The sequence below is a fragment of the Chenopodium album genome, chromosome 17 (assembly GCF_948465745.1).
Source record: "Chenopodium album chromosome 17, dcCheAlbu1.1, whole genome shotgun sequence".
NCBI classification, from domain to species: Eukaryota; Viridiplantae; Streptophyta; class Magnoliopsida; order Caryophyllales; family Amaranthaceae; genus Chenopodium; species Chenopodium album.
The window spans coordinates 43,496,670-43,568,487 of record NC_137850.1 but is presented as its reverse complement, the minus strand read 5'-3'; the positions used below and the strand labels follow the sequence as shown (position 1 = coordinate 43,568,487).

At 34.3% G+C, this 71,818-nt stretch overlaps 6 protein-coding genes, 1 long non-coding RNA gene and 4 pseudogenes across 9 annotated transcripts; 6 read left to right on the top strand and 5 right to left on the bottom strand.

The window, feature by feature from the left end:
• Positions 1-722, bottom strand: part of LOC145588092 (putative galacturonosyltransferase-like 1 pseudogene) — a 2,147-nt pseudogene extending 1,425 nt beyond the window's left edge.
• Positions 723-12,556: 11,834 nt separating this feature from the next.
• On the bottom strand, positions 12,557-13,434 carry LOC145589083 (putative B3 domain-containing protein Os03g0621600). The gene is made up of 2 exons (XM_081645648.1): positions 12,943-13,434; positions 12,557-12,808 (listed from the first exon to the last, which is right to left on the bottom strand). The coding sequence occupies exons 1-2, from the start codon at positions 13,432-13,434 to the stop codon at positions 12,557-12,559; spliced, it is 744 nt and encodes a 247-aa protein (XP_081501774.1).
• A 1,749-nt stretch (positions 13,435-15,183) lies between these two features.
• On the top strand, positions 15,184-17,062 carry LOC145589082 (putative pentatricopeptide repeat-containing protein At3g01580; annotated as a pseudogene).
• A 366-nt stretch (positions 17,063-17,428) lies between these two features.
• On the top strand, positions 17,429-20,411 carry LOC145588091 (uncharacterized). Its single transcript, XR_014101535.1, has 4 exons — positions 17,429-17,560; positions 18,562-18,640; positions 19,952-20,107; positions 20,303-20,411. It is a non-coding gene; the product is annotated as an uncharacterized LOC145588091 (long non-coding RNA).
• An 11,526-nt stretch (positions 20,412-31,937) lies between these two features.
• LOC145589081 (uncharacterized) lies at positions 31,938-32,948 on the top strand. Its single transcript, XM_081645647.1, has 2 exons — positions 31,938-32,350; positions 32,552-32,948. The coding sequence occupies exons 1-2, from the start codon at positions 31,938-31,940 to the stop codon at positions 32,946-32,948; spliced, it is 810 nt and encodes a 269-aa protein (XP_081501773.1).
• Positions 32,949-37,741: 4,793 nt separating this feature from the next.
• LOC145589080 (uncharacterized) lies at positions 37,742-38,774 on the top strand. The gene is made up of 3 exons (XM_081645646.1): positions 37,742-38,050; positions 38,145-38,252; positions 38,475-38,774. Exons 1-3 carry the CDS (start codon positions 37,742-37,744, stop codon positions 38,772-38,774), a joined length of 717 nt encoding a protein of 238 aa, XP_081501772.1.
• A 1,080-nt stretch (positions 38,775-39,854) lies between these two features.
• Positions 39,855-43,271, bottom strand: LOC145589079 (cellulose synthase-like protein D1; annotated as a pseudogene).
• Positions 43,272-46,080: 2,809 nt separating this feature from the next.
• On the bottom strand, positions 46,081-57,186 carry LOC145589807 (uncharacterized). Of its 2 annotated transcripts, none has more exons than XM_081646496.1 (15): positions 56,715-57,186; positions 55,113-55,515; positions 54,468-54,645; positions 54,226-54,365; positions 52,629-53,433; positions 52,324-52,424; positions 51,766-51,910; positions 51,608-51,676; positions 51,475-51,520; positions 50,407-50,867; positions 49,806-49,885; positions 49,206-49,341; positions 47,464-47,647; positions 46,840-46,922; positions 46,081-46,732 (listed from the first exon to the last, which is right to left on the bottom strand). In XM_081646496.1, the coding sequence occupies exons 1-15, from the start codon at positions 56,815-56,817 to the stop codon at positions 46,610-46,612; spliced, it is 3,057 nt and encodes a 1,018-aa protein (XP_081502622.1). In that variant the 5' UTR covers positions 56,818-57,186; the 3' UTR covers positions 46,081-46,609. The 2 variants fall into 2 exon arrangements, with proteins under 2 accessions (XP_081502622.1, XP_081502623.1); XM_081646497.1 differs by lacking the exon at positions 56,715-57,186 and adding an exon at positions 55,549-55,592 and having other exon boundaries at positions 55,113-55,420.
• Positions 57,187-60,250: 3,064 nt separating this feature from the next.
• Positions 60,251-61,484, top strand: LOC145588090 (CCG-binding protein 1-like; annotated as a pseudogene). The gene is made up of 3 exons (XR_014101534.1): positions 60,251-60,563; positions 60,650-60,723; positions 60,983-61,484. The product of XR_014101534.1 is annotated as a CCG-binding protein 1-like (transcript).
• A 327-nt stretch (positions 61,485-61,811) lies between these two features.
• On the bottom strand, positions 61,812-66,779 carry LOC145589806 (TATA-box-binding protein-like). Its single transcript, XM_081646495.1, has 10 exons — positions 66,573-66,779; positions 65,721-65,858; positions 64,431-64,518; positions 64,260-64,331; positions 63,878-63,928; positions 63,730-63,774; positions 63,478-63,570; positions 62,689-62,790; positions 62,512-62,585; positions 61,812-62,091 (listed from the first exon to the last, which is right to left on the bottom strand). Coding segments are annotated over exons 2-10 (603 nt in total). The 5' UTR covers positions 65,798-65,858; positions 66,573-66,779; the 3' UTR covers positions 61,812-62,090.
• Positions 66,780-69,061: 2,282 nt separating this feature from the next.
• LOC145589805 (leucine-rich repeat extensin-like protein 7) lies at positions 69,062-71,263 on the top strand. Its single transcript, XM_081646494.1, has 2 exons — positions 69,062-70,512; positions 70,678-71,263. Exons 1-2 carry the CDS (start codon positions 69,062-69,064, stop codon positions 71,168-71,170), a joined length of 1,944 nt encoding a protein of 647 aa, XP_081502620.1. The 3' UTR covers positions 71,171-71,263.
• Positions 71,264-71,818: the final 555 nt, after the last annotated feature.

Genomic DNA, 71,818 nt, shown 5'->3' with positions numbered 1-71,818 from the left:
CTAGGTACACGACTCGGGATACACAAAGCGGGAGGAGGTTCGCAAGGTACGATCGCGCGTAGTTTAATGGACAGTCGAGTGCTGACCGTATTGAAGTCGAGATCAAACCCGAAACCGAATCGTCATCGAAGGGGTAGAGTTCGAAATGAAGATACGGGAACGAAGTTGCAATCGTAGCCCGTAAATTCGAGGTTGGTGTAGACGACGAGATCACAAAGTGAAAGAAGATGTTCTGTGGACACGACGTGTGTTGTAGGACCGATAAGATCGCGGCCATTGAGCCGCGAAGGTATGTCAAGTCAAGTGTCATCGCTACGTGCACGGCCTCCTCGGATCCGTAAGGGTTCACATCTTGTAAACTACTATCATGAGTTGTCACAATGTTTGGACAACTCGGGGCGTTGTAATATTGTGGTGCTTCCTTAAACTTTTGACCAATGGTATCGGCTAAGGCGGCCTTGGCCGATACCAAAAAGACTAAGAAAAATGTGGTAAGGAAACCATTATGATACATTTCTAGATGATGTATAATTGAATTGAATGAGTTTATAATTTTGGGAATTAAAGGGATTTAAAGGGGGTAATAACGTTATGTTTGAATGGAAAGTTTGGCAAGTAAGAGAGCAGCTTTCCAAGGTAGGAAGAGGGGATAGTGATGGATGGCCAGATAGAGAGAAGCTAAGGGTGTGTTTGGTTGAAAGGGAGGAAGAAGGAAGCTTCAAGTTTGGGAAATATTCAATTCAAAGGAATAAGTTTAATATTATGTAAAATAAAAATATGGGGGAGATAAGAAGGTGCTTTCACATTTTTGAAATTGGAGGTAATTGGAAGTTCCCAAGGCTTTTCAATGTGGGGCCATCTTCCTCATGGTCATACATACACATATAGAGGACATACGTAGTATGTAAAGCGTAATCTATTTTACCAACTGAGCACCGACAGGTCCCATTTTTAGGGATTTTCGGATTAATTTTCATCACTCGTCCTTTTGACACACTAAATTTAAAAGGAAAAAAAAATAAACTGTAATTTTAATAAGATTTTATATCAAAAATTTATACTCCATATTATGGAGAATGCATTGTGTTAGATCAAACAATATTATAATTAATTGTTTATTGTTTGACTCTTAAAATAAAATATTATTACAAACTTAAAGGAATAAAGGCAATACGGAGAATTATTTTTACCAGAAATACTTACGTGGACCTGGTTCACAATAATATTATTGTGGACCCGAGGTTTATCCACACGCAACTGAAATTATATTGAACATAGTGACCTTTATTTTTAGCATAGTAACCTTATTTTTAACATAGTAACCTTTATTAAAAGTTGTATAACGTTTAATACTATTGTGAACTTGAAGTACGACGTTATGACCTTAATTTTAACATAGTGACCTTTATTATTAATATTGACCTTAAAAAAATTAACCTCTTATAGCCTATATATTACCAAAATGACTTTTATTTTCAACATGGTGACCTTCATTTTATTATAGTGACTTTTTTTTTCATTAATAAAACAACCATAGTTCCTCTAATATTAGTGGTCCACAATAAATTAGTGTGAACCAGATCCATTTAAGAATTTATAAGTATTTCCATTATTTCAGATCTGTTGTCTTAAATGAGTTGCTACGGAGTATTTACGAGTACGGAGTAGTATATTTAGTTATTTACCTACTCCGTAGTAGTGTAGTACTACCGCGTTCAAATGTTTTTTCTTAATTTTTTTTATGTTGGAATGTGTATTACCTTATTTGATTGGAGTCAAAGAAGTTCCGTACTCGGTTTTGGAAATGTTTATAATTGTTATAGACTTGTAGTATGCTTCCTTTTATTGACTTTCTTCGATTCATCAAGCCTACTAACACCAATTTTCTTTTAGACGGTGCAACTTTACAAACTTTGATGAGTATTTGCAAAATACAGAGTATTCGTTATCTATGTATTTAGATTTTTAAGACTACGAACGAAAAATTATTCGGTATAATCTCACTTTTGAGGCATTCGCTAAAAATAATTCCACATTTGAGTTATTTTTAAATAATTCCACCTTTACCCCTAAGGTCCTAACTATGAATGAATACAATTCTATCTCTATATATATATATATTTTTTTTTACATTTTACTTTTTAGTTTTTACCCTTGGAGAGTCACATTTTTATCTATTTATTTTTTTGATTTCCTAACTTTATACGATTTTTTAGTACTATCTCCGGTTCGTATTATACGCAACTTTAGAATTTTTTATATCCCACAAATAATACACCAAAGTTCCATATAATACGAACCGGATGTAGTATATATTTAAAGCTTATATGTAACCCTAAGGACTATGTATAGCATTTTCCTTTATAATACGGAGTACTCCCTCCGTAAATGCATCACTTTCCTTTTATGGGTGTTTTTTTAAAATTGCATCACTTCCTTATTTAGTAACTTTATACTCCCTCCGTCCCCTTTTGATAGTCTCTTTTGGTAGAAAATCACAGGAATTAATAAACATAAATAGCAAAAGTACATTGAAAAAGTAAATTTACATTGCAATACAAAAAAGTATAGAGAGAAAGTAATTAAAGTACATGGGAAAACAAAATTTACATGAGAAAGTTATATTTGCACAAATATTTTTGCAAATGGGCGAGAATTGGTAAAAAAGTAATATAATGGTACTTGGAAAAAACAAATGTGACTAACATTTTGGGTCATCAAAAATGGCATAAGTGACTATTAAAAGGGGACGGAGGTAGTATTATATTTTATCATTTCTCTCTCCTACTTTAAACCCCACTTAAATTATTTTATCATTTCTCTTTCTTCCATGGTCTCCACTTGTATAATATAAATATCTACTCTTTCTCACTACTTTCTTTTACATGGTCCCCATCTCACTTTTACAAAAATAAATTATTAACCCACTCACAATATAATATTACACTCCTAAAACTCCGCGCATCATCAAGTGAATTTAGGGTTGAACAAAACTACCCAAGAAACCGAAAATCCAAAAAAACTGATCCATAACCATTCCGAAAATTAGGGTACCCGATCCGATAACCATAACGATTTAGGTACCCGTTCCGATAATTTGTTATCGGGTATGGTTATTGGGTATCATTTTAAAATTAACTGTTATCCGATCCGATAAGCATTTTTTTTGCTTTTTTTTGCCTACTTAAATCTATTTTTTTTTTAAATCTAAACTCTTACTTTACTTCATAATTACTTTATAATATCAATAATTAGTAATATTATTAATAATTTGGTCAAAATCATATGATATTGTTGTTAATTAGTGGTAAATTATATTATAATAATTAAGTTTAATTATCATTATTGGATATCTTAAGTTCGGGTTATGGATATTACTTTAAAGGATTTTGGTTATCGGGTGCCCGAACCGTTAATACTAACGGTACGAATACCCGTTCCATGCTCACAGCTCACCCCTACAAGTGATGCAGATAAAAAAAAAAAAAAAAAAAACGGAAGAGTACAAATACTCATACGGAGTATTAATTTGGAAACAGATTAAATTAATCCTGTCATAAATGCCAAAATCATGGGTGGAAGAATATTCCCACATAGTATATTTTTTTATTATTATTATTTTAAGAAAATGTTGTAGGTAGGTAAGGACGTAAGGTAGCTACCATTCAGTTTGAATATAAAATCAAGTAGTACTTTATATAAATCTTCAAACTGATATTTATTGGAAGACTTTTGTTGACTAATAACAAACACTACGGAAATCTTCAAAATAACTATCAATAAAGTCTTTCATTCAAGTTTTAGGTCTTGTTCTCTTCACCTTAAAAAAATAATATTAAATAAAAATAATTTCAGTTCAATAAAAATAAGTTCAGTTCAGTAAAAATAAGTTCAGTTCAGTAAAATTAATTTCAGTTCAGTAAAAATAAGTTCAGTTCAGTAAAATTCAGTTTTCTTGAATAAGAATTATAATAGAAAATCAGTATAAATAATCTCAGTTCATCAAAGATATTTCAGTTCAGTAAAAATAATTTAAATTCAGTAAAAATAATTTCAATTCAGTAAAAATAATTTCAATTCACCAAAATTAAGGTGAAGAGAACGGGGCCTTAGTTTAACATTTTATATGTTGAACATTAATTATTTTTGGTTGACCAATGAAATTTTTTGGATGCTTAAATAGTTATGTTATGCCAAATTTTGAATGATTCTGTATGCAATCATTAATTCTAATCAAAATTTCTCCAAACTCTTTTTAACTTTGTTAACTTTTATAGTGAGGTTTGAACTTGTATATCTACTTAACGTAAATAATTAGAACTTTAATCTACGTAGTAAGGAGTATTAAACATATACTCCAACAAAAGTCCACTTTTTATTAAATCTACAAGTTCGTTTTGCAAAGTTATGTATATTACTCGTAATAATTTAATATTAAATCTACAACTAAAGTCTACTTAACATTAATCACGTTAATTACAAACGCAAGTACTAAATGCAGTACAAAATAACCTAAATGCAGAAATTAATTAATGATAAGAAAATAATAAAAGACTGAAATACCCTTTTCCAAAATGAAATAACTGGTTTGTCATTTCACCAGACTTTTATTTTTTACATTTTCCCTTTTGCAATTCATTTCATTCGCTATTTTTTTCCATTTCATTCACCATTTCAGTCGCCATTTTTTTTACAATTCATTTCATTTCATCATTTCCCTCAAAAATTTTCAATCTAAGCTCTAGAGACGAAGAAGTCGTTCACGGTCGGCTATGATTTCCAAGGGTACTAGTAAACACATGGTTTCCGGGGGGTATCATTTACCCCCGACTATGATTTCCGGGGGGTACTGAAGACCCCCGGCTATGATTTCCGGGGGGTACTAAAGACCCCCGGAAATCTTATTCGGGGGGTAATAGAGACCCCCGGAAATCGTAGCCGGGGGGTGCTGGAGACCCCCGAAAATCGTAGCCGGGGGGTGCTGGAGACCCGGAAATCGTAGCTGGGGGTACTGTTGACCCCTGGCAACACAACCAGCACCGTGATACATGCCCATGAATAAAATGTTCCGTTTAAGATGGAAATTTTATTTTATTTTGTTTGATTGTTCTTCTATAACTTAGATTTTGCGAAAAAAATAAAATTTACAACACATAATTTTCATACCTCAAAAAAATCGTCGTAGTGCACTTTATTATTGTCCATGAATTTGTATAGTACTGAATATTTAATAGGATAAAAGGTTGAATACGTTAGAATATGGTTGTAAATTAAACGGTAGGATGTTTATATAGACATGTAGTTGGAAGTGTAAAGGATTTAATTTTAATCCTTTAAAAAAAAAGTGTAAAGGATTAAATCAAATTAAGGGCAAATTTGGAATATAATCTTTTTTAATAAAATAACTTATTCTGCATTTAGGTAAAATTGTACCTGCATTTAGTACTCCCTATCTAACAACTGAAAAACCAAAAACAAAACCAAAACGATAATAAATGATCCCTTTATAGCTACCAAAAATGTCCATAACGAAACAAATCTGAAACCCCACAGAACTAACAGTACAATAACCAGAAATACCATTAAATGCTAATAGTTAACCGAATTCACGTACTCTTGATAACAGGTGTACATACATCCCATTACTACAGCACCCCCACAACTTGGAATTAATTTTTTGGCCATCTCAATTCAAATTTGATCCATGATTCATGATGAAACAAAATGGATAATCAGGACAGTTGATGTCCTGACAAATTAGCATAGTCAAGTGCATTAAATAAAAATTACTATCACTGTTTATTTCCAAGTCTTAGAAAAGACAAACTACATAACACTATATCAAAAGGAGGATTTTTCTACGTAGCTCTCTAGCTGGTTATATTCTCCTGTCCGATTAACTCTTCAAGCAACCCTTGATCGAGTAACTTCTCGAGTAATTCATAATCGAATCCCTCAAGTAACCCCTGACCGAGTAATTTGAGTAACTCCAACCACACGGTGTGGCCAGCTACATATAAAAATTTGTAATGTCAAAATTGTCAATCTATTACTCCCTAAATGTCTATATATCAATTTCCATCTGCGTAAAAATTATAAAAATTTGAGATTAATTAAATATATAATGTGACGAATCTAACAAGATATCAGATGAATATATATTTTGTTATAAATTAACGGGAATTTATGCTCAAGATTTTAAAATTTGATCCACATAAGTCAAATAAGAACTATATTTAAAGATCGAGAGAGTAGTATTATTAGGTCTTAAAAACAGAAGAATGGTTTTAATTAATAGGAGTATCTCAAATTAATAAAGCATGGTTGGTTCTTTATATAGAATAATGATTGGGGAGCACCGACAGGAAGGTTAGCCATGGGGGGCTCACGCACGTTGTTGTGGTTGTAAAAGTCAGCGGCATTGGCCCCTTTACCGCACATGGCCACGCCCAACGCGCTGCTGCTTTCAAACTACTGTTTCATGTATGTTTCTTTTAGATGGCTTGCTTGTGGGAGACAATTTTAATATATCGACTTTTAGTATAGAATCAAATTATGGGAAGTCTATTTAAGATCGACTAATTAATTAAGATGGAGAAAAAACGAGAAAACATTTTGACGGTTAGAGCATTCCTTCATACGTGACATTTTATTAGGACGGATTAAAAAATTATATTTAGTGTATCAAAATAAGATTGATAAATTTTTATAATCGTACGTGTTAAGTGCTTTTTTTAAAGGTAGATTTCAATGATTTATAAAAAAAACAATCACAAAGTATTCAAATATTAATTGGTTTAACAACCTAAAATCAAATCTTCAATGTGGCTATTCCGTTGTTTCATTTGCTTATTACACAACATTTGTTAATGGTGTGACATTAAAAAAGTTAATGACACTTTCCTCAAAAAAAAAAAAAAAAAAAAAGAAAAAATGACACCACATTTATCTTTTTTAATTTTTTTAAAATTTTTTTTACAAAATATAAATAAATTTATTTTGCATCATAAAGTGAATAAAGGTTACAAATGAATTGAAGATACCAATAGAAGTAAATGAGGTTATTGCCGGTGAGAAGGGTTCTTAACGTTTATCTTATTTTCCTTACCAAAAAAAAAAAAAAAAAAGTAGTAAATGAGGTTATTATTGTTAGTGATCTATAAGACTATAACATTACCAATTGATTGATCAAGAGAGTGATAATAATGGTTTGATTTCCTGCCCAAAATTAAAAAAAAAAAGGTTTGATGATATGGCCTTTAATTATTGGCCTAAATCGGATGTCATGTTAACATTTAATTCCTAGGAAGTAAATCATATAATTGGGAGAGATTGGTTTTAACAAGTGATGTGCAAAACTAGGGGTGTCTATTCGATTTTCGGTTTGGATTTAGGCCAAATTCAATCCGATTTGAATTAAAATTGAGATCTTATTGTTTGGTTTAGGAGAGGACTTTATAGAGTGTGATTTCTAGTTGGTTAAGTGGCCAACCAATTTGTTTACTCAAGGTACTTATGAGTTACGAAACCTTGTCTTTAGAAGCATGTTTAAGGATGTATCGAGAACCTAGTATCATGTATAGAGAAGACTGGGCTAAATTGTTTGGTTATACATTGTGACTTCCGTATGTTGTGTATTATGCTACTTTGCAAATATTATTATGCATTGATTTTGTAAGATGCGCTTAGAGGCAGAGGTACGTGATTATGTGAAATGATTATTTATTACTCATTCGTAATTATTGAGATAGAATGAATAAAGGAGGAATTTAAGTCTTATAAGACGAGGTTAAGATTGTGGGGTGCTTTATGCACTCAAGGTGTTTATACACCGAGGTAGTTAAAGGAATCAATAATAAAAATTGATTTTCACTAATGAATCAAGAACTGAAATTGGAAACTTGCTTTACTTGATTGAATTGATATTGGATTGATTGTATTGTTTTGTATACGAGTCATCATCAAGTCTAAACTTGTAAATCACGTAAAGTGCAAGATGGATGAGCAATAAAACTCTGGATTTGTACACATTTGGAGTAATGACAATCAGGGGTTGGGGTACACGGGGTATTAGCCGTGTACTTTTCTAAAGGTCGTTTGATCTACGAGTCTCTTATTTCAAATACTTTTCAAAAACTAGGAATTAGATGAGATCTCATACTAGTTATGGTCACAAAGTCGCGCCCGTGGTCGTTGGATGTTTTATTGATGTTTCCGAAAGGAGGCATGAGGTTTTTCTTTTATTGATGTTCCAAATGGAGCATGGGATGGACAACTTTGTCTATTGCTTAATCCGAAGAATAAAATGAAATGACTTAACTACTATTAACTAGTGGAGTCTTAGTAAAACTGACAGTTGAGTCGTGTGTTGCGTCTATAATTTAATGATGCGTGATGATTGATTATTAGTAGCATGCTAGGGATTTCTTATTATATTTCGCAGCTTGTATGACTCAGCTTTGCTGATTGCGTGCTTTGTGTGTCTTTCTTTGGTCATGGCATTCGCCTTTCAATGACCCAGTGACGATCCAATTTTTACACTTGTAATATTGGGGAGCAGATTAACCACAGGTTCTTACACATGCAGCATTCGCATTTAGGTAGTGGGATTTTATTGTTAGTGATCTATAAGACTATAACATTACCAATTGATTGATCAAGAGAGTGATAATAATGGTTTGATTTCCTGCCCAAAATTAAAAAAAAAAAGGTTTGATGATATGGCCTTTAATTATTGGCCTAAATCGGATGTCATGTTAACATTTAATTCCTAGGAAGTAAATCATATAATTGGGAGAGATTGGTTTTAACAAGTGATGTGCAAAACTAGGGATGTCTATTCGATTTTCGGTTTGGATTTAGGCCAAATTCAATCCGATCCGAATTAAAATTCGGCTTTTGGTTTTCAAATCCAATCCGATTCGAATTTCTTATCAATCCAATCCGATCCAATCCGAATTATAATTCGGTTATTTGGATCCAATTCAAAAATCCGAATTAAAATACACTGCAAATAATTAAGCGTAAAAAGATTATAAAAATGAAAAGTAATTACAAAAAATTTATTCTTGAAAACATAGTTGTACAAGATTAATACAAGTATTGAAATCATAATAATACATAATTAATATTGATGTAATTATTAACATAATTTTACCTGATTAATTCAAACAATCCTCATTTGTAAAAAGCATGGTTTTATATTTCGGTTAATTCGGTTTTTTGGATCCAAACAAGGTCAATCCGATCCGATTTAATATTTGGATCTGATCCGAATTAATAATTCGGTTTGGATTGGATTAAATTTCGGTTTTTATCCGAATAATAAACACCCATATGCAAAACCATTTACACTCGGTGTATATAGTGTTAGGTGCAGTGGTGTACCGAAGGGTATTAAATTTTCCATTTGGTATATTTTCTTTAGTTCATTTAAAAATTTTAAAATAAACAAAAATATATTAAACAGTAAAAAAAAATACCGTTTGGTGCACTTTGCACCAGGTGTATTTTGAAGTGACGAGGGGGTTTAGTTGCAAAGAATAGTCCAACAATTTGATAGATGATGGGTTTTGTGTAGCTAATTATGATGGGCCAGATTTGGTGATTGGACTTTGGTATATTGGGCTGAAGGAAGTATCCAAGTTAAAACTAAAATTTGAATTCCAATTTTGGATAGTCCTGATCCGATTATTTCCATAAAACTTGATATTCAAATGTTGTCATTGTCATTCTTATTCTAATTCTTTGTCACCCTAACCCTAAACTTTTCATTCATTCTATAGACATTTCCGATTAATTCTTCATTGTTTACTGTCCATTAGAACCTCGATTTTGCATTGTGGTAACTAAATCAAAGCCAGGAACAACGACTAAGAAAACTTGTGATATTAAATAAGTTTGTTTTATTCAATTTTATTCAACAATTAATTTTTACTAAAAAATGTTGGTTTTGAGATTAAATTGGTTTCAAAATAGTAGGACAACACTAGAATTAATGAAATGAGAAAAATTTTCCAGAACAAATCTTTTAATTTTTTTTTTTTTTTTTTGATAGCCAAAAACCTTTATTAACACGTATTTTGTAATGTAATGTAAGAGCAACTTCAATGTAAGCTTATTAGAGCAACTCCAATAGTTGTAGTTAGGGACTTGATTGCAATATTAAATAATCCCTACCTACTAGCTTAACCATTGGAGCTAGAAAATGCTATTAGCTTAGTTAAGCAAATTAGCTTTGTCAAGCTAATTTGCTTAGAAAAAATCTTGCTAAAATAAAACAAATCAAAATAAATAAAATGAAATTTATCAACGTAAATTAAGGAGGTGTGATCCATTTAAATAGTAAGCTATTAGCTAGCCATTGGAGCTAAAATGACAATTAGCTTAAAAACTTATGTGGCATAGCAAGCTAATTTGACAATTAGCTTGTCATTGGAGTTGCTCTTAGCAACTTAGCATGTTATGCCACATAAGATTTTAAGCTAATTTCTTTTGTACCCCAATGGTTAGCTGTTAATTTGTGATTTAAATGAGCCTTAGTTTCTTAAATAGCTTTTTAAATTAATTTTTATTAAAATATCAACCCCTCTTTTGGTTTGTTTTTTCTCAAGAAACTCAATTTTTTTTTTAGCTCCAATATAGTGAAGTTAGTAGTTAGGTAATTTATTAAATTGCAAGCTAAAACCATTGAAGATGCTATAATTATTTTTTTTTAAAAAAATGTCTTTCAATTCATTCAAAATTTTTTTAGTAGTCTTTCATTCAATTGTCCTAAGAATCTGTGTCATATCTTTTTTGTGAGAATGTTATACACATATTTCCATTATTTAAAGGCAAAATGATTAAGGAAATTACATTTGTGAATTTGTTCATTCATATACGTACAAAGTATAGTAATTTGTCCTCCAAACTAAAACTTGAAACTATCGTTTTATTGACCTTTTGTAACATAAATTAGTAAATTATTGTCAAATTGCTTTTATTAGATCTTTTTGTTTAGTAAACTACTTAATTGAAATAATCGAAATTCCATATTAAGGAAATCTTTTGTATATTTTCTGGCACATAAGAATATTTACCAAATTAAAATTGACAATTATACTTTTTTATTTTTGGTAAAACACAACACTATAAATATGACCATTATCAATCTTAGAATTCTTGTCAATCAATAGCTTTGGTGTTAATATTTCTAGACTTGTCTATTGAAGATTTGAAGGTATGTAACAACTTATAATTTTATAAATGTTATAGGGTATTAGATCAATTCATTAGTTTTATTACATGCATAACTTTTTTTTTTTTTTTTTTTTTTTTTTTTTTTTACATTATATATCATTAAAAAAAAATATCTATTGTTTATTAAAAAAAATTCATACTTAAGTTTGATTATTTTTTAGGACCTCATCAAACTTTGGAAGACATGAAGAAAGTCAGTATGATTGTAGCTCTACTTTTTGTTGCCCTTGTGGTTTGTTCAGGTTTGTACATTAATACTTATTTTTATCATTAAAATAATAAATTATAGGTATTGGTTATTTTGGTTTAATTAGTTCATGTGATTACATTATTGCGTCTAATATCTACAAATTTATTTGACTAATGTATACAATAAAATGAATTATTTGGTAGCGGATGATTTTGGAGCTTCAAAAGTAACATGTTGTCAAGACAATCATATAGGAGAATGTATTCCAGGATCTGCAAGTGAAACCAAATGCAACAGTTTATGTAGCAGTTCTTGTGGTAAAGGAGGCTTCTGCAAAGTTCTATCACACTCTCCTCCTAACCATTTTTGCCATTGTTATTGTTGATCTATATATTCTATAGTTTCGCAAATAATTATTTATCCTTATTATTATTATTCAATTATAAAAGTAAGGAACTTTCATGCTTTAACATTCATCTTATGTAACGGCTCATCTTAAATAGGAGCCTTGACATTCAATTTATAATAAATAAAAAAATTTATATTAGATTTATTCTTTGTATTCCATTATTATATGAGACTCTATAAGAGTTAAGATATATACATCATTTTTTTAATTAATTAGCTTAGTTTATTTCTTGTTCTTTGGATACGATTTTTTAGTAATTTAGTCACGCATTTTTCATATAATTTGAAATCACATATGTAGAATATCACCAAATATTAATGCATGTACCAAAAGTGAAAGTATTTTATGCGAAGTATATGTTACTCTTTGTATCCATTTTTAAACTCTCTCAAGGTACACCATATTTTTCTGATCTGATTAACATGTTCTTTAATTTTTTTCATTTTTAAAGAGAATGAATACGATAAGTTTAGTGACTTTAGTCCATTTCTTGTGCTTTGGATACTATTTTTCAAACGTACAATTTTGTACATAATCTGGAATCGCAATTGTCAAAAGTATATGTTGATTGAATATAACCATAATTAAATGTAGCTAAACGATACTATATATGATAATATATAAGCATATTACAAAGATGATTATTGCATTATAATTAGGAATTCCCCTCCTAATGTTTTCATTTGAGATTTCTAGTACTCAAAGACATGATCGATCTACACTTTGATCACTCTAAACGTTACGTTAAATCGTTTCTTGTCCACCAACACGAACGTGTATTTCTCTCCTTCATGTTCGTCCCACCGGTTTTCTTTCATGAATTTCTTCCAAATTATTCCACTCAAATTGAAACCATCCTGATAAACATGGCAATTTACACACCACTCCCTTCCATCACCCGTTTGTAACGTGACAAATTCGTACAACCTTTCCTTCATGTGCTCGTTGCTAAATCTCTTGGGTATACGCTGAGAATAATAATCCAAAAAAATACGTATAACATAACGTATAATTGCAATTTGAACTATTAACGTGACAACTATATCTAAATGAAAGTAAGTGTTAATTAACAATAGCATATAACATAAGCTTGAAGGCTCACCAGATAACAACTAGTCGACGAGATATTATAGTTTCGCACTAAAGCAGTGAAGGAGGGGTTGATGTTGTTACTCCCCAACATTATGCAATCGCTATCTATATCCTTTTCGGCTTCGTCCTCGTCATCATCCTCGACCATTACCCTTTCGTTAACTATGTCATCGTGGTCTCGATGATACTTGGTATATTGATCGTATTCTCTACGATACTCGATCTCAGAACAAGATAAATCGAATATGTGAACTTTGAAATGCTCATTTCCTTGATACTCAAATTCTAGGAAGTAACCATATTTTACAGCATTCTGCTCCATAAAATTTGTCCATCCTTGTGTAAAGTAAAGCTTGTTGTCGATTCTTTCGAGTTCAATCTTCCACGAAAGACCGGTTCGGATAGTAAGGGTTGCGAATGTTGGAAACTGAGGGCTGAAATCCCTAGCAAATGTCTCAGGAATCCTCTGTTTCGTTCCAAAATCGCCAAAGAATATATGCATTACAGAGAAACAGAACATATATGTTAATATGTATAGCTCAATAATATTTTGTTGCATTTGTACTATAGTATTAGATATGCATTATAGAACATGTGTATTCCTAGTCAAAAATTATGTTACTCAAACTCTTTAATTCGACTCAAAAATCCATTGTCAATCAGATTTAAAAAGTCAAGAAAATACCTACATATTTTCCCATAAACTATTACTAATAGGAAATTGCATATAAATAAACTAGGCCATGTTCCTTCATCTTTAAAAAAAGTTTAGCAAAAAAATTAGGCTCGGCAAAAATAATTTCAATTCAGTAAAAAATTTAATTCTAGCAAAAATAATTTCAGTTCAATAAAGATAATTCCAGTTCAGCAAAAATAAGGTTAAGTGAACGGGGCCTAATTAAGTATGATTAAGCGTCAAATACATCAATCTAATCCCTTCAAATAAAAAGAAACACTTTTCACCAAAAAAAAAATAAAAAAATAAACTAACCTAAATGTGTTTTTGTCATGAACTAATAATATCTCATTAAAACCATTTTAAAATATATATTTAATGCTTATATACAACTTCGTGATGTACTTTAGTACATAGCTTTACTTTTACTATTATTAGGAATTGATGCATAAATTGATAAATTCACATAAGATGGAGCACTTGTTCTCAATAATAAGGTAGTAATTACTTGTTATTTTAAGACAACTCCTAGTTTTTTTTTTTTTTTGGCATGCAATTCCTTAGAAATTTCTCATGTCTTACAATAAATCAATTATTTAAAAAAAAAAAAAAATGTCTACCACATTGAAAAAAAAATATTAAAAAAGAATACATTACCAGAATTTTATGGTGAAGGGTGTGAGGGAGGATGATTTTGAAGAATTTGTGGGGGTTAATGTCAAAACTGTTTTTCTTTCTTATTGCAGTCTTCATCTGTTCTTCCTTTCTTCTTCTTTAATTTCAACATTTTTTCGACACTTTGATCTACTACTAAAAGTAATACACTTTGAATTAATGTCCATCTTAATTTGTACATACAGTACTACATTTGTTCAGTTTCAGGGTAAATAAAACAGTACTTGTAAAAGTGATGATGAAAATAGTGTTACGACTGTTAAGGTGTTAGGTATCCAAGGTGGTAATAATGGAATAGTATTACAACTTTACAAGGTACAGGTTTGGAGTAATAATGGAATGGGAAGTCACAAAATTAAAGCTGCCAATTTTTTTTTGTTTTTTTTTGAAGGTGGGGTTTTGCATGAGAAACTAATTATTGGTCCGGGTAATGTCCGGATCACTATATGTTCACTTGGATCATGATTATTAACTAATGTACTGTATTAAAATGTTGCGCGTATTATAAATATTTTGTACTGTACTTAATAAAGTTCATAATTATAACTTTTTTGTATAAGTTTTACTCATACTTTATTGTATTCAGGATCAAAACTAGTGCATTGGTAAATTCATTAAATTTGATTGTGTGAGTTATTCTAAAACAGGTGTACTTCAATATTTAAAAATTGATGTACCCCATTCTCTTACTCCGTAGAGCAAATCCGTTATTATTATTAATTTATGTAAAAAAAAAGGTGAAGTGAACAAACTGACTCAATTTCGAAGACGTTGGCTTGATTTAAAAAGGGCCAAGTCCACAAGCCACAACATTGGACTAGTGGAGTAGTGGACTCGTGGAGGACAAAACAAAGGAAAGAATCCAGGATTAATTTTACAATCACATCATCAAAACAAAAAATGTTCAATCGGAAAATTCTTACAATTTCTATTTCCCGCCAAATAACTGCTTTTGCATTTCACCTTCTTCGTTTCAACTGTACCCACCATTATCATCATCAATCTCCTTCGTTTTTCTCTTCAATTATCAAATCTGTAAAAAATCCCAGGATTCTCCTTCAATTACATGCTCAAATTGTCACTTCTGGCGCAACTTCTAATCATATTTCTCTCTCCAACAACTTGATGAATGCCTATATTTCTGCTGGTTTAATTTCCAATGCCCAGAAAATTTTTGATCAAATCCCAGAAAAAAATTTAGTTTCTTGGACAATTTTGATATCCGGGTTTACGAAAAGAGGGTTTTTAGATAAGGGTGTTGATTTATTTGGTAAAATGGTGGGAAGTGGGTTAATGCCTAATGAGGTTACCATTTCAAGTGTTTTACCAGCTTTTGCGAATCTGGGCTTGGATTTGATGGGTAAATCGGTTCATTGTTTCTGGGTTCGGCGTGGATTCGAGCATAATGTTGTTGTTGAGACGTCTTTGATTGATATGTATTGTCGTTTTGGGCGAATGAGTATTGCCCGGAATCTGTTCGACGAAATGCCTGTGAGAAATGTTGTTTCATGGAATGTTATCATTACAGGGTATGCTAATAATGGGATGGGTGATGATGCACTGTACCTTTTTAATGTAATGCGAAAGAATGGGGTTTCTTTGGATTATTTTACCATCATGAGCTTGATATTGGCTTGTTCAGAACCTAGTCGAGGAAGAATAAGTAGTACAATTCATGGCTTGATTGTAAGGATAGGATATAGCAAAGAGCGGCAAATTCAAACTGCTCTTATCGATATGTATACACGTGGTAGCTTTATTGATGAAGCTTATGGTGTCTTTAATGAAATGGTTGTCAAAGATATTGTTGCTTGGACTTTGATGCTGAAAGCATTCTCATCTAAACAGAATTGGAGCAAGGCCATTAAACTTTTAAATGAGTTGATGTGTGTACACTATATGTCTCTTGATTCAACTGCTCTTGTAAGCATGATTTCAAGCTGCAGCTCTTCAGGAGCTTTACCGCAAGGTAGACTGATTCATGCGCTTGTAGTCAAACGGGGGTTCAGCAAGGATGTGTTTGTTGGCTCTGCATTCATAGGCATGTATGCAAATTTTGGTGATTTAGGCAGCGCGAAAAACTACTTTAGCTGGATGGAGGAAAAGGATTAGAGCTGGAATGCTATGATTAGAGCTGTGGGAGTGAATGGAAATGGTAGTGATGCTATTCGTCTCCTATGGAGATTAGAAGGCTTGGGATTAAATCCAAATGAATCTACTTTTGTTTCTGTCTTGTCTGCTTGCAGTCATGCTGGTATGGTTGATGAAGGTCTTCAAATTTTCGATCATATGGTGGAGAAAATAGGCATACTTCCCAATTCACAGCATTATGCTTGTCTAGTAGACTTGCTTGGACGATCAGGACGACTTGATGAGGCCCATTTGGTTATATCTCGGATGCCTTTGCAGCCACATTCTGGAGTTTATGGTGCTTTACTGAGTGCATGTAATGTCTATGGTAACACTGAGGTGGGAACTGAGATTTATAAACAACTACTTAAACTGGATGTCACAGATGTTGGTCATTTATGCTCTGTTTCAAATTTGTACTCCTCCATGGGTGATTGGGAAGGCACGCAGATATATCACACAGTACAAAGATCTAAGGGAATAAAGAAAGACCCTGGGTATAGTTTGATTGAGTTAAATTAGCAAGCTTGTGTTTCACACTTTCACTGTAGGAGAGTGTGAGACCATGTCAACCTTGTCCATTCATGTTCGGATATTTTTGCTAATTATGGTTGATTTTTGGTTCAATTTCATATCCCTCATTTCATGCCAAGACAGAATATCCAAGTACAAGTATGTTTTTAGTGTACATATTGATATTCATTTCTCTTAGAGTTTAGAATCACTTCACTAGTTCAAAAACATGATATGCCTAATTTGGTCATATGGACTGATTTAATTTTTTAAGTATAAGTTATAATGATATGATTTTTACCATTTCAGAGTGTTCAGACTCTAAGGAAAAGTAGTTCTACTCCTGGAAGATTTGGTACAGCAGATGGTCAATCTCTCTCATATGTTTGAAAATCAGGTTTTTTTTACTCAAAATCCTTTTTATAAGTATCCTTGTCATGATTATTCTGTATCCTAGTAGTTTTGGAGAGTTCTCGAGTTTATATATGTAATAGAACTGAAAATTTCATACAACGGTTATAAGTGATGGAATGCAGTATAGCAGTTTTGAAGTAATTGGGATGCATGTACTCTGCACCCTCATTCTCGGATCTATGGTGCTTTCTGAGTGCTTGTAGAATCTGGTAACTCTGAGGTAAGAGCTGAGATTTAATAGAAACTACTTAAGCTGTACCTTAAACACGGTTGCTTTATTTTAAACTTGTACTCGTGCCAGAAGAAGACAGCATACTTCCATAAATAGAATAGTACTACATGAAAAAGGAATTTTCTTCTTTGTAATAATGATTCTCTTACTCTTTACTTTGCCATTTTTGCTCTCTTCAAACCTAGTTATTTGACTCAGTCTCAAAACTTCAAAGTCCAAACACATGGTATGAGCTTGAACCTAAATTGCAGAAATATGTGTATAACTTTGCTCAATGCTAATGTGCTTCTAGTGTCGCTCAGTTGTCCATGATATAAGCCAATTCACTTGTAATATTTGGTTACCAATTATTGGCTTTTACTGCTAAAATTTGTGAGTTGTACTTCTGTATCTGCTGATATTACTCGAGGTAGTTGCTTACTTGTTGAGCTGATTCTACTGGTTGAAAGAGAGTAATTACTAGCGAATTTCCAGCAGTTACATGCTCACTTTGTATTAGGAATGCAATGCGATTTGTCATACAGTAGATATAGAGAAAAGTAATTTTTTTTATAACACCTGAGTAAAGAAAGAAAATGAATCCATTGTGTAACCAAAATGATGCTAAAATTATCACTAAACCTTATTTGAACTTGAATAATATAGTTGTGGTCCCCAACACCCCTTAGATGGAAACTTTGTGGTATGTTTGAATGCGATAGCCAATAGATATTAATTTATTTCTGACCCAGAAAAGTAAGATTTAGGCCCCATATTATGAGATATGCGTATAGTTTTTATTTAACCTTAAGAACACCCTTAGATATGTTGCTAGAGTGAGGCTGAAATAGCAAGCTGATGCTCCCTTTTTTTCTCTTTGCGTTTTCTTTTTTCACCCAGTTAATGGTATAGTTCTTTCAACATGAGTAATTTGGTCTTATGAACTATGAAGTATTTTTTTGGTTTAAAACAAATTTAAGCTATAATGATATTATTATTCCACATTTCAGACTCTAATAAAAAAAGTAATCCTACTCCTGGAAGAGTTGCTATATTGGCTGATCAAGTTCTTTCACATAACAAAATCAGGTTGGTCACTTTAAATCCTTGACTTAAGTTTCTTTTTCATGATTATTATGTAACTCTTTATTTATATAATAGATTTGAAGAGTTCATATAGTGGTCATAGACTCATAGGACTATAGGAGTGATTGAAATTATTTTGTGTAGATGTATAGAAGTTTTGCGGTGTTTCAATTTAGGAGTAATTTGGGAATGCATTTATTCAGTTGTGTGGGAGTCCGGCTGTTAGTTTCTCCGTGTAGGATGTTGTTGCATTTATTCAGTTGTGTGGGAGTGTAATTTTGAAGCTATTTCGATTCTGTTTCCTCGATTATAAATTTAGGAGGATATCTGCATATCTATAAAAATTAGGTAGGGGCTGTGTGGCCTGCTTTTAATCTTTATTACGAATCAGGGTATTGTTTTGGTAAATGATTGTCAAAGAATTGGTTGCTTGGACTCTACTGTTGAAATTCTGATTTAGTCAGTACTGGAGCAAGGCAATCGAACTCTAAGGTTTTTGATAAGTGTACATGATGTGTTTTTTTTATTCCACTGCTCTTGTAAGTGAAGTTTCTATCTGTAGCTGTATAAGAGCTTTATCTCAAGAAAGACTGATAGTCTCAGTAAGGATGTCTTTGCGGATCTGCACTCAGAAGCATGTATACCTGTTGTGGTGATGACAGATAGTAGTGAATCGAGAAATATGATATTATGTGTTAGAATGTACAACTAGAACTATGGGAGTGAGTGGGGACGCTAGTGATACAGTTGGTCTCCTACGTAGAATGGAAGACTTTAGATTTTATTCAAAAAATCTAATTTTGTTTTGCCGTACATCTTGTCTGCTTGCACTTTGTAATCATGCTCATAGTATAAGTGAAGGTCTTCAGATTTTCCACGATATATATGGATTAAAAGGAGCATTGTTGCTAATTTACGGAATTATGCTTGTTTAGAGCTGCTTGGTAGTTCAGGTTGACTAGTTAGGAGCCATCTGGTGATGACTCAGAAGCCTTTGTACTTCACAACCTCATTCTCAGGTCTGTGGTGTTTTACTGAGTGCATGTGGAGTCTGGTAAGACTGCGGTGAGAGTTGAGATTTAATAGAAACTACTTAAGTCCAGACCTTACAGAAGTCTGCTTTATTTTAAGCTTCATGCCACAAGAAAGACATCATACTCCCTTAAATAGAATAATACTACACGAAAAAAGGAATTTCCATCCTTCTTTGTAATGATTCTCCTTTTCTTTGCTTTGCCTTCTTTGTTCTCTTCAAACCTAGTTATATGACTCTGTCTCAAACTCTCAACCACCTTTCTTGATTTTTCTCTCCAGAATTGAAGACACCAATCAAAGTATCTAAAGAGAGTGAGAGACAAGAGGTTGGTTAGTCAGGGAAGATTTTTGAAACCTAAAAAGATGGGTTCTTCAGAGGATAAACATCCGGAGTTCTTCCGAACTTTTCATCCAGATCATAATACTCAGAACCTGGTATGGTCTCCCCTCCCATTTTTTACCTACATAGAGTTAACTAAGAAGTGAAATTTTGGCTGGCGTGTTAATTGACTATTAATATATTTTTCTGCCTTTTTAAGTTACCCATGAATATTGTTTCAAAAAAAAAAAAAAAGTTACCCATGAATATTTTTGAGAAATTTATTTTTTATGTGATTTGAGTGCTCACAGAGAATTCCAGATGCTTTTCTGGAACATTTAAGCAAGAAAATCCCTGAGAAAGTTGTCCTCAGAGATTGTTATGATGACTGTTGGCCAGTTGACGTTGTTGAAACCGAGGATGGCGTGTTTTTTCTGAAGGAATTGTGTCTTCGATAAGTGCAATTACTAGATATATCAAGGATCACTATTATGGAGATAATAAGTTCATTCTATTGGGGCGTCATCATCTGTTGCTAGACTATGAGAGATGATCTTTGGACTAGTCAAATAGCCCAAAGCCCTTTAGAGTGGATCCTATGTTGGTCACACACAAGGGTATTGGGTTAAAGCAAGTTAGAGGCCCATTTATGGGCCTCATGAGCAATCAATTAGTCATAAGCTTGAGTGGGCTAAGTATAGTTTGAGTAGGAATAGAAGTGGGCTTGGAATTGGACTTGGGCTATTATTTAGAGATGGGATCTATAAATAATAGCCTTGCCTAGGGTTGGAAATAGACACAATTAACATTACAGTGAATTGTGAAACAAGCAACCACCATCCAAAGACCCTCTTCCTCCCTCTCTCTCACGCCACCTCTCTCTCACCTCCCCTCACGGCCGGCCACCCTAGTGGCCCTCGTGGTGTCGCACGGTGTTTTCTTGCCTAGTTGATTGTTCTTCCATCTCCGTAGAAGATCGATAGAAGTGTTCTCTCGAGACTAACTAGCATTAGTGGAGGCTTTAATCCGTGCCCGTGGACTGAATAGAGGAATCACGTTTGAGGTTCTTTATCTCCCCATTGTTCTTGCTCGATCATCGTGGAATCACGCTTCAAAGGTATAATTCTTACTTCTTTATGTGTTATGCATGAGATCCTTGGTTTGGTGCTATATGAATATGATTCATGTTAATTCCGCATTTAGTACCTATAATCTCCTACAGTGGTATCAGTTAGCCTCTTGCATCTACATATATTGAGTAATAATTCTTTGATAATCCACAATTTTAATTCAATTAGGAGGGAGAATATTTAATTATGAGTCAATTGTTATATTAAATGTGATTTAACAATATAGAATCATTAAAGGTGTTTAATTTGCTCCATATTAACCATAATTTTGATCCGAATTTGCCCTAATAAAATCGAAAAATTCGAACCCCTAGAACCCTAATTTCGAAATTTTCGAAATTTGAACCCTAATTTGTGAAATTCGTGTTTAAATTTTGATTTAATTCGATGGTAATATGTTTAAGGAATTTAATCTATTTTGATTACATGCTAAAATTATGAATTTTTCATGGTAAAATAATTTAATTTAAGTGTTAAATTAAATTGGGGATTAATTTCATCAAGAACCTTAATTTCAAAATTGAATATGATTTAATTTTGGAATTAATTGGACCACATAAAGTTTTAATTAATTTTAACAAAAGTTGTTTTGATTAATTAAATAAATTTTTAAAAAAAAAAAAAAAAAAAAAAAAAAAAAAAAGGGAAAAACAGCAGCAGCACCGCGGCTGGGTGGCGCTGCCACGGTGGTGCCGCTGCTGGTGGTCCAGGAGGGAGGGGCGGGGCTGGGTCAGCAGCAAGGAGCAGCGCAGCAGTGCCGCAGCCTTGCGTGTGCTGCTGCTGCTCCTGTTCCTGCGCTACTGCAGGGGCGGCAGCCACCGTGGCCGGCTCCGGCTGGCCACACCACGGTGGCTGACGGTTCCTTTTAAAAAAATTTTTTTTTTTATTTATTTTATTTTATTTTAGATAAAATCAGATTTCAAAATTTTAAAAGATAAGTTTAAATTTTGAAAAAGATAATTAACAAAATTAAAGTTGTTATTTTTGTTAAGTTTGGATAATTATGGAGCAAAAGATTCTATAAGGATAATAATTGATTAAATAATGTGATTATCTCATAATTATTTATGGATAATAATTGATTTAAAATATGTGATTGGCAAGTAATTAGGATAGAATTCCTAAATTAGTTAGGATAAACATGGAAAATAAATATGATTTATATTCCATAATTTCAAATAAGATTTGATTCTATCTCATACCTAAATTAAAATATATGATATTTTATAATTGGTCATGATTAATATATGATATTATCTAATTACGGTAATTAATTAAAATATGAGATATTTATAGCCATGCACCTTTATTATGAACATTCGATGTTGTAGTTTAGGAAAGCATGATGAGTGATTTATTATATGGCACTTTATAATATATGATATTGTTTATTGCTATATATAGACTAGTATGGCCCATAGATTCTAAAATACGATCTGCGCATCGTGAAGTATTTTTGTAATCTAAATACGGTCTGCGTACCGTTGAGTATTTTTGTAATTTATTTTATTTTATTTAAGTAGTAGATAGAATAGAATAAATTTACAGGTTGCAGTTGATCCAAAAGCCAATGAAGTGAAGGCCCAATGGAGCAAGATGGATGAGATCCATGAAGGTTCAAGTGGGAGCATTTTACTTTATTAGTTTTCTTAGGATTAAGGGGCCATACTATGTCATGTTTTATTGCATTAGTAGATCATGCATGTTTAGATTTATTTATGTTGCTTGATGATGCGTTAGAGTTCACTATAAAATCACAACATAATAAATCTAGATCCCAGAAATATTGATGCAGCTTTTCCAATTAAAAACCCGATGAAAACCTTGATCGTTTGTGGTGGGTCAGCACTCAGCAGAGCATCATAATATATCTTGGGGAAGTGGGGGTAGAACTGCATAACTACACTTTTAATTGGTTGTATTCAACAAGGTTACCTAAATCGTTTAGAACCTTGAAGCTAAGAGTAATAATTAAACATGTGATGGATTAATTATTCAACCAAGAATTACAAAGAGTTGTAATCAGTAAAGAGTTTACTCACCTTGAAAATGTAATGGTTGATGCGGAGCTTCACTCTGGTTAATTATTGCACAAATAAAGGATCTTGGAATCATTTTATTCGATAGGGGTCAATTTAAAATTGAACAAAATGTTTTAAAGTTACCAATAAATTCTAAATTACTTATGGTACTTTAAATTTATTAAACATAATTATTGAATTTTGCCTCGTTTTTGTTTTTGTTTGTAGATGAATAACTTATATGACAACACAGATTTACCAATGAAACTCAATTTAAGGCTTAATCTCAGAAACTACAGGCAATGGGAGGGCGAATTGAGAAATGTTCTCACAAGCTTCAAGCTTGATGCTCGCCTATATGTACCCGTTGAGAACAAGTGTGCTCCTGGTCAGGACCCTGAAATGCATGCAAAATTAGTTTTGGATGCAATAAAGGTCAAGAACCTAATACTGGAATCTATTCCAAACTGTTGGTACAATAGGTTCAAACGGTATGAGGTGACCAACTTATATCAATGTCTTCGTGCTATCTGTAGGGGTGGCATGGGGGCATTGGGTAGTGGAGGTGTCAACGATCCAAATGTAAGAGAGATCGTTAACTCGATCCCTCAGATTTACTATTCCTGGGCTGACAGTTTAAGGTATGAGACTTACCGGATTCATGGTAAGATAATGGCAAAGAAACTCTTGCCTGGTCAGTCTGTGAGGAACCATGTTAATGAATTGGTTGATATGATCAACCAAATGGATGTCCTCGGGAAACCGATCGATGATGATTATGCACGTGACATTATTTTGTTCTCACTCCATGCTGGTTTTGACATTGTGAGACTTTCTCATAATGATGAGGGATCATCAGCGAATTTGATCAACATCTTACTTAACCATGCTGAGGAGTACCTGATAAGGAGAGATTGCCAGTGCTTCTATTGTGGTGGATGGCAAGTCCATACACCAGGGTGTCCCCATTATGCACCAGTGAAAACAGAAGGTAAGGTGTTACTTGATGTTTTTGTTGTAGAAATAAATCTTACTTCATCTTCCACTTGGGTATTCGATACCGGTTGTGGTGCTCATATCGTCAATGACGTGCAGGGCTTGAAAGGAAGTAGGAAGCTGGATCCAGGAGAAGTGACACTTCGAGTAGGAAATGGAGCAAAAGTTGCTGCACTTGCTATTGGGAGTTATCATTTGAGACTACCTTCTGGATTAATTTTAGTACTTAATAACTGTTATTTCGTTCCCAGCATTACTAAAAACATTATTTCAGTTCCAGTTTTAGATACTGAAGGTTTTTCATTTGAAATAAGAGACAAACGTTGTTTTATTTCGAAAGAAAATATGTTATATGCTAATGCTAAGTTAATTAATGGTTTGTATGTTTTGGAATATACAACTCATGTCTACAACATTGATCATAAAAAGCAGAAAACAGATGGTTCAAACCCAACTTACCTATGGCATTGTAGACTTGGACATATTAACCAAAAGCGCGTCCAAAAATTACATAAGGATGGACTCCTTTCTTCTTTTGATTATGAATCATTTGAAAACTGTGAGTCATGCTTGCTTGGGAAAATGACTAAGTCACCCTTTACGGGTATAGGTGAAAGAGCTAGTGACCTCTTGGGGCTCATACATACAGATGTGTGTGGACCAATGAGTTCAAAAGCTAGGGGTGGATTTAGCTACTTCATTACTTTTACTGATGATTTAAGTAGATATGGTTACATTTACTTAATGAAGCACAAGTCGGAAGCCTTTGAAAAGTTCAAAGAATTCCAGAATGAAGTACAAAACCAGCTTGGGAAGACAATTAAGGCACTACGATCTGATCGTGGTGGCGAATATTTAACCCACGAATTTGATGAACATCTGATTAACTGTGGAATACTTTCACAATTAACTCCTCCAGGGACACCTCAATTAAATGGAGTGTCAGAAAGGAGAAATAGGACTCTACTAGATATGGTTAGGTCCATGATGAGCTTTACTGATCTTCCCATATCTTTTTGGGGATATGCATTAGAAGCAGCTTCCAGAGTACTAAACAGAAGCCCATCCAAAGCAGTTGAGAAGACACCATATGAGTTATGGAAAGGAAAAGTTCCAAATTTGTCTTATCTCAAGATTTGGGGTTGTGAAGCCTATGTAAAACGTTTACAAAGCGATAAACTACACCCTAAATCAGACAAGTGTTTCTTTGTGGGCTATCCTAAAGAAACACAAGGGTATTACTTCTACAATAGCGAAGACAACAAAGTGTTTGTTGCTCGCAATGGTGTCTTTCTAGAAAAGGAATTTCTATCTAGAAAGCCAAGTGGGAGTAAAGTGGTTCTCGAAGAAATTCGAGACGAGCAACAAATGGATGTGGATAACACCACATCAGAGGCGAGGGCGCATGAAACGATTAATCATGCGTCGGAGCAAGCTAATTCCACCAGCGAGACTCCTATCGCCCCACTTGAATCTAATTCATGCGAAAATCTTCAAGGAGTTGGAGAGAAAATTTCTATTGTTGCTCCTACCCCACGTAGGTCTGACAGAATCAGAAACAAACAGTTTGTCGATGTTCTGTTAACTGAGGATTCTGAAATCTTCTTATTGGAAAATGAGGAACCCACAACCTACAAGCAAGCTTTGGTGAGCCCCAACTCAGATAAATGGCTTGAGGCCATGAAATCCGAAATGGAGTCAATGTCTGAAAATAAAGTGTGGACCCTAGTTGACTTGCCTAAAGGGGTAAAACCCATTGGTTGCAAATGGGTCTACAAGATTAAAACAGACAAGGATGGAAATGCCTACATCCATAAAGCAAGACTAGTTGCAAAAGGGTTCAGACAGATTCATGGTATTGACTATGATGAAACTTTTTCCCCGGTAGCAATGCTTAAGTCCATTCGGATTCTTCTAGCGATTGCCGCATTCTTCGATTACGAGATATGGCAGCTGGATGTCAAGACCGCCTTCTTGAATGGGTTCTTGAAGGAGGAAGTGTATATGACACAACCTGAGGGTTTTGAAGATCCAGAAAATCCTAGTAAGGTATGCAAGCTTGAGAAATCCATTTATGGATTGAAGCAGGCATCCAGGAGTTGGAATCTTCGTTTTGATGAAGCGATCAAAAGGTTTGATTTTGTCAAAAGTGAAGAGGAACCTTGTGTATACAAGAAGTTTAGTGGGAGCAGCATAGTTTTCTTAGTCTTGTATGTAGATGACATACTTCTCATGGGAAATGACATACCAATGCTTGAGTCAGTCAAGGAATGGTTGAAGAGTTGTTTTTCCATGAAAGACTTAGGTGAAGCTGAGTACATTTTGGGAATCAAAATCCATCGAGACAGGTCTCGAAGGATGATTGGACTAAGTCAAGAAACTTATATTGATAAGGTTCTTGACAGGTTCGAGATGACAAACTCCAAGAGAGGTAATCTCCCCATGTCCCATGGCATTACGCTCAGTAAATCTCAAGGCCCGGTTACGCCAGATGAGATGAGACGTATGGCTATCATTCCTTATGCTTCTGCAATAGGATCGATAATGTATGCCATGATTTGTACAAGGCCGGATGTTGCATATGCTTTAAGCATGTGCAGCAGGTTTCAGGCAAATCCAGGTGAAGCACACTGGACAGCTGCCAAGAACATCCTTAAGTACTTGAGAAGGACGAAAGGAATGTTTCTAGTGTATGGTGGCGAGGATGAGTTGGTTGTCAATGGTTATACGGATGCGAGTTTCCAAACAGACAGGGATGACTTCAGATCCCAATCTGGATATATTTTCTGTCTGAATGGAGGAGCAGTGAGCTGGAAGAGTTCGAAGCAAAGCACTGTCGCAGACTCTACAACAGAATCAGAGTATTTGGCTGCTGTTGAAGCAGCCAAGGAAGCTGTTTGGATAAAGAAGTTCTTGACTGAGCTGGATATTGTACCAAGTTCTCAAAAGGGTATCGAGATATATTGTGACAATAATGGAGCTATTGCTCAATCCAAGGAAGCTCGGTCACACTTCAAATCCAAACATGTAGAGAGGAAGTTTCACCTCATTCGAGAGATCGTTGACAGAGGAGATGTCAAGATGAGCAAAATTCACACGGATGAGAACATCGCTGATCCGCTTACTAAACCCCTTCCAATGCACAAGCATGAGAAGCATACTAGTGCAACTGGATTGAAGCGAATGGTGTAATTAGGAATTGTTTTTGTTTTGAGAAAACAAATTACATATGTAATACATTTATTTGCAGAATTATGTTTAATTGGAAATTATTTTCTTCTCTTATTTAATTGTGGTTTCAAAATTAAATGAAATGTCCAAAAATAATTGTGGATTGATGGGCTCATCAGGTTGTGCATTCGATGCAGACCTGGTGTATGAAACCCCACAGGTGAACAGATCTATATATTATTTAAGTTCCTAGTTCGAAATCATTAAAGTGGACATAAATGATTTCAATGAATGGACTAGCATGTAAGATTGATTGGATAGCTCGGTTTCATGGGCTATAGGAGCATAGTGATAAGGCTCGGTCAATCACATGGATATGCATGAATGATGCAGGATCGAACTATAGACCAAACTTTGAAGTTCAAGTATAAGACTTCCGGATATATTAGTGGATTCCTTTGACATGAGTGGAACATTGATTCCATTCAATGGATGATGTAACTGTGGTACATTCAAACGTCTGCCCGTAACTGGAGATTATAAAGGGTGTTTCCTGGTTATTTCAGAAATTGAGTGGGAGCTTTGGTTGCCACAAGATTGGATAGAGTCTACCTATTAAATTAGGAATGTGTCATGTTTTGGCCTCTTGAAGAGGGAGAATTCAGAAAATGCATGGCCGTGCTCAAATGTGTTACATAGTAAACATTTGTTTTGTAATTCTAACTCAGATTTCAAGAAACGATTTGTGGATTAACATGGATTAGCATGAGATGCAATCATATTATCAAATCGACACAAAATGACTTAAGGAATTTGAATATTGCGCACTTGTCTCAGACAAGTGGGAGATTGAAGGAATTGTGTCTTCGATAAGTGCAATTACTAGATATATCAAGGATCACTATTATGGAGATAATAAGTTCATTCTATTGGGGCGTCATCATCTGTTGCTAGACTATGAGAGATGATCTTTGGACTAGTCAAATAGCCCAAAGCCCTTTAGAGTGGATCCTATGTTGGTCACACACAAGGGTATTGGGTTAAAGCAAGTTAGAGGCCCATTTATGGGCCTCATGAGCAATCAATTAGTCATAAGCTTGAGTGGGCTAAGTATAGTTTGAGTAGGAATAGAAGTGGGCTTGGAATTGGACTTGGGCTATTATTTAGAGATGGGATCTATAAATAATAGCCTTGCCTAGGGTTGGAAATAGACACAATTAACATTACAGTGAATTGTGAAACAAGCAACCACCATCCAAAGACCCTCTTCCTCCCTCTCTCTCACGCCACCTCTCTCTCACCTCCCCTCACGGCCGGCCACCCTAGTGGCCCTCGTGGTGTCGCACGGTGTTTTCTTGCCTAGTTGATTGTTCTTCCATCTCCGTAGAAGATCGATAGAAGTGTTCTCTCGAGACTAACTAGCATTAGTGGAGGCTTTAATCCGTGCCCGTGGACTGAATAGAGGAATCACGTTTGAGGTTCTTTATCTCCCCATTGTTCTTGCTCGATCATCGTGGAATCACGCTTCAAAGGTATAATTCTTACTTCTTTATGTGTTATGCATGAGATCCTTGGTTTGGTGCTATATGAATATGATTCATGTTAATTCCGCATTTAGTACCTATAATCTCCTACATTTTCAAGGTGGGTGGTCTATGCTTGTCTCGAGCTATCCACTACTAGGAGGAGAATTTATGGTGTTCAAATATGATGGACACTCTGCATTTGACATAAAAATTCTAAACTCTCACAAGTCCAAGAAGCAAAAAGTTGGTTCTTCTGTTATTCAAGAAGAAACAAAGCTTCCAACAGGAGAGGAAGATGAAGATGAAGTAGTCATGGACCAACCTATGAATTCGGCTAAAGGAGGGATATTTGGCAGGGGAAGTAACCGTAAGAATTATGCCTCATTGGCTTAAGATAAATTTGGTTCTTTCCAGCTACATTTTTGTTTAATTGGATTACCAATCGTGTCTAACGTGTTTTCGTTTTTTGTTCTTCTAGGTTCAGTCACTGGATCCCATGTCATGAACCTTGAAAAACGAATAACGGACTTCTTCCCATCAGACAATCCATTTTTCGTTACAAAATTCAAAACTATCAACGGGAGAAAGGATGTGGTAACGCTTTTCTTTAATTGGCATTCCTTTATGTTTACATTTCGTAGCGTGACCTCAGTTTCTGTACATGATACAAACTGTTGTGTTTTGTAGACTATACCACACGCTATTCGAAAGGGCTATGGTCTAAAATTTGGTAACAGAATAAAGATTCAAGATCCAAAAGGGAAACTTCATGATGGAAAGATAGCCATATGGAAAGATGGGCGGCACGCAATCACTAATTTCTGGAAGCAGCTCTGCATGTTCAACAATGTTATGAAGGACGACATTGTCATCTGTGAGTTGATACCCTCCACCACAAATACTTGTCGACTGATCAAAGTTCAAATCGTCCATCCTAACACCGATTAAGACCTATATGCAACCAAGTAACGCCTTATCGGATGTGCTATCATCTTGATGTTGTTTGGTGCAGTTACAACCTGTTGTACATCAAGGTTTTTCTATAACATTATGTTGCGTAATACTTCAGTAATTTACATGATCTGTTGAGTATATTACCCAAGGTAGTAAAATAGATAGTCTAGTGAACATTTGCTGTCCTCATTCGTAGCTGGAGCTGTTTCTAATCTAGGAATATAACTTAATGGTGCATTTATTATTCATAGTTCTATTTTTGTACAATTATCTTAATATGCAAGAGGATGTGACTTACGAAATTTGGGGGAGTTGAGATAATTGGTGTGAGTAATAAATAAATTTAGATAATCATATGAAAATCTCCACAATTTTTTTTTTTTTTTTTTTTGAAGACTGAAAATCTCCACAATATAATTCTACAGAGTAATAAAAAAAAACAACTTTTCTGTCAAAAAAAAAAAAAAAAAAATAATATCATGACTTTTTTCAAAAAATTATAAATTTGGAAATAATCATCTTATATACTGTACTAGTTATGAATTTCTAGAAAAAAAAAATGTTGTTATGAAAATATTAAAATATGGATGACTATTATCCCATGTACCATCTAGAATACTCTAGAGTTGGGTATTTGATCTTATCCGTTGATGAAACTCTAGATATTATTCATGTATATATATCCCGTACAGTATGGAAGAAAACATAACGTAACAATTTTCCCTCATCTCTCTATAGTTTCTCTTCCATATTTAACACGTTATCAGCACCAGCTCCCTCAAAAAAAAAAAAAAAAAAAAAAAAAGGTTTAACCCTATACGACGATCGGTTGTTAAAAAATCTTGAAAGGTATGCCTATTTCTGTTATTCCATCAAATTATTGTAGGTTAATAAGTTTACATATAAGAATAAGAATATGTATATGTATTAGTCAAAAAGAGTAATTAATTCAATCGAAATCATATCTGACTATTATATACGTAGTATTATGCGCATAATGATTGTTTGATAGAGTAGGATTGTACAGGGTAGATTTAGTCTTTGTTCCCCATTAATAGTGTGTGCTAGCATAGTTTTTCTCTTCGGTTATACAAGGTCTCTAAGTGATTTGGTAAAATTTGTTCATTTGTGCTTTGTATAAATGATTTAAGTCTATTAATTTTTGGAATTATTATTCTATATTATCTTTGTTTCACATATCTAATAGCCTAATACTATTGATGTATCTAATATTGCTAAATATTGATTAACTTATATATCTGTTTTAGTCAATATATAATTCACATTATAATTGCAAAACTTCAATTGTTGTTAGACGATTTTGTACTGCTAATCGGGAAATTATTTTATACAATATGCTTCACCAATATGACCAGTTTTTGTGTATAAATTGATTATGTTCATTTGTTGCCTTTAATTATTTCTTGGTCGGTAGAACTTAGCGTACAGTATAGTCTACTCCAATTGATTAATTATACTCCGTAAACCTATATCGTTATGTGATTAATGTGCTAAGCTAGTATTACAGTTGCATGCTATTTCTATATCTGAAACAAATTTAAGTTACTTCTGGATTGCATATTGATACATCATATATATATACCCCTATTTTCCTTTCCAATTTAATATTCAATATGTGTTATACTAGTATGACAAGTGTTCTACATAAAGTTATGATTGTGGATGCATTTATCAAACGTGTCAATAATCAGTGGGCAAATATTGCATATTCATGATGTCTTATTTTAAGAATGAATATTTAACTATTATAAGTTCCACATGCTATCCCGTAGGAATAATCCCAGAAAAGTATGATAATCAAAGAATTCTAAGATTAAGATTTTTTTTTTATCTGACGACATGATTTTTAACAAGATAAAATTTGTTTAAAATATTTGACGTAATAATCAAAAGCTAAAATTTATGGTATAATCTAGTTGTTTATTTAATGAAATATATCATTTGTTTTTTTAATTTTATTTATTACTCTTGAGTGAGATTGCTAATAATATACACAGTAACCTTCCTTAAGGTTCAATACGCAATTCTATTATAATTAATTACTTGAACTTAGCCTTAACTGAAACTTAGCATATATATATGATTTTTGTTCCTAATTTATAATATTGTTTTATATATCAGTGAATCATGTCAAACCTTGCAAAACTTGAATTTGTTGCTCTTGATATTACTGGAAACAACTATCTGTCTTGGGTATTAGATGCTGAAATACATTTAAATGCAAAGGGACTTGGTGACACTATCAAAGAAAACAACATTGCAACTAGCCAAGATAAGGCTAAAGCTATGATATTCCTTCGCCATCACCTTCATGAAGGCCTAAAGACTGAGTACTTGACTATTAAAGACCCACAAGTCCTTTGGAGTAATCTAAAGGAAAGGTATGACCACCAGAAAACTGTGATATTACCAAAAGCTCGTTATGATTGGTTACATTTAAGATTACAAGACTTTAAGTCTGTGAGTGAATACAACTCAGCCATGTTTAGAATTACATCACAATTGAAATTATGTGGAGAGAAAATCACGGATGCAGAAATGTTAGAAAAAACATACTCTACTTTTCATGCAAACAATGTTGTCCTGCAGACACAATACCGTGAAAAGGGCTTTAAAAAATATTCTGAATTGATATCTTGTCTCCTTGTGGCTGAGCAAAATAATGAATTATTAATGAAAAATCATGAATCACGGCCAACTGGCTCTACTCCATTCCCTGAAGCGAATGCGACATCCCATAGTGGGAAAGAGCAAAAGGCTAGAGATCACGCCAGCAGTCGTGGTCGAGGCCGTGGTCAAGGTCGTGGTCGCGGCCGCGGACGTGGATATGGTCGTGGTCGAGGTGGTCGTTTTAGGAACTCATACTCCCACCAGAAGTGGGACAACAAAGATGGAAATAAGAATGAGAAGGATAAAAATGAAACTATATGCTATCGTTGTGGAGGAAAAGGCCATTGGTCTCGTGTGTGTCGTACACCAAAACATCTAGTAGACCTTTATCAACAATCAATCAAACAGAAAGGAAAGAAAGTGGAAACAAATTTGGTGTATGAAGATGGCGAAGGTGATTTTGATTGCGGTGATACAACTCACCTAGAAGCGGCTGATTTCTTACCTAATCTTGAAGAAAACAATTGAATAAATTATGATCCACTGACGAATAAACTCTGTTAATTAGCTTGCATTTATTTTATAATTTTATCATAGTACTATGATTTTATGCTTTATGGGATATTTGTTTTGGACAATTTTATGTTTTTGGACATTTTTATGTTTTCGGATATTTCATTATTATCATTTATTAATTTAAGTTATTTAATATTGTGAATCTTATTTTAGTTCCTTTAATTCTATTAGAATATGAATTCTTTTGGAGCTCAATCATCAACCAGTGGTGAAGATTTATGTCTAGTTGATAGTGCTACCACTCACACCATACTTAAGAATAAGAAATATTTTTCGCAATTGATGATGAAAGAAATTAATGTGAGTACTATATCAGGTAGTACAAAAATTATAGAAGGCTCCGGAAGAGCAAGTGTTTTATTGCCAAGGGGAACAAAATTGGAAATTATTGATGCATTATACTCCCCTAAGTCTCAAAGAAATTTACTAAGTTTTAAAGATATTCGAAAAAATGGATACCATATTGAGACAATTAGTGAAGGAAATGATGAATTCCTTCAAATCACGAGTATAGCAATTCCTTCAAATCACGAGTATAGCTCAAGGCAATAAACTTATTATGGAGAAATTACCTACATTCTCCACTGGTTTGTACTATACAAAAATCAATACAATTGAATCATATGCTATAGTAAACCAGAAGTTTACTGATGACTTTAAGGTTTGGCATGATCGGTTAGGCCATCCCGGTTCAATAATGATGCGAAAAATACTTGAAAATTCATGTGGACACTCATTGAAGAGCCAGCAGATTCTTCATAATAGTTTTTCATGTGCTGCTTGCTCAATAGGCAAGTTAATACTTCGACCATCACCAGCTAAAATAAATTTCGAATCAATTACTTTTCTAGAACGTATACAAGGGGATATATGTGGACCAATTCATCCCCCGTGTGGGCCATTTAGATATTTCATGGTTTTAATAGATGCATCAACCAGATGGTCACACGTATCATTATTATCAACTCGCAACCTGGCGTTTGCGAGACTACTTGCTCAGTTGATCAGATTACGAGCACATTTTCCAGATTTTCCTATTAAGGCTATTCGTCTTGATAACGCTGGTGAATTCACATCCCAGGCCTTTGATGAATATTGCATGTCAATTGGGATTAGTGTTGAACATCCTGTAGCACATGTTCACACACAAAATGGTCTTGCGGAATCATTAATTAAACGTTTGCAGTTAATAGCTAGACCATTACTTATGAAATCTAAGCTCCCAATTTCTGCTTGGGGGCATGCTATATTACATGCAGCAGCACTAATTCGCATCAGGCCGACAAGTCATCATAAGTTCTCCCCATCACAATTGGTTTTTGGTCGGGAACCAAATGTATCCCATTTGAGAATATTTGGATGTGCAGTATATGTTCCAATTGCTCCACCACAACGCACTAAAATGGGCCCTCAAAGAAGACTAGGGATATATGTTGGATTTGAATCTCCATCGATAATTAAGTACTTAGAGCCAACTACAGGAGATTTATTTACGGCTCGCTATGCAGATTGCCATTTTGATGAATCAATTTTTCCAACATTAGGGGGAGAAAACAAACAGCTGGAAAAGGAAATTAGTTGGAATGAATTATCATTATCTCATCTAGATCCTCGTACTAAACAATGTGAGTTGGAAGTCCAAAAGATAATTCATTTACAGAACTTAGCAAATAAATTGCCAGACTCATTTACTGACCCAAAGAAAGTGACAAAGTCACATATACCAGCTGAAAATGCTCCTATTAAAATTGATGTCCCAGAAGGACAAGCCCAAGTTGCAAATGATTCTAAAGCACGCCTGAAGCGTGGTAGACCCATCGGTTCCAAAGATAAAAATCCTCGGAAAAGAAAAGGAGCAACAATTGACAATGGCCATACCGAGGAAGCTATTAATTTTGAAGGATCTCCAGAAGAGACCTTAGACATGATGGAAAACGATATTCAGGTACCTGACAATGAAGAAATTTCAACAAATTTTATCATGTCTGGAATTACATGGAACCGAAACCAAATCGACGTCGATGATGTTTTTGCATGCAATGTAGCATTAGATGTCATGAATGATGATGAGGATCATGAGCCAAAATCCATTGATGAATGTAGACACAGAAGCGATTGGCCAAAATGGAAAGAAGCAATTGAAACTGAATTGAAATCTCTCGAAAAAAGAGGAGTATTCGGACCTGTAGTCCGTACACCTGAAGGTGTAATACCAGTGGGATATAAATGGGTCTTTGTACGAAAAAGAAATGAAAATGGTGATATTGTAAGATATAAGGCCCGATTAGTTGCACAAGGATTCTCACAAAGACCCGGTATTGATTATGAGGAGACATACTCTCCTGTGGTGGATGCAACTACTTTTAGATTTCTAATCAGTCTGGCAATAAGAGAAGGACTTGATTTACGCTTGATGGATGTAGTCACAACTTACTTATATGGCCCGCTGGATAATGACATTTACATGAAACTCCCAGAAGGATTTAAATTGCCAAAAGCAGTAAATTCAGGTTCTCGAGAACAATACTCAATAAAATTGAATAGATCTCTATATGGATTGAAACAATCAGGGCGTATGTGGTATAATCGACTAAGTGAGTACTTGTTGAAAGAAGGGTATAAGAATGACCCTATATGCCCATGTATTTTTATAAAGAGATTTGTATCAGGATATGTCATAATTGCAGTATATGTTGATGATTTGAATATCATTGGAACCCCTGAAGAGATTTCAATAACAGTAGAGTGCTTAAAGAAAGAATTTGAAATGAAAGATCTTGGAAAAACTAAGTTTTGCCTAGGGTTACAAATTGAACACCTTAAGAATGGAATCCTTGTGCATCAGTCAACATATATAGAAAAGATTCTTAAAAGATTTTCTATGGATACATCATATCCATTGAGTAGCCCTATGGTTGTTAGAACACTTGATGTAGAAAAAGATCCCTTCCGACCTCGGGAGAATGACGAAAAAATTCTTGGTCCTGAAGTACCATATTTAAGTGCAATAGGGGCATTAATGTATCTTGCTAGTCATACACGACCTGACATATCATTTTCAGTAAATTTGTTAGCAAGATTTAGTTCATGCCCCACCCGAAGGCATTGGAATGGGGTTAAGCATGTATTTCGTTACCTTCAAGGTACGAAAGATATGGGTTTGTTTTTCTCTAATCTATCCAAAGAAAGTTTGATTGGTTTTGCAGATGCAGGGTACATGTCTGATCCTCATAATGCTAGATCACAAACTGGATATGTGTTTATGTGTGGAGGTACTTCTATTTCTTGGCGTTCTATGAAACAAACAATTGCAACTACTTCTTCTAACCATGCAAAATTTTGGCAATCCATGAGGCTAGTCGTGAATGTGTATGGTTAAGGTCTGTAATTCAACACATTCAGACAGATTGTGGCATAAACTCCGAGAAAGAAGTTCCAACAATTTTATATGAGGATAATGCAGCATGCATCGCGCAGCTTAAGGAAGGGTATATCAAAGGTGATAGAACGAAGCACATTTTACCAAAATTCTTCTACACTCATGATCTCCAGAAAAATGGCGATATAAAAGTCCTTAAGATCCGCTCGAGTGAAAACTTGGCAGATTTGTTTACTAAGGCGCTCCCAACAGCCACATTCAAAAGGTTAGCTTACGGCATTGGATTGCGTCGTCTTAGAGATCTCAGGTGATGTAGTCATGAGGGGGAGTTAATGCGCGCTGCACTCTTTTTTCCTTAACCATGGTTTTTCCCACTGGGTTTTCCTGGTAAGGTTTTTAACGAGGCAGCATCTTATGCGCATTATAGTGGTATTATTTTGTATGTGCTATGTTAGTTATTGTTTTATGTAATATATAGTCATCCAAGGGGGAGTGTTATGAAAATATTAAAATATGGATGACTATTATCCCATGTACCATCTAGAATACTCTAGAGTTGGGTATTTGATCTTATCCGTTGATGAAACTCTAGATATTATTCATGTATATATATCCCGTACAGTATGGAAGAAAACATAACGTAACAATTTTCCCTCATCTCTCTATAGTTTCTCTTCCATATTTAACAAATGTTAAATATTCTTATTTTTCAAGGCACTTATTCAATAAATTAAAGTGTATACGGAGAAATCCTTTAGAAACTAGTTCAAGTATTTGACTTTCTTATTTCCTTTCAACTTTCCAAACATATCCGAAACTGGTCGTCACTAATTCAAATTACACTATGTGCGTAACAATTAATTATAATTTTGAACCGAATTTTCTGTAACATATGTCTATGGTCAACCGAAAGGTTAAATGCAAGGAAATTGCACACCTAAGCATGTGTAAATCTAACTATTTCTAGCCTATTGTAAAAATATAAACTATTTCTAGGACATGATCCACCTTGCCAGCCTAAATAATTGCAACTTTTTTTTTTCAGTTTTTCGTAATAATAAAATCAACATAAATCAAATTCTCAAACAAATGAATGAGGATTAACTGGTAAGTTTTCTCATTTTTCAAGGCACTTATTCAATGAATTAAATCCCAATACAAATAAATTAAAAAAAATATTGTTGTCACAGAAATTGATGTTACTTGTGTCAATTAATTATCAAAAGTTATTCTTAAAAAATCAAAATCTCTAAAATTATCATTTTTCTGAAATTCTGATCTTCTGAAAACCTGATATTAAGTTTCAGTTTGTGATCAGGAAGTGAAGATTTAGAAAGAAAAGCCAAATTTTTCACAAGGAAAAAACATGGAATTATTCAGAGATTCAGGAAGAAAAGGGGTGTTAATGTTATTTTTTATGATCATAACACCTATAACAAAGGCAATAGATACAAACCCAGTGCATGATCCATGCTCTGATGCAAAGGTGCAAAGATGGGATGGTTTTACATTTGGCATCGCGTTTTCGTCTAAGGAGTCCTTCTTTGCTCCTGATCAAGTTCAGTTATCCCCTTGTGACTCTCGCCTTCAGCTCGCTAACAAAGCTCAACTCGCGGTCTTCAGGCCTAGAGTCGACGAAATCTCCCTTCTTACTGTCAACTCCACCTCCAGCCCTGTATGTTTACCCTCTCTGTTGGATGATTGATGAATTTTCAAGCTGGATAATATTTATGCAAATATTCTGATCATGAGAAAATGTTTATTTGTAGGAAACAACGGGCGGATATATGGTAGCCTTTGCTGGAAGACAGTATGCTGCAAGATCACCACCAGTTTTTGTTGCAGATGGTACTAACATAGTAACAACATTTACTCTTGTAAGCTCCATCTCTGAATTCTTGCAAAAATATTATTAACATAATTTTAGGGTGACTAATAATTACTTTCTTCGGACAACTTTTACTGTGTCACAATAAAATCAGTATGAGACGATCTCACCTAAGACTTACACTTAAAGTCCTGATAATATATCAGGACATGCAAGACAGATTATAACTTTATAGTGCACTAATATCAAATTTATGTCAATTTGTGTTAAGGTACTTGATTTTGAAAAGGGTACACTCCAAAACTTGTACTGGAAAACGTTTGGGTGCGATTCGTGCAACAAGGATTATCAAGTATGCCATGAAAACAAAGAGTGTGCTGTGACATCTTCGAAGTGCAAAGACAAAGGTGGCTCTGTAGACTGTACAATTAACATTCAGCTAACATTTTCAGGCACAGATAAAAATGGGGAGGTGCTTAACTCATGGTACGAAATGAAAAACATGAGGCGTTTCTCCCTTTTCAATCTTTTCGCCGGTCTTCAGAATACATTTACCAATGGATTGTTGTAAGCATTGAATAGAACCATATCAACAAAAAAAATTGGGAAATTAAACTAATTATCCCTAGAAAAGTCAGTTTTACAGGATCAAATTTACAAGGAAATAGAATATATACAAACTATGTATTATGTATAACATTTTTTGTAATGCTTGATTAGTTGATTATAGTACAAATTTCTTGCATTGGTTCCAAGAATAAGCACAACTTGTGTATTGTTAATTGTTGAAGCTTACAAGTGATTTCAGAGACCACAAAACCAAGGATGAATGTTAATTTACTATCATGAATTTAATAGTGTTTCTTGTGACTTTCCAAATGATGTACTCCGTAATAATAACTATGTTTAATCCGAATAAGAGTTATAATACGTGGATTGCACAATATGTATAATGTATTGTATTCTATTAAAAGGGGACCATTTAAGACGTGTTTTTTTTGTGATCAAAAGAAAAAGATCAATATAAAAATTAATTATGCAATGTAACTAATATAGAATACATCGTAACGTTGTATGCTCAACTGTCGAGTAATAAACAAGATTTTTTTTTCCAATCATTTTAGACCTTCTGAAGAGTTTCATTTCATACTGTTAATACGCAATTATATCCCACAAAGATTTCTCCAATTCATATTTCTGCTTATTTATTCAATAAGATCGATTGCATAGCATGTTTTAACAATCATCAAAATGTGAACAATATACTCATGGGTGTACGGTGCACCCGGGTGTATATAACAATCTCTTGAAGAAAAGGAAGGGAGATGGGATAAACATATAGGGGAAGGGATAAACACTTTGAAAGAATGAGAGAAAGGTGAAAAACAACTTTGGGAGATGAGATGAACAACAAAAAGAATCATATAAACAAGAAACATAGTTACACAAACAAAGGAGCAAATAAGAGATATCAACTTATGAATTTCAAAAGTTCTATATATATTCAAACTATTATTACAAAAGTTAAAATGACTAATAACTCACCATGCATTGCACACGGGATTGAAAATTAGTTCTTACATAGTTACATTTTAAACTAAAAAGAAAGTTTCGGTTTTTATTGTTTTGAACAATTACAATATCTGCCCTTCTAAACTTTAACAGCACCATTAGAAATACTCACATTACCTTGAGGAGGACTAACAGTAATCCAAAGTAAAGATACAGTAATAGAAACTAATCCAGACCATACCCACACTATTGTAGGCATCCTTCCTCTCCTTCCCATCAGTCCTTTCGCGAAAGGGTACATATGAGCCAACACCCAAAGGCTAAAAAAACACCCACCAAGAAACTTATTCCACTGTGGGATGACACTATAGACTGTTTTCGCAAACCCAATCACAAGTGCAACCATGTTGATGACAATGATGGTGAGGGGCATACAGAAGAGACTAGTCCATTTCACAATATAAAGATCGGCGTACATATCATCTTCCTCTTCACCAGCAGACTTGGAGGTTAAAGTGAATGAAATTTCAACCCCTGCAACAACTTTCAGAAGCCCTTGTAAGACTGCAGCAAAGTGTGCACTGGTGCCTCCTATGAGCCAAAATTGCTCGTTTCTCCACCACTCCTCTAGGCCGATCCCTGACCATTTAACCTCGAGGAGGGAAAGGAGCATAAGACAGACGGTTATAGTAAGGAGGTAGCTAAGAAAAGGAACACTCAACCCTTGTACTATGAACTGTCCTGAGAAAAGTGACAGAGCTGGTAGAAAGCAGTAAACTACTAGGAAGATAGAAGTGAAAGGGTAAATCCCAACATTGAAATAAGCTACTCGTTGTAGGAACTTAAGGCGTCTTGTTGCTACTAAAGGATTGTTTCGAGAGAAGAAAATTTCCACTGAACCAGTAGCCCAACGAAGAACCTGATGTAATCGATCAGTGAGGTTGATGGGTGCTGTTCCTCGAAAAGCATCACGTTTTGTTATGCAGTAAACTGACCTCCATCCACGATTATGCATCCGATATCCTGTCACCACATCTTCTGTCACTGATCCATAGATCCAACCTATCCTTATCCCCCATTCTGTATTATCTTCGTACCTAAACACAAATGTAAATTCACGACAAAATCAGGCCCAAAAAAAATGATAACTAAAAAATGAGGGGAAAATGAGTTTGTAGTGATGTTACCAGCAAGAAATAACAGCAACTGCTTCTGCAACAATAGGAGCATCAAGTGGAGGACGAGGATGGATTAAAGCACCCGGAGGGCGGCCATTTTTAACTGATATGTGATCAGCTAAAGGTCTTCCTTGGTATTCAGCTACTGCAATTGAGTCGGTAAATATAGTTGAATTTCCAAACTTTTTAGGAAGTTCTAAGTCAGGATGTGGTGCTAAACGTTGTGTATCAGAGGTTGATTCGTCGTCTTGATCAGAGTGTTCATGGACATTACTCGATTTTGGTTGCTTATACTGCCCAAATAAGCCTGTGTACTCATTAGCCCTTGGAGGATCAAAACCATAGAGTGCACATCGTCGAAACATGCAACCTGTTCCTACATAAACAGGACCTTGAAGACCATCTAAAGCTCTCATATTTCCATCAAAGAAGACAGTATTATGGTTGGCATATCGGTCAGATGGATCAATGCCTTCGAATCGTTGAGGAAATTGTACATAACAGATCCTATCTCCGCCACGATCCATCATATAACACATTCCCTCTCTAATAGCCATTGAATTGTAGAAATAATGGTCACAATCCAAGTTAAGGATAAACGGCCCATTCGAAAGTATAGCAGAAGATCTCACCAAGGCGTTCATAGCTCCAGCCTTTTTGTTATGATCATAACCCGGTCGTTTCTCCCTAGATACATACACAAACATAGGAAGACGAATATCTACACCACTAAAATCGAGTTTCTTCTCATCACAAAGACCGAAAACAGGATCAATTTCAGGGACTTTACTCATTATTTGCAAAATTCCTGCATGATCTCCTTTAGCATGATCAGGAGCCTTTTGGTACCAAGTCCCTGGCCAATGCGTTCCATCGGCCATCCAAGTCGCCTTTTGCACCTCACTTTGCTCAAGATTATTACCCCCATTATTTCCATCCTTATCACTAGACGTAGTACTAACATTCCTCTGTAACTGATCCTTTGAATTGAGCATATCACATCTCTTTTTAATAGCATCCGGCAACCCATTAATCCTTACCTTAAACTCGTCGTACTCCCTTTTAATCCATCTTCGATCCTTAACAAAATCCGGCTTCTTCTTATTCTTAGTAGGGTCTTTCTTCAGGTTAAAATAAGTATCAGGATTTCTTGGTTCTATGTTATGTTTTCTACAAAAAGGCACCCAAAGCTCCCCAAAGTTTATGGCCTCGGCCATTGCCTCGAAAGTTAAAATGGAAGCTCCGTCATCAGAAATGTAGCAAGAGATCTTCTCGACAGGATAATCAACAGCAAGGATGGATAATATAGTATTTGCAGTTACAAGAGGGGGTTCTTTATCAGGGTCAGCAGTGGATACAAATATATCAACACCTGGTAAGTCGGACCGACTATGAGGATTAGAAGGGGAGGGGTGCTCAAACTTCTCTTTTAAAGCTGCAAGGTCTACAGCTCGATCGATGGGGTTGAGCTTTGGCAATTGATCCAACAACCAAGAAAACGCGAACCAAATCTCACACACAATAGATAATCCCCACAACCATAGTGCATCTTCATTCGGATTTTGCACACGCCAAGTTAGAAATAAAACCAGCGCTACCATCCGTATCACCACTAGTAACCTACACTGAACTAATAAATTGCTTATTACAATTTGATGACTACATTTACTAATAAATGAACTAAACTTCATTTTATGATGCATGTTTATAAGATAAATAAAGATAAAATGACTATTTTTAATGTAATATTCATTGTGCAAATGTAATAGATAATGAACATAAAAATGAATATAATTTGGAAGTCATTATTATAAAGATTAAGGACTAAGGTACCTGTAAGGGCTGATAATAGCAGGGCGAACGCTGATTTTTCGTGTGAGGGGCTTCCACGGCTTGTCAGTGAAATCTTCCATGGTCATCCCAGAAGTGGTAGCATCATAAGCTTCTTCATCCGACCAACAGGCTGTCCCAATCCCATACTTGCCTTTAGTCTCGAAAAGCCATCGATTATGGTCGAAATCCCCTGTTTGGCTTCTCATTAACATAGACTTATTGTTGGATTTCAATACTGACACTCTTCTATCTAACTTGCCAGAAGATCCACCATTGCTATCTCGTTGTGATTGTAGTCTCGAACGAGATGTAGAAGCCGAAGAGTTAGAGGTTCTTCCTGTTCCTTGCTCAACCCCTGGTTGGTTATCCGGTGTTGGTGGCATCACCACCGTGTAATCCATGTCAACCGACATATCTGTATCGTCGTCTCAGGACAGGCTGAGTATACGTCCACTTGATGTTCTTCTTCCAAACCTTACTGCTTGTGATGGCCTCCCAGCATTATTTGAAGATGACGATTTCTTTGGTGGGCTAGTTGATGACATATTACATGCATACCATATAAATTTGATCTTTTTGATGAATTAAGTTTCTGATCTCATATGAATTCCTATTGTCATCACCTTATAATATGCATATGCAACAAATTATGTATGATATTCATGCTTAAAAATACAAATTTTGTGATGAAAAACAATGAAAGTTCAGGTCAAAAATGTTGTTTTTTCATGCATTTTCCCGTGCAAATATTAATTATTGGTTTAATAAAAAGTACCCAAATATAGGAGCATGATTTTTATGGTTCAAATTCTTTCTTTTTTTAGCTTATTAATAGAAAATCTGCTTCCACATTTTGAGGTATGTCATCCTTTCTCTTTCTCTTTTCTTATAACCAAAATACTCTCCATGTAACTCGTTAGAGACTATATTTTAATGATCTTATATTTGCCTCCATCTACATTCTACCCTAGAATATAAAAATGGGTTGTGTTATTGTTTTGGTAAACGACTAAACGGTGTTCTCGAGATCAAATCTCTTTTACATCGCCCTCTTATGTAAACAAAAAATTTATCTAACATTCCCTCAACATAAAAATCAGAGTTTTTGTTGAGGCCAGCAAAAACAATCATACTATCATGGAAATAAGAACATGTATTCAGAGAAAAATGCATACAGTTTTTCAATAAATAAATAAAAATGAACAATAATACTCCATACTCTCCAAAGTTGTAGCCTTGCAGAACATAAAATGCATCAGAAGACAGAAGTATTGTATACATTAAAATTAAATCATTATTTTTAATCAAAAACTACTAATCACCTCCAAACTTCATTATTTGCTAACAATTTCACTAGCCTTTAAGCTTTATTAAGGTAATTTTCAGCAGACTTCATATCAGTTGTTTAGGATTTGTCAAATAATGCATTATAACGAAACATAGCCTTTCATTGCAAACAAGAAATAACTATATACAAAATTGCCTCCCAGGCTCCCAAGAATCCAAAAACCAAAATAAAGATCGAGCTAACCGGGATGATTGGCAAATAAGCAAATAACCTAAAACTATACAAGGATAAGAAGCTGCCAAGGAGGCATAAGCAACTTAATTGCAAAAGTTATGCAACTTCCTAAGATACATAAACTACCAAAAAGTACCAAAACAGGTAAAGCCAGCATTATTTATAAAAATAAAAAAAAAATGCATGGATAATTCAATTAGTGGAAATATTGACATATACTCGCATTTTTTTTTTTTTTAGAAAAATGATAAACACTTATGAGCTATATATAAGGAGCTAAAAAAAGAAAATATTGAAGATAAATTTACGTTCTCCATATACTCCGTAATTAACACGTATATCCAAAGACCAAAGTGTCATTAAATTTCTTCATATACTTGTTTATCTTCTCCACGCAAAATTCTTCTACTTTCAAAAATATACATACTCCCTCTATTTTTCATAATTATCATAAAATGTGACTCGTAGAAACATACACTTTATAGTGGAACGATAGCTGTTAGGATTTCTAATCCGTATCATACACGAAAATAGAAAGAACTTCAACCTTCTTAATTAGCAAGCGATGTATACCAATAGTCCAATAGGATAACATGGATTATGGATAGGTTATTATAGTCAATACAAAATCCCATGCTCCAAGAAAGAAGTTAATAGTCAATACAATGCTTTGACAATTAAATTTAAGTCGAAGTTATATAGTTTAGTGCTTGTTCTGATTTACTGAGCTGAACTGATTGGATCTGAATTGAACTGAACTGAAATAAATTATTTATAAGAGAAGGAAATTAAGAATTGAACTAAACTAAATTGAACTGAAATTAAGCTGAAGAGAATAGACCCTTAGTTATGAGCCTTTATGACCAACAAAGCTTAGCTGGTTTTAGGTAATTAGAAATTAGAATAATGGTGACACATAACTTTGGCACATCCCATGCTCCACATGAAACAGATGTGGAGCAATTTAAAATGATAGAAAGTCATTTAAAATCTAATTAAATTCATCTCGTTAATGTATAAGATATACATCTTATATAAACTTTACTTATGTATAATTACTTATAAACTTTACTTATGGATAATTCAATCTAGGAAAATGATAATATATAGTACAAAGTATAACAATCATTACACCAATCTACGATTCTACGTGAATGCATTTCTATTAAATGGTTATTTATAATTCTAAGGGTTACATATATCATTACCATTAAATCTATAAAAAGTTGCAATTAGGAAGAGAATATATAACGATTTTACATAGAAATATGTCGATAATTGATATCTAATCTAAGTTTCTAACGATATCAATTTTAAATACGCACTCTGTCACAACAAGCACATCAATTGGAGAATTTGTTATATACACCCAACTAATCCAAGGTTAGTTTTTGCTCTTCATTTGATGATTAAATGAAAATCAATCATCAAAATGAGTACAAAATACTCATAGGTGTACGGTACACCCGAGTATATATAACAATCTCTCCATCAACTGGGAAGAAAATGAACAAGTCGCTATTGGTAAAGTACAACATTCCTTAAGAATGCATCTACAATATTCCCATATTCCCTTCCCTCTTCTCTATTGTCCTGGTTTGGTATGACTTAAACCCACCCTTCAAGGTCATGGAATTCGTATATAGAAATGTACTTGTAGATTTTTCAAACAAATACCCCGTCTATGTATAATTCTAACCATTTTGCATTCATATCACATACCCTAGTACCTATGCGACCAAAATTTCATCCACCAAAGGTTTCGAATACACGCCATTTGAAGGCCAAATTCAAGAATCTTGTTTTGATAAAAAAAAACTGAGGAAATGGTGTACACATGAAATTTTGTCAAGTACACAAACTTTTTTAGGGTACTTACAAAGATCCAGAAACTCACTATGCACAATGAAATGGCACTCATCTAATATATGTTTCATCATTTTACACATTTACAAAAAAAATACAAAATCCCTTTTTCAGGGGTTTGCCTAAGAGAAGAATATGTAGGTAACAAAAGTGGGACTCTATACAAAATCTGTACACATTTGTACTGTGAACACAAACACCATAGCTTTACCCCTTCTACCCAAATCCAAAATAAAAATCCATATCCAAACCCGGTCCAGAAAAGTGCCGTCTTGCCTCGTTTTTCGTGGTGGTCTTTGTACTCTAAGCATGGATCAGATCACCTTCTCTTTCCTTGCCTTTTATGATCTCTCCCAAAACTTGCCTTCTGATTTGTTCAGGAAGATCACAGAAGCTTTCAGATGGGCGATCTTCAAAAAATAACATTGTTCTGAGGTGCAACATTTCCTCCAAAAGTTACAAGCACATCTCAAATGATTTACCCCCCGTTAATTCTTAAGCATGTTGAGCCTGCATCTTCTGATGGATATCATCCACGAGATCTTTCAACTCAGGAAAGATTGATACAAGCACGAGCTCCAAGATAGCGTAGGCAACTTGTTTAAGACATACTGAAGACTGCAAATTTGAAATACATTCTATATAAAGTGTACATTCAAACCGCAATAAAAGTAAGAGGGAAAAAATGTGTGCCTAAATCTTGATAGGCAAATGATAGTTGTTACCTGAAGGAAAAAATAGAGATCCCGTGCACATCGTTTGTACTGTTTTGCACCAATCATACTGACTAGGGGTGCTGGAGCTCCATCTATCAAAAGAGGAGAGAAAAGTAAACCTCGTAACCTTATAAAAATGGAGCCTAGAGTTTATATCGTTGCTCCACCTCCTCCACAAGTATTTCCAATGAGAATACCAATACAACTATGCACTAAAGCTAAATTATTAAGATTATAAATATAATAATTTGACATAAAATGCCCAAGACCAGATGCAAGGGATGAAACAAAATTCGGAACAAGGAGGGGCAGAAAAGCAGATCCACGTTTTTAATTTCTCAAAAGTTGAGCTTCGCATCAAATTTTACCAACCTACATTTTTTCAAGTTAAAACGAGCCACTAAAAATAGAAAATAGTCCCACACACCCAAGTACCAAATGAAAAAGAAGAAACAGTTGTTATTTGCACAATCAACAGCAAATTTCTCGTCATTAATTGACAGAGAAGTCATACGAGGGAAGATTAAAGAAAGTACTTCCATTAAAGGATGTAGAGGACTAACTGAACTGACAATAATCGACAAAAACCAAGGTTACGAGACAATTACAAGTCATGAATTAGATGGCACTTACTGAAAAGCATATTCTTCACAAAACTAGCTCTTCGAGCTTCCTCAAGTTGTATCTCAAATGAACTAGATTGGGACTTCCTGCTGGCTGCTCGAGGTGTAGCTTGAAAAGATTTATTGTCCATTTCATCCAATCCACACCCACCTATCTCTAGCTTGAGAAAAAACTTGCCCTCTGGCCAAAGAATCTGAAGCAGATAAACACAAATACATGAGAATTTCCTACAGTTCTCACAAATCAAATGCAATTATGCACATTAAGGGATTTACTTCATGATGGAATACCAATCAAAATATAAAGTACCAACAAGAAAAAGACATCCTATTCTCAACCAAAAAAAAAAAGAAAAGAAAAAGGGTATAAATTAAGACTTATTTTCCTCAATCAGCAGGAGTGGGGTGGAATTTCTGCATCAATTTGGGTATTGCCAGAATCATCCTAGGGTAACCTATCTTAGTTATGTTGAATTAAGACATATGTACAGATCTGAAATCTGTTTCCATATTCCATCTCAATAAAATTTTGAAGTTCAGCTTTTCTCAAACAACTACTATACTAAGCCCTTCCAAGCGACCAAGCTCACATGCTGCCCAAGTACCCTCTAAATAATTCCTTTTATTCTTTTCCCTGCATCTATTCATGATGTACCATCAAACACCAAGTGTACTGCATCCTTCCAAACTCACATGCTAACCTAGTACCCTTTAAAAAATTCCCTTCATACTTTTCAGCATATCTATTCTTGATTAACCACAGCTGCCAACTGTTCAAAACCACCAAAAATTCATCGGTTGACTGCACTCCAAATGAACCACAATTGAGAACCCCTCATCCATAATGTCCTTCCCAAAATCCCCTTTAAAAAAGAGTTGCTCAAGTATATGAATAGTTACAGCGTTAAGTCATTGGAAGAAAAATGGCAATCTTGCAAGGGTTCTACAGTTCTAGACTCATAGCGTCCATGCTGCTTGAAACAACAGCACCAATTTGAGCTAAAATGCTAAATGGACTACTCAGAATCATATCTTTGCTGAAATAAGCTTGTCTACAGAAGGAGGCATCAAAATCAACTCATTTCATAGTAGATGCTGACAGATTAAGATAGCTTGTACTGCACAATTTTGTATATTATAAGAATTGCATGTCCTTTAAACATCTACAACTCTCCATTTAACAGATCGAGATAGCTTGTCGTGCACATTTTTGTATTTTATAAGAATTGCAAGTCCTTATTCTAATCAACAAGAACCTATAGAAGCTATTAGAAACTTTTACTCTAATGCCCTAGGCTGATGACAACCACCTGTGGCATAATAGCAATTTTCTAACATAAGCTATTGACACTATTTTATAGCAGAAACAATGTGGACAATCCCATTGGCTACATTAAAGAATGAATGAGCTAGTTGGATGATTGTACATTGACGAAAATTCAATGAAAATAATATCATGATTTGTGGGTCTCATGGAAGCATTAATTTTACCAGTTAAACTTGCAAGTACACGTAAAAGGAGACCATATGTTATTACGAGTACTCTGCAAGCATAGTAATATAATATATAACAAATTGAAAACACATGATATATCCTCCAATTTATTAGTTGTACCATATTAACTCGACACGGTTGCCAACATGTAACTTTGACTATTAACTTTTAAGTACTTCCTCCATTATTTACTTTATCATGTAAAAATAGCCAAAGGGCCTTAATATAATCAGAGGGTGCAAAGGTCAAGTACTTACATCTTTGACCCACCGAATTCCTTGAGCAACAACATCCTCTTTACGTAACCAATTAATCTGCATCAATAGCCAGTCATCAATAGCATCTTCCATTACTAACTGTAGTATTTGCTTTGAGATCCAAAAGACCTGTCGCCTGTGGAAATATCAATAGAAGAGCAGAACAAAATTTCATTCTTAGCTTCCCACAAAGGACGGGTTGTGAAAAGTATGAAACACAAAATGACCATATAAAATAAGTAAAATCCCCATGCAATGGTTCCCAAATTCTTCTCAAATTCATGAATTACACCCAAAAAATCACATTGTCAAGCCTAGGCCAGGGAGCAGGATCTGGATGTGAGAGAGAGAGAGAGAGAGAGAGAGTGAAGAAGCTGTTATCCTCACTCTTAATTGATGAGACAATAGCATTATGCAGTTGACATAGATAGCAGAGGAAATTTGCAGTAAAAGAAGCAACTCCCTACTAACACACATATTCTGTAACCCTATAGGGCTATAGATCACTGATTCCAGCAACATGCAAATACTCGGAAAAGAATTAGAACTTTAGAATATACATGGCGAGACGGGAAATTGGAAATAGCCAAACAACTTTACCTTATCCAGCCTCTTCTATTAAGCTGAAAAACCTTGTCAACCAAATTCAACATAGGCACTGTAACATTAGGTGGTGTCCACTGCATCATAAATAAAAATATAATAAGAACCAAACATTACTTAATTAATGAAAGCAGGGGACTTTGTTATTCAACTCGATATATTAAAGGACATTTGTGATCTAGAATCTGACAGGATTTTAAAAGCTGAATCAGAAGACTAACAAGAACTCAGGTCTAAATAATGAGTATGGGCAAAAAAAAAACACATTCTTTCCATACCTAAATAGGTAAAGCACCGATACAGGGAATATAACCAAGCAAAGACTCACAACAAGATGTTTTGTTTTAAAAGGTTAAAAAAAAAAAAAAAAAAAAAAAAGAGCTTATAATGCAAGAAAACCTAAACCAAGATAATCATGTAACAAAGAATACAGTGTCTTACAACATTAATGGAAGAGGAGAAATATATATATATATATATATATATATATATATATATATATATATATATATATATATATATATATTAAAAAAGCACTTGTCATAGCTCATAATTATACGGATGGTAATTTGATTGGACTTTGAATAAATAATTATACCTCAGGTGGCACTCCAACAGGATCGCCCATAGGATGAGGCATAGCTGGCAAACTCGCTATTCCAACTGAGTTGGATTTCATCATTAAGGGTCGCATCGCCTCAGTATGGGAGTGTATAGCATCTCCAGTTCTCTTGACCACTCGAGGTGGAAAGCTCTTCGAGTTCAATTCATTATCTGAATGCCACCCACTTCCGTTATCACCAGAATCTACTGTGTCACGGTCAAGACTTCCATCTTTATCACCATCCTCGTTATCAGAAAGATTATTAACTGTTTCAATTGAAGCATCTAATGAACCGTGCATATACAAATCACGTTCATTCAAAGATAAGTTTCTGGTTGGCACAGATGTAAGCTCCTCAAATTGTGATGAAGATGAACCAACAACTTTGCGCACTAAGCCATCTGAGACCCCTTTGAACTGACGTACAATATCATCAACAGCATCATCAACATTAACTGAGTCACAATTTTAAATAAAGTCAACACACACAATAAGTACATATATCAGGTTGTGGCCAACTATGCAATCACCAATTGAGTCGTAATTTTAAAACAAAGTCAACACACACTTTAAGCACATACATCAGGCTGTGGCCAATTATGCAATCACCAATCAAAACTTAAATGCACATCAATATTCAGAAAGTATTAGGACAATCACAAAAAAAGTTAAGTACAGCTATAGAATAAACCCTCTTTAAAACATTCAAATGCTACAGCAATGTAATATTCTTCCACACAGCAAAAAATAAATAAAAATAAAGATATGGCATCTGAAGACATCACGCCTGAGCCAGTATGCTAATTTAGGTCCAACAATTTCACAAAAACATGCATCCCTTCCAGGGCTAAAAGGAAAAGATAATGTCATTTTCATGGGTAAATCACACAACACAGAAAAGTCACATTTACTCTCAATAACTTAAAAATTTGCAACCATCACAAATTATGAGCTTTAAAGTCTAGTTGCAGAAAAGCACTTCTAAAAACATTAGACAATCATACAACTGAATTAAACTCAACATCAACACAGAGGATGAGCACAAAAATTAGAGCAGCATACCTGCAAGTGTTTTCATCACTGAAGGTGACTTTCCAAAGGAGTAATTCTTCAAAAAATACACATGTGTTCATGTTAGAGTTAAGATTAATCATCACTTGTTAAGCAATTAAGTGAAACATCACAGAGAGCTCACCTTTGAAGAAGCACTGAGAAAGTCCCACACTTCATGCAGTTCAGCAACATTGGCTATGGATAAAAGATCCTGAGACATGATGATTCAGGTTTCAGATGTTAGATGGATCATGGTACCCAAAAAGAGAATTTCAACAGTTGAACATACTCTATTCATACTTGCAAATATTTGTCAAGCTGGATACAACGCTGATGCACAAAAGAATCTTCAGTACTGGATGAGAATATCCTCTTTGGAGGCAAATGTAAGTTATAATTTGGAATATCCTTAAGTTGTCGATGCAGTCGCTCAAAGTTCCGGTATCTGCACAGAAAAATATCAAAGTGAACTTATCAGTGATCATATAAGCACAAGGGTTCCAAAATATATATATATATATATATATATATATATATATATATATATATATATATATATATATATATATATATATATAAGCATAAAGGCAAAAATAAGTAACTTAATAAATTCTATGCATATCTTGCAAAAGAGTAAGATATATAACAACGGGAAAAAAGAATAATTTAGCCAGTCACAGATTTCACAGAAAAGAAATCCATGGATAGCTCAAGTACACAGAAAGTAACAGCTTTCATAGACAATGCCAACTTCTGATAATTCAGAAATTGTTCATGATAGACAAGAATATAAGACCACTGCAAGGCATGAGGATTCACGTTTCAAATATTATGATAGAAGATGTAAACGATACACACCTCCTTTTCACAAACCACTTATTATTCTGTGCATCTGTGACAGCAATAGAATAAACAGCAAAAGATTTGGATCCAATTTTCTCAAAGTATGCTCCTACAACCTGTCATTCATGTCAATTTGTTGTCATCAAAAGGTAATTAATTAATTAATCAATTAAAATGAACAAACAGGTGAACATGATTACTATTTTATATCTAAAAAAAGTATGGCAATAAAACAGGATTTCTTGAAAGGTTGCAACCTACATACAATGGCCTTTCATATTTTTGCCAAGAAAGGAAAGTAAAAGTGAAATATAACTAACCCGACACATAAGCTTGGGAAAGTGAGATCCCTCAGCACGAATCACAGAACCTGAAAGATCAACCTTTTTCTGTTCACTGCGCTTTCCAAAATCAGGGCTGTAGAAGTCCTCTGAAATTAGAAGACTTTGGCTTACACCAATATTAGGACATTTCTCTTCAGAGTCAACTTTCAGATCAGAAGTACTACAGGATCTCTTAAGCCTACTTTTATTTCCATCAGCTGTGATGATATTGGCATCCTCAATTTCACGGACAAAAGCCATGCTTTTTAAAGAACCCCTTTCCACATCAGGAGATACTCTTTTCTTCTTGTTGCTACCCTCTTTAGCAGAATCAGAGAAATTTGATCCAGCAAGGGGGGCCACTAATTTGTTATCTGGTACCTGAGGAGGATGTCCTTTAGCAGATTTATTGATTTTTTCTTTATAGTGCCTTCCTATAGCCCACATATTTTCAAGATTTTCAGGAGCAAGAACTTCAGTTCTTCTCTGGGTTGCAGCATCCAATACTCGTGCCCAGTCTGCAACTTTTGGCTGTACAGGCTCTTGATAAGATAGATTAGAAGAGGGAACCGATGAAGCCTCCAAAGCCAATGTCCTCAGCACATCCCTTTCACCTTGTGGCATTTCAGTTTCTTGATTATGTAAGTCTTTACGCCTCTTGAATGCAGCTTCATCAGTACCTATGCTTCCTTCACCAACAGATTGATCATTATCTGCCTTTAATGGTTGATCATCACCATCTAAGCCAGTTAAATAATCTTTGACCTGAAGAAGAATAATCTCTACCAACTGATTGATGTACCTAAAAGCCCAGCACAAGAAAGCAAGAAAGGTTCTTTGAGCAAACTGATCATCCATTCAACCCACAAATAATGTTATATATTCAGTTTTGATCATTCAAACAAAAACTACTTGCTATGTTGCAGGATGAGGAAAGAGAGATGACACAGAATTGATAAGTCAATAATATATTAGATGCATGGAGATATTATATCAGACAATGTCTACTATAATAAGACACATCTTGACATCACATAATTTGGTCTTATGAAAAATATTAGAAATTTGACAAGACAAGGCAATAATAATAAAATAATTTTTTTAAAAAAAAAATAGTAAGAATATTCGAATCCAGAGCACGAAGAAAGAAAGCATCCAAGTGCAATAAAATAAAAATGATGTAGGCATAAATGAAAAGAATGGGTGAAAAAGCATCTACACTATATATCAGAGATCAGAAAGATTGACTGGACCACCCAAGGACGAAGATCTCTTTGTCCGTCCAAGCAAATATAGTGTGACTCCACCCTTAAAGCCCTAACCAGAACCCCCTTGATGAAAATCCACCCCTTGCATCGCTTAGGAGGTTAATTAGGTGCAACCAATGCTCTTCCCAGTGCTTTTTGTCAAAGAAAACATGATCCTGACAACCTAAAGTTTTCCTTCCAGAAAAGGCCGATGGAAAAATAAATTATACACAATCTTCTCATGTCAATAAGCATGCAAAGCCACTTAGATAAGAAAGAAGGTGATAGGAAACCCAAAGCTTTAACAATGAGTAAGATAAGGGGAAAAGGGGGTAACTTGGACTCACTCTGGAGACACAAGATTCATAATAGGCTGCAGTACTAAGCAAGTTACAAACTCTCGAGCGATGCATCGAACAAGAGGACATTGCGCTTCTTTTGGCCTCAACACCAAACCCAATAATCCAGCCACGAGTCGCTGCAGAACCTATAGGGAGCAGGAAGAAAGTTATACACAAGTAATGGATTTAGAAAGAAATCCCAATATAAAAATTGGAAAAAGTTTAGCTTCTTATAGCTCCTTTCACACCTTGTACTCACTGTCAGCAGACATCAATGCTGGATGGAGCTCCTTAGAAGCCATAAGATGATGTTTGAGTCTTTCATCCCGTTCTTCAGAAGACAGAGTAACCATAACATCTACACCAATAGAAACTTGGGTTTTTCTAAACAATTCCAGATGATCACCAATTAAGTCAACTATATCCCTGAAGCATCATACATAAATTTGATAGTTACGATGCAAGAACTCAAAAGGTCGCAACTATATAAGCTACAGACAACAACAACAACAACAACAACAACAACAACAACAACAACAACAACAACAACAACAAAGCCTTAGTCCCAAAATGATTTGGGATCAGCTAACATGAATTGTCATAAGGAATCGTACGATATAAAGAAAGGAACATCACAAGATAATCATTTGAAAGAGTTGAAAAAAAAGTGAGTTAAGTGAGCAAACAAAAGAGCATCCAAGAAAAGGTAAGGGAGTTTTAAAAGAAAACCAAAAATAAAATTCAAGAAAGTTTTAAAGGAGTGGTTAAAAACATACAGGATCGATAAAAAAAATTATTAACCTTTTTAATAAAAGAAAAATGATTAACCATGTTATTAAAGCTAGAGGCACATTAATGAAAAGTTTTTTTAAAAAAAAAAAAAAAAGATTTACCTTGTTAATAAATCAACAAGGTTCACTTCCTTTACCCTTCCAGCAACTTCTCCTAGGGCTTCCAATATAATGGCACGCATCAGATCAGGGGCTTCTTCGTCAGGTGTTATACTGGAATACCACAAGTCCGTAACAAAGTCTTCTATGATTTTATCAACAAAGTCCTCAGCTGCAGCCTCTACAATGGGTGATTCAAACTTCCCCCTCCATCTTGACAGGGGAGGAACTGTAGACAGACGAGGATCATTCACTGAAAGTTGCTTCTTCCCCAAATGAGAGAGGTATGTTTGTTTGCTGGTTGATGAAACCTTTAAATGAAATTCTACTTGATTTGTTAGATGGCGCAAAAGAATTGCAATTACAACTGCAATTGGGACATTCATCCACATTGATTTACTTGTATCTGCACACATTCCAGAAAAGTACAAATCCATACCTTAGGATGCAACTAAAAAACCCACTAATCAGTCAATTGCAGTTGTTCCAAAAAACAAGCTTTCCCATAAAACCTTCAAGCTTTTGTCCTAAACAAAGAACAAGAATATTCACAACACACCATTTACAACCACAAGTACAATGATGGAAACAATGGTTATTACTCAATCCAACATAATAGCCCGTGTTGGTGACAATATTGACATTGCGCAGATACCAAACTACAACGTTCCTGCTTTTTTTTTTTTTTTAAGAATTTGAGAGAATAAATACAAGGAAATCCATAAAAGAAATTCCGGTTATGAGTTCAGCAGATATAAAAAAGATCAAGTTTTTCTTCGACCAACAAAAACCCAAGAAGTAATTTATATAAAAAGTGGTTGAAGACCTTGACAAACTTAAAGCCATTAATTGGCCATTTGGCCTAAAGTCACTTTGGACTACATCTACGAAATGGTCTAGTTGAAGGATGAATCTAAACAGCTAACTTTTGGGTCTGCCACTCCAAGGTTGGAGACAATGGTATAAGAACATAGCATCCAGTCGACTAGAAATATTCACTGAAGATCCTCTAAAAACCTATATGTATTTGGGAAATAAGAAGGGTGTAAAGAACAAGTGACACATAATACTCTTATAGTCACTTCTAGCTTCTCAACATAAAGCCATAAACACCAGTCCATCATGAACTATCACTTATCCTTCAAACTTTCAATACCTCAACCTCGATATTCCATGTTCACAAGATCACAACTAAACTAGTACTCTCATAATGTTCATACCATAGTTTAGAAAGCTACCCCCACATTGAACTCCATGAGTGGCAATACAGCAATGCCATTACAATCATTTTGCATTTTTCCCACTTAGAATTATTCATTTTGCATCTAATTATGCATGTTTTCCTCAACCCGCATTTTCCAATTAGCCTTCGTAAATCGCGGTAGTAACTTATCTATCACCAAACCATCATCATCTTCTCAACAGACAGATGGTGATAACAAAAGCAAAATTCAAAATTTAAAAAATCACATTCAAAAAAAAGTAAAACAATCACAATCAAACAACCACCCCAAAAAGTACAAAAAAAATAGCGACAAAAATCACAACTAATCAACAAAAAATTAAAGAATTCTGAAAAATCAAGGAGAAAGAGAAAGAACTTACGAGATAAGAAATAAGTAATAGAAAAGATGAATAAAGCCCACCACAGAAAACGAACTTTAGCTTCTTCAACGAGATCCTGGATGCTTTCCATCCGACGCTTCATTGCGTCAAAACCCTAAAAATTTCCTCTGCTTAATAATGTCGAAAATCAAAATTCCAATTTCAATTCCAATTCAAGCTAATTAAGGTGAAAGATTGAATCATATGTCTAAGGTCGAGGAAGATGAAGATCATTCGCGAAAAAAGTTAGGGTTTCTTGGATTAAAATTGGGTCGCCCAATTGAATTGCCACGGAAAAAAAAAAAAAAAAAAAAAAAAAAAAAAAAAAGGAAGTCAAAATCGGAAAATTAGGGATTGCGAGATGCAAACAACGAGAAAGAACAAGAAGATTCAGTGTCTGCCATTTTAGAAGAAGAGAGAGAAAATAAGAAAGGAATTTTGAGGAATCTGAGTTGAGGTGAATTTTGTCGTTACAAACTTTTTTACCGGTTGGACAATTTGCGGTTTGTTTTGGTGGGAAAAGGCACAAATTTACCTATGTTTTTTGCGGTGTGGCTAACCGGTTGTTTATAGAAGTGTAAATGACCCGAACTGAGTTGAATTAAGTATTACGTTGTTTATGTTTAAACTTAATTAATTTAGGCGAGTTCGAGTTCAATTCTAAGCTTAGGCTCAAAAATTTGTTCAACCTTGACTCATTTAGTATACTATATGTTCGTGAATAGTTCGTTTAACGAAAGTTTCGTGAACGAGCTTAATAATAAACGAGCGTTTCATAAACGAGCTTAATAATAAACAAGCTTTGTACTTTTGACCTTTAAAAATCTCAAAATTATCATAAATAGTTAAATCTTAATTATAAACCCAAGAATTAAATTATAATTATTAAAAAATTTAAGACTTAATACAATTGTGAATAAATCAATAGTGCATGAATATAAATAAACGAGTTGTTCGCAAACATAAATAAACGAGTTATTCATGAACTTATCTAAACGAGCATGTTTATGTTCATGTTCAAGCTCATTTACCAAACAAGCTTTAAAATTTGTTCAAATTCGGCTCATTTATCAAATAAACGAACATGAACAAGTTTCAATCGAGCTCGAACCCGACTAGTCTATTGATCGGCTTGGTTCATTTCAACCCCTAGTTGTTCACTACTACTTTTTCGTTCTTGGGTACAGTACAGTAGCGAGTTGAGTTGTTTAAGCCATGTATTTAGATCATGTTCCCTTTACCTTAAAACAATAATATTTAGTCAAAATAAGGTTTAATTAGTTAAAATAATTTAAATTCATTAAAAGATAAGTTTTATTCCTTAAAAAGAAAAGATAAGTTTTAATCAATTTAATAATTTAAATTTAGCAAAATAATATACATTCAGTAAAAATAATTTCAAAAATATAAGGTGAAGAAATAGGGCCTTATGTTGTATAAAACTTAATTAAATAATCCACAATCCTTAATTAGTTGAGGGAAAAATCAAAATAGACATCTTTGAGTATGAATATCTCCAGACTTCAGTTATGTATAAGTGAAAAATATAAAAACTTGATATTTGAAAATTTTATAATAAGGGGAATATAATAAATAAAGTCCCACGCTATTGAATAAATCATTAAAATGTAGTTAAAATCATTTTATTTTAATCACATGAATAATGAGTCAGTCGAACTTTAGAAATAGAGGTAGTACATTAAATGAATAAATTAGTAAAGTTCATTAAAAATTCAAATCATGTGGAAATATTTTAATCTGTAAATTAATACGTATAAGTGGTGATATTAAATAACATAGTATAAGGAAGCCTAGGTTTATCGTTTTGATAAACTTAAAATGTTTATCAAATGGCAATTCAGTAATTATTTTGCATTAAATCTCGCACTGGCTAATTTAAACATATTTTCATCCTCTTTTAATCACGTGTTGATCGAAGACTGGAGCTTAACTAACGAAAGTTACTCATCTTCTCATTCCAAACAGAAGAAATACAAAGAAGACCCAGCTTTTCCCTTCAACAACGAAGGAAGGTACCATTTTTATCACCATATTTTCTTCAACAATGAAGTCAATTGCATCATCATCATCCTTCTTCCTTCTTCCTCCTTCCTATTTTCTCCTCCATTGAAGCTCACATCAAAGGCGACACCATTGAAGATGACCCCAAGGCGCCGATATAAACGAAAAACCCTAGAAATTAAATAGGGTTGAAATTAAGGGCATGGTCAACCCCAAAGGGTAAGGGTGACCATGTCCTCTATTAAAGCTAAAATTGGGCTTGAAGTTTGAATTTCTCCATTATAATTTTCTGAATTTTCACCATTATACATACACCAAATTGGAAGAAAATCGACTTACAGACTTGCCGACGTTTGGATCGACTCGCCGGCTTTCTCTAGTGAAGAAAGATGAATTTGCCTGTAAATTTTTACTAACGACAAGGCTAACGTCATTAGTTGAATTTGGCTGACAAAATTATTAAATGGCAAAATTCTCCCTACTATTCATGAGTAAACTGTCCAATACACCCTTTGAAAAACAATTCATGTTTTTTATTTGATAAACTTGAATTTGCTCACATAGTATAACCTATTTTTTACGGGCAAATACAAGTTAATCTGCCACATAACAAATTTTTGTTAATCTGGTGGCATTTTTGTAAATATACTGAAAAAGCGTGGTCATTTATTCAATACTTTTGGTGAGCTGTTCAATTACTGTTTGCAACTTGCATTTACTGTTTGGTGAGGAAATTAGACATGTACCCCTCAACTAGTACATGAAAAGATGCATATACTCCTCCACTGATATTTGAAAAGACGATTATGCCCCCAAATAAACAAAATTTGTTTACCTGGAGAATTAACTGGGTACAACTCATTTTTTACTAGTGTTGATCTTCATACATATATAGGGTTAGGTTTTTGTAAAAATTATTTTATTGTTTTACAGTATGGAGTAGATGAGGTCTTTGAGACATACTTCATATGAGTCTCCATATCTCCCTACGACTATACATTGTTGGTACACGAGTGAAAAAGAATGTACTCTATAAAAATAAAGCATAATTAGTTGGGACTATATAGTCTCATATTTCGAATTGTAAGTCCTAATAACCAATTCAACCCGAAGTTATATGAACCCAAATATACTTGACTTTTAATACGCAAAAACCATGCACCAAACGCTAAACATGTTACTCGAATACTCGATGATTGAGACGGCGGCCCCTAGGATTGGATTATTGCGACCAAGTTGCTCCCATGTTAACCACCTACATCATTCTCTATAAAACCACCCTCATCCACTCTTTACGGTCAAGATCTCATCTTTACCTTAATTTTCCACATCGTTTAACATATGATTGGTCTGTCACCAACATAATCCCTAACCGACAGTAACTCTAACCTTCTTAAAAATATCAAAATAAATATCCCTTCATCTTATCCAAAAACAAACACCTGCACTTTTTATTCATTCAATCAATTACAAGTATTAATATCTTTAGATCTATAATCTATTCTTCTACGAGAAAAACCCAACTCAAACAATAAAAATTATCTCATAACATAAGAATAATTTATACAAATTTTTGTTTTTGTATAAAAATGATTAGTGGGTCGATGGCAATTTCTGCATCCAATTGTTGTTCATCAACTCTGTTATTGGAATCTAGAAATTATTTTTCATGTTGTAATAATTCAAAGAGATTTAATTCAGTCATAAATTGCAATGCGAAAAATCATGATTATAAGGTGCCAAAATTGGAGCCTTTTAGCAGAAGCAAGTTTGAGAGAGCTGTTAAAGATCCTCCTTTGATTCAGAAATCTGAGACACAAATTGCTGGTAATTTCTCTTCTTTCTTTTGAATTTAATTGATTACACAACTTTTTTTTTGGAATTAATGGGATTTTTTTTGGTGTTTGATGCAGATTATTGCTCGGTACTTGAAGGTGAAGATTCTTACAGTTGTTGGCAAGCTTATTTCGAGCTCAAAGAACTCGAGGTAAGGATTGCTTGTTAAATACTCGTTTTATCCGGAATAAATTGTCACATCGAGTTATAACAAGAGTAATTGTTATAATATATTCCGAACATCCTAAGAAAGGATGCTTAACATTCATAGTTATATCATCCTGTTTATATATCATGAGAAGTTGTGATGATTTATTTCGGACATCCTAAAAAAGTATATGTGACAAATACTTTCTGGAGGTATAACAAATGTTGTAATTAGGATTTATGTTATTGATGAAACTTTACAGAAGGAGTCAACAAAAGAAGAGGTGGAGAGGCTAATAATCGAAGCGGGTGGAGTGAAATCATTAATAGGGTGTCTCCATGGAGTAGCAGCCATTCACAAAGCACACAAGGAGGCATCTAATGATCATCAGGCAAGCGATGAAAAGAAGGCGAAGGTGAACGAAAGATACATGTACATGTACCAGATGGATTGCCCAGGACTGCTGAAGAAATTGAGGAAGACGAGAAATCAATGATGCCTGATTCTTCCTTTACTAGGATGCTAAGACATAGAGGCAAGCACCCTGCTTGGTACTCTCCTGTTCCGGACCATGAAACTGATTGAAGAGTCTGCCAGACTCGAAACTGAGATTAAGGGCATAATTAATGCTCGTTGTGTGCTTAAATAAGTTACAGTTGCTGATATATGGAGTTTTAAGTTTTGAGATTAGTGGTATGTTTCTTTTGTAGGGTCTGTAATATATTGTTATTTCTAATTAACAGTTTAGTTTTCTTGTATATATATATATATATATGAAAATCAAGTTAATTTGGTGGATACATAGATTTTCTTGCTTACTCTAGTTACTTTGTTAGTTTGTTATACTAGTATCTGACTTTTTGGAGTTTGCATAATCCACACCATAACTAGCAACTTCATCAAATTAGAATGCTGTTATTGTTTCAACCCAGAGGACATCAGGATAATACAATAAAGAGAAAGCCAACTCAAGCCCTTTGCTACGAAAAATAATAGCATATTTGGATCAAAAGCTGATTTTTTAAATCTTAATTTAGACAGTTCACACAAAGCCAAAGGTGAAAAAGAGGACGAAGCAATACACAACCATCTAAAAGAGTTTGATCCAAAATTTATGTAATTCTCATTATCGGTTACTGTTTTGACACTAGAGTTTGTGAAGCTTATACCATCTAGGGGAAGGGGGGGAATGAAAAAAAAATGTTTTTTTAGCGACACCCACAGCCACGCATATTACAAGTCATCATTGAATCCAGCAGAAGCAGGCACCAAGATCTCCTTTCATCTATTTACAATTAAGTTGATGAAGCATTGATAAGTCCTAGAATAGACGTTGCTCAGCAACTCCCTTGATTTCATCCTGATAATCATCTGTCATGACAAAACAGCAAGTTGTAAGTGGAAAACGGACAAATAAGCCTTTTAGATTCGTATAAGATTAATACACACTCCTTAATTCCTCGTTGATACACCAAAAATGTACTTTCATTTTTAAAATTAAGTCAATTTTTTAGTTTTTTAGGTTAAACTTTGATTGTCTATGTATTTCCTCTAATGATGTTTTATAAAAGATACTACTATGTGGCTTTGCATAGATGTAAAATCTCACTATGGATGGTGATATTCTAACTTGTTTCTGCAGAAATGACCTAAAATCAAATAAGCCCTGAGGGACACATGATGTATCCTTGTTAGATAATATTCCCATGGTCTACAATTGACTGGCAGGTAACGACATTCAACAAAATGCAAACATCTGTTGTAACAAAAAACACAAGCAGTTGTCCATACCATTGCTGGCTTTTCCTAAACTCAGTAAGCACTGGATATATGTTCTCAAATGCGGTATATGTCTCTTCTCTCACCTGCAGATCAAAAGACAACCGATTATCTCAAAGTACATTTCTTATAGGTTATATAGGGTTGGGGTAGAATAAAGGTCTGAGCTTACAGAGTGAACAATCTTACCTTAGCTCCTGTAAGAACAATTTTCCCAGACACAAATATAAGCAACACAATCTTAGGTTGCTTCATTCGGTAAATCAAGCCAGGAAATAATTCTGGTTCATACTACACGAACAAAAAGAGCAACCATCACTACTGCATTCTTACTATCATAATTTAACAAAATGATTACAAAAGGCTCAAGTAACATGAATAAATGTGAATGCATGAAATAAAATACTCAATACTTTCAGCCTTCCATCAAATCCGGACCAAGCCACCCAAGAGACAGAAAAGCAGTAAAGAGCATCAAGATTACTCATATGAACGTCAACCTGCTGTAAGGGACCTCTATTTTAATAGCAGGGGCAGGTTTCAAAGGTAAACATGAAAGCCATGAAATCCCATATGTGGCCATCATGACACTCATATTCTAATGAAGAAAAAAATTTCGGCCAGCCAGAATGATACTATTTACTTAACAATACAAAATATGCACACCACCAAACATTCAGCAACACAAAAGTTCAAAGAAAACAGAAGATCCATCAAATTATCCAGAAGGGATTAAAATATCTTGATACTTGAATCTCTTGTCTGAAAGCAAATGGAAACAATAATCAAACTAGTAGCTAAGGTCACAAAATTCTCTGTCAACCCTTATAAGATAACCAGAGTTGTTGATTGATTGCAGCCAAGATAGGGAGAAAACGACAAGTCATGGCAACAAGCAGAAACTAAAAAAGTAAAAAAGCATTCATAGAATCAGAAGGGAGAAAAGGAGCTGGAGAAAGATCGGCTAAAAATACTTACACTAGAGAAAGCGCCATGAGAATATGCAAGCCCCTCAAGTCTGATAGGAAACTTAACATCACATGATCCAACAATATTTTGAATCTTGAAATCCTGCAAAAGTAGTAGTTTTTAGAATTTTTGACCATCTACAATGAGACTTGGTAAATGGAACCATCAACATTCTGTTCAATACAAGATAAATTGATTAAAAGACCAAAAAAAAAAAAAAAAAAAAAGTAAAATGACAAAGAAAAGATAGGAGAATAATACCTTAAATTTTGCTGGAAATCCAAGCTTCTGAATGATTCTAGCATACTGAAAGAGAGAACATCACAAGAAAGAGATATTTACGTAAGAAAAAGTGAATTCCCACACACACAAATAACAAAAGCAAAAACTTCAACTGCATAAAACTAACCTTGCGAGCTGCTAGTTTTGACTGATTCTCACTCTTAGCTCCAGTACAGACCTATGTTGATAAGTAGCCACCAGGCAATCAGAAGCATCAGCACCAATTGAACACTAATCATACTTAACAAAATATGAGCAATATAACAGACTGAGAAGTTGATTGGGTTTATTTTGGCAATAATTTTCTATATAATTTTCCACAGACCTTTAAACACATATTGTTGTTGGTACTAAAACCTAAGACTTGGGTGTCAAAGCTTTATGCTTACTATCACATTTTTTTTAAAAAAACGCCAACAAAATGTCACGCCATTTGCTATGCCTAATATTTATGATGTAGTGCCACATTGCTGCTATTCTTTGTCTAGCTATCAGAGGTTCAAACTCACCATTTTGCCAGAAGCAAAGATTAAGGCAGTTGTCTTTGGCTCCCTGATCCTCATAATCACTGCAGCAAAACGCTAAACAGAACAGAAAGTACAAATTTAAGTATTTCAGGCACTAACAAGCAGAAGGCAAACTGTATGAAGAAAAATGACAACTGTAAAACAATTGTATACCTTTGGGTTATACTCTGCATTACGAGCTTGCAAAGCAATTGCTTTAAGCTCTAACTTGCAGTCCAAATTGACAGTTGAGACAATGTTCCTATGATCAGAAACAAGCCATAAAGAGAACACCATTCGAATTAAATACATTCAGATTAAAAACACATCAAGGAGATGCTAACATTCAGGTAAGAAACACATCACGCAGGTAGAAAAATATAGATGAATAATGAATTTCTGCTGCATGCCAGCTTTTTAACCGTCCTTGCTTTAAGTAGGGGAGAGGGGATAAGGCAATCTTAGTATAGAGAAAAGGTCCAGTTAGGCTACAATTACATAATGGCCAAACTATCTTAATTTTTAAAATGAGATTTGCTAAAGTTTAGTAAAAAGAGTGGACAACAGAAGACAATTGTAAGGCTACAGTTACACAACAAACTCACTGATTCATCATCTTAGGAAAAAAAAAATATGAAGAAATAAGTAAAAAACACCAATGTCTGAATTGACGAGTCTAATAATCCATATAGAAGTATAGAACCCCAAGACCCATATGGAAAAATCAAAACTTCATGAAACTAACAGAAGAAAAGTTGCCAATAAAGGGCAGAACAAAATACTTACACAAATAGTTTGCCAAGTAGAATAAATGAATTAAGAATCTGGTGCAATAAGCTTTTTAATCGCATTAAAAGTCTGCAAGTTCAGATAGAAAATGTTTGCCAAAACAAACCCAATCACAGTACAAAATAGAGGCCATTGAGATTGTAAGGGTTAGCATTATCACCTATATATCATCCAAAATATAACCCTGTGACACAGGCAAAATTGGTGAGCAGGAAAAAGATTCTATTTTCACAGGCTCCATTACAAGCTCAACAAAAGAAGAAATCTACAAAATCTCAAATATATAATCTCCAACAAGTTGCCTGTCCATTAGACATCCCTATTATTACCGTATACACCTAGGTTTACCAAACCATCAACCATCACGGACATTCATGATAAATGTACTCAAAAACATTGCGATAGTAAATTGCGAAAAATAAGTCGTTTACAACATTATGCTGAACATTACAAAACGTACAAAGCTACAATGATCACTTCAAACAAGAACATCAGAAACATTCCCTCTTTACATTGCTGGGGTACATGATCACAATTTTCAACACCATCCCGCCATATCCAATCTCGAAAGAAAACACAACTCAGCAAAATTGAAGCATCTTTGGAAGATTACTACCATAACAACATTTGTGGTTTCAAAACAAACCATTGCTCAATAAGCTCACAGAGACTTACTGAAGAGTTGGGACAATCCCAGATGGATGCCTCAACAAATCGACCGGTTGGCTTCCTTCCAAGCCTTGTTCTGCCATTAATATTTATCCGTACTCTCTTCTCTTTCGTCCAAATCACACTAAAACCTTCTAGCACAAGCTGTCAAAATGGAGAAAAATTAACATTTATAAAACATAATATTTGGCAGAATCAAAGTCCTAACAATCCACCACTATCAAAATAAAGGTGCAAAAATTAACACAAGTCAATCATCAATTGACATATATTTTACACCAAAACTACAATATAAATTACGGCAGAATATATTCTACGACCAATCAAACATAATCAAGAATATCTTTATCTTTAATGTCGGAATAAATGTAGCTTATGTAGGAGAAAGGGAATATTATTTACAACCCAGAATTATTTTCTTGCAAAATTACAAAATCCCAGATTAATTCCGACAAAAAAAACATGATATTTCCTACTCCATTAGATTTTCCGGTGAAATTTGCAGGTGGGTATTCATCGTTATAAGTTTAAACAATTGATGAACTTTTAAAGAGGGAAAGAAAACCCTAGAATCCCCAAATTGAATCAAAGCAAACAAGAATTCGTCAATCAACAAAACTCAAACATTTCATCAAGAAAACAACAGCGTCAGCATCCTCAACCACCACCGATTAAAATCGCCATTAACGAAGCAAGATCCAATTACCGACGAAATCAACCTCAATAACGTTCAAAAAAAAAAAAAAAAAAAAACAACCCAGATTCCAAATTCATCATCATATCAACAACAAAGTACAACAATCACACAAAACCCATACAAGATCCAACAAATTCAGCAAAGAAGAAGCACGAATCTACCTGATTAAAAGAAATTTCAAATATTAGGGTTTATAAATTAAGAACTTTATATCAAACGGTAGAGAAATCAAGCGCCAAGAATTTGAAATTGCGTGTATTTTATATGTAAAATTGTAACGAATTTGAAGAAATTGATAGTCTTATATATGAGGGGAGAGAGAGAGCTCGAAGATATATGAGAGAGAAAAGGGTGTTTGTTGCGAAGGAGAGGTAAGAAAGATCTAGAGATATATAGAGGTGATGAGGTGTATATATATATGTGGTGACGTCGGTGTAATTTTGACTATTTTACCCTTGAGAGTGATTTAGGGTCAACGTTTTGATGAGGGTATTTTTGTCATTCGGTTTTTTAGGGGTATGAGTATATATATGTACTGTAGGATGGATTTTTGTGATGTGAGGTTGGCACAAGCGGGAGTTTTTGCTTTTTGGGTGGAATTATTTGAGTTTTTTCCCTCCAATCTCCGTGGGTTCATGGATTATCCTAATTTGTTGGTTGGGTTGTACGGGTTAAGTCGGGTCAAGTCGGTCTGGTCACTCTAGTAATTGAGAGATTTATTAACTTTTTTAAACATTTTAATTTTAATTGTTCTAACAAGATATGAGGGAATAAATACTCAATTACCATTATGCATTTAGATTAGGGAAAATGACCTCGTGTAATGTAAGTTATGTGATCTTCAACTGTTACAATGAGAGCAAAGTGGCATTAAGTTGTTTACTTTCTAAACCAATCCACATATTTGGGCGTTGACATCTAATCTTATTATGCAAGTATAATTTATTAACTTGCTCATGTATGATTTAGGGTAAAAATGTAACTCTCTGTCATGACCAAAATTACAATTTTATACTATTAGTGAGGTTGAGAGATTATGATTAATTGAGCAATGTCATATTCGTTTCAATTTCCTAGACTTACAAAAGAGGATGGGCAATTTACCTTACATTTTTTTATTAATCTAATCAGTCTTCTAATTAATGAGAACTAAGTTAATTTAGCATCATCAAGAAAAACACATATATCCAAACCCCTTTTAAGCCTTTAGATTTAGGCAAATAGGCAATCATAGTGCCTAAAGTATTTTTGGTTTTCATTGGGTATATGAATGCAACAAAGACTAAGTTTTCATGAACTGAACTCATATACTCAATTGGTAGTACAAGTGGCCTTTCACAAGAATTCACACCATATATTCATAGCTAGATAGTGAAATTGAATTTTTAATTTTGTAGGGAGGAAGGTATTTATTTAAGTGTCATGCAGAAAGGGTAAATTACGTTAATTACTTAATAATAAAAAATTGTAAACTACTTGAATACCTAATTTTGATGTGAACAATTTTCTTTTGATTCTTACTTAGGTGATTAAATTCAAAGTTTACAATGACTTCATACAAAAGTATTGACAAAAGCCTTAACAATTGATACATTGAAATTTTCCTATTTCTTCTCATCATCAATTCTCCATGGATTTTTTTTCCCTCATCTTATATATAGTAACATATAAATTGACATGCATGTTGTAAACACAATTCAAGATTACTAATGATTACTTGTTTTACCTTGTACTATCAAATAACCCATACATGTCATCTCTTCTTTACACGCCACCCTTGGGAGATCCTTAAGATATCAACCCATTACATCTCATAACCATCTCATCATTGATGACATTGCTTCCATTCATCATTTTAAACGTTTCTAACAAAATTAAATACTACTCCGTTATTGAATTTAGAGGTCCAAATGACTTTTCACGTGAAAGATCAAAATATATACATGCAATAGTACTTGATATATTGTATATATATATCTTTTTTTATATATATTTCCTCAATTTTTAAATACTAGTTCTATTTTTCAATGCGCGGATTTTATATATATATTAAACTCTAGAAGAGAGGAGGAGAGAAGAGGAGAGGCGAGAGATTTTTTTTATCGATATACTAGTTGATAAATCTAATTTAATTATACAACAATAAGGGTTTTTAAAATAAATAAATACAAATTAAAAATCAAATAGGTTTCTCTAAGAAAAAGACCTCGTGATATGATATTAATTATTAATTATGAATGGTCAATTTTTTTATTTTTTATTTTTAATTTTGTTTCTTTTTTTTAATCATGAAAAGACAATGACAAAGTAAGAGTATGTAAATCAACCAAAAATTATTAATTTTTCTAAAAAAAAAAAAAAAAAAACTTAATGTGACGATTGTATGAATTTCAACCATAAGATACTTTTGATTACTTGAAAAGGGGGATAGTAGTTATTTTTAGTAAACATCATTTACCCATAATGAAATTGCAAGAAGTCATCCAACATTAGTTATTTGCCTCAAAATTTAAGGAGTATGAGAGAGTTAACATAATCTGCGGCAAAAAAATTGCTTCAGTATTGGTTGTCTAAAAAAACCAAACCAGTTTTTTCTACCTCCATATTAACATCATTTAACTTCTAAGGGTACCTTGCCTAATTGCCATCAATGGGGAAGATTTTTCCTTCCTTAGTTCGGCCTTTAGGCTGTTGTTTATCCCTCCTCATCTTATCATCCTTATTTTCTTCTCCCTCATTCGCACTAACAGACGAGGAGGCTGCATTCCTCACTCGTCGCCAACGCCGCATCCTCACCGAAAATGGGCACGACCTTCCCGATGACTATGACCAAAAAGTAAATGTCCCATTCACATTCCCAAATCCAAGGCTCCGAAAAGCCTACATTGCTCTCCAAGCATGGAAGTCAGCCATCTACTCAGACCCAAACCACGTCACAAAAAATTGGAATGGTCCGAATGTATGTGACTACAAGGGAGTGTTTTGTTCCCCGGCTCTTGATGACGAGAAGGTAACTGTGGTTTCTGGCATTGACCTTAATCACGAGGACATAGCGGGTTATCTCCCCGTAGAGTTAGGCCTCCTTACGGACCTAGCCCTTTTCCACATCAACTCTAACAGGTTTTGTGGGATTATTCCAAAGAGTTTCTCAAAACTTCAACTTCTATTCGAGCTTGATGTAAGTAATAATCGTTTCGTAGGAGTTTTCCCGGTGGTTGTGCTTGAATTAAAGACACTCAAGTATCTTGATCTTCGATTCAACAACTTTGAGGGTTGTTTACCTCCAGAGGTCTTTAATAGGCCTTTGGACGCATTGTTGCTCAACGATAATAGGTTTAGGTGTGCCATTCCAGAGACCATTGGTAACTCAACAGTTTCTCTTATGGTATTAGCAAACAACAAGTTTACTGGATGTATCCCCAAAACTATAGGTAACATGGCAGGTAAGTTGAATCAAATTATTTTCAGAGGAAATAAATTAAGTGGTTGCCTGCCAGCCGAGATTGGGTTGCTTCATAATGTGTCCGTTCTAGATTTATCTAAGAACGAGTTTGTTGGTCCTATTCCAACGTGTTTCTCGAGCCTTGCAAGTTTGGAATCTTTTGACTTGTCAGGCAATAAATTCACTGGATTTGTTGCTGATGATATTTGCAAGCTGCCCCTATTGGAACAATTTTTGTTTTCTAGCAACTATTTTAAGGGTGAGGGTAAGAGTTGTGACCCATCTCTAAGAAGGAATGTTAATTTTGAAGACAAGAAGAATTGTTTGCCTGGTAGGCCTAATCAAAGATCCCCTAAAGAATGTTTCCAAATGGTTTCAAACACAGTTGATTGTGAAAAGTTTAATTGTGGTGGGCAACCTTTTAAGCCTACCCCTGGTAAAGGCAGCGGTGGAGGTCATGGAGGAGAGCAACCTAAGCCTCCTACACCTGAGCATAATGATCATCATGAAGATCACCCCAAAGCACCAACACCGACTCCAGAAGATGATGGTCACAAAAGATCACCAGTTAGACCATCTACACCACCAGAACCGTCTGAACAAACACCAATGGCACCCGCTCCAACACCAGATGATCATAAAAGATCGCCTGTTCGACCATCGACACCTACACCTACACCTACACCTACACCAGAAGAGTCTCTACCCCCTACCCCAGTGTACTCACCACCAACACCAGTACATTTGCCTCCATCGCCGGTATACTTACCACCTCCACCCCTTGTATATTCCCCTCCGCCGCCTGTTTACTCACCACCTCCAACACCAGTACGTTCTCCTCCACCGCCAGTTTTCTCACCACCCCCACCACCAGTTCACTCGCCTCCACCACCCATACCATCTCCTCCTCCACCATCACCTGTTTATCCACCACCACCAGTTCACTCTCCTCCACCACCATCACCGGTTTATCCACCACCACCACCAGTACATTCACCTCCTCCACCAATTCACTCACCTCCTCCACCAGTTCACTCACCTCCTCCACCGTCTCCAATTTACTCTCCCCCACCACCACCAGCAAAATCATCACCTCCACCAGCTCCAAAGCCATCACCTCCCCCACCTGTTTTCTCACCTCCACCCCCACCACCCGTTTTCTCTCCTCCACCACCTATTCGATCGCCTCCTCCACCTGTACACTCCCCACCGCCTCCAACTCCATCTCCACCCCCACCTTATCCTGATGTTAGCCTTCCACCAAACATAGGCTTCCAATACTCATCACCTCCACCACCCATGTTCCCAGGGTATTAATCAATTAGTGTTCATTACAGCTAATTAAGAAGGTTTTTTCATCAGATTTATTAAAGTTATACCCACTCATTTTCTTGTATTATTAATAGAAAAAAAAAAGGAAGAAAAGAAGAAGATGATGATGTTCATTGAGCGAAATACTTGTACTATTAATGTTTATGTAGTTAATACTTTGTATTGCCAATTATTCTTAACTACATTTTAATACTGATGTCTATTTTGTAAACATATATTTACTCATGTTCGAGTAATTAATAGAGTATATAAATAGGTGCCAAGTGAAAAACACTTCTTTCATACGAACCATACAATTTTTTACAACATTGTAATAAGAGAACATGCATTTATTTCCTTATAGTATATACTAGTGTAAGACCCGTGTCATGCACGGATAAAATTGAATTATTATTATTAATCATGGTCTTTATATAAGACCTTTTTGTAATGGATTTTATTTCCTTTTTTTTAATTTTTTTTATTTTTTTTTACGAAGAATTATATTGGAAGTTAAATTAGTAAGTGTTAACCTTTCTTATAATCATATACTTTAATACATATATAAACTAATGAATCTAAAGATATCGTCACAACATTGTTCTTTTATATTGAATTTTTTTTTATACCATACAACATTTATGTAGTTAAACT

Excerpts from the sequence above, each read along its gene's own strand:
- LOC145589806 (XM_081646495.1), bottom strand. The coding sequence starts at position 65,797 with ATGGCAGAACAAGGCTTGGAAGGAAGCCAACCGGTCGATTTGTTGAGG. Across the intron at positions 64,519-65,720 it reads GGGATTGTCCCAACTCTTCA|GAACATTGTCTCAACTGTCA; the intron begins GTAAGTCTCTGT and ends TTCTGATCATAG. Across the intron at positions 63,929-64,259 it reads TCTTTGCTTCTGGCAAAATG|GTCTGTACTGGAGCTAAGAG; the intron begins GTGAGTTTGAAC and ends TTATCAACATAG.
- LOC145589805 (XM_081646494.1), top strand. The coding sequence starts at position 69,062 with ATGGGGAAGATTTTTCCTTCCTTAGTTCGGCCTTTAGGCTGTTGTTTA. Across the intron at positions 70,513-70,677 it reads AAAAGATCGCCTGTTCGACC|ACCAGTACGTTCTCCTCCAC; the intron begins ATCGACACCTAC and ends ACCACCTCCAAC.
- LOC145589807 (XM_081646496.1), bottom strand. The coding sequence starts at position 56,817 with ATGAAGCGTCGGATGGAAAGCATCCAGGATCTCGTTGAAGAAGCTAAA. Across the intron at positions 51,521-51,607 it reads TTCTCAGTGCTTCTTCAAAG|AATTACTCCTTTGGAAAGTC; the intron begins GTGAGCTCTCTG and ends TATTTTTTGAAG. Across the intron at positions 49,886-50,406 it reads CTGTTGGAGTGCCACCTGAG|TGGACACCACCTAATGTTAC; the intron begins GTATAATTATTT and ends TTTATGATGCAG.
- LOC145589083 (XM_081645648.1), bottom strand. The coding sequence starts at position 13,434 with ATGCATATATTCTTTGGCGATTTTGGAACGAAACAGAGGATTCCTGAG. Across the intron at positions 12,809-12,942 it reads CGTCGACTAGTTGTTATCTG|CGTATACCCAAGAGATTTAG; the intron begins GTGAGCCTTCAA and ends TATTATTCTCAG.
- LOC145589080 (XM_081645646.1), top strand. The coding sequence starts at position 37,742 with ATGGAATTATTCAGAGATTCAGGAAGAAAAGGGGTGTTAATGTTATTT. Across the intron at positions 38,051-38,144 it reads TCAACTCCACCTCCAGCCCT|GAAACAACGGGCGGATATAT; the intron begins GTATGTTTACCC and ends GTTTATTTGTAG. Across the intron at positions 38,253-38,474 it reads TAGTAACAACATTTACTCTT|GTACTTGATTTTGAAAAGGG; the intron begins GTAAGCTCCATC and ends ATTTGTGTTAAG.
- LOC145589081 (XM_081645647.1), top strand. The coding sequence starts at position 31,938 with ATGTCAAACCTTGCAAAACTTGAATTTGTTGCTCTTGATATTACTGGA. Across the intron at positions 32,351-32,551 it reads AAAATCACGGATGCAGAAAT|TGGGAAAGAGCAAAAGGCTA; the intron begins GTTAGAAAAAAC and ends GACATCCCATAG.